Source organism: Antechinus flavipes, chromosome 1, assembly GCF_016432865.1.
Source record: "Antechinus flavipes isolate AdamAnt ecotype Samford, QLD, Australia chromosome 1, AdamAnt_v2, whole genome shotgun sequence".
Taxonomy (NCBI): domain Eukaryota; kingdom Metazoa; phylum Chordata; class Mammalia; order Dasyuromorphia; family Dasyuridae; genus Antechinus; species Antechinus flavipes.
In genome coordinates, this window is record NC_067398.1 from 333,998,663 (window position 1) to 334,070,751 (window position 72,089).

General features: G+C 37.8%; 2 protein-coding genes and 3 non-coding genes across 6 annotated transcripts; all 5 read right to left on the minus strand.

Moving 5' to 3' along the window:
- Window positions 1-4,281: 4,281 nt before the first annotated feature.
- On the minus strand, window positions 4,282-4,354 carry TRNAA-AGC (transfer RNA alanine (anticodon AGC)). Its single transcript has one exon. It is a non-coding gene; the product is annotated as a tRNA-Ala (tRNA).
- Window positions 4,355-6,666: 2,312 nt separating this feature from the next.
- TRNAN-GUU (transfer RNA asparagine (anticodon GUU)) lies at window positions 6,667-6,740 on the minus strand. The gene has a single exon. It is a non-coding gene; the product is annotated as a tRNA-Asn (tRNA).
- A 3,474-nt stretch (window positions 6,741-10,214) lies between these two features.
- Window positions 10,215-10,287, minus strand: TRNAR-CCG (transfer RNA arginine (anticodon CCG)). Its single transcript has one exon. It is a non-coding gene; the product is annotated as a tRNA-Arg (tRNA).
- A 17,744-nt stretch (window positions 10,288-28,031) lies between these two features.
- LOC127542457 (uncharacterized) lies at window positions 28,032-45,900 on the minus strand. 2 transcript variants are annotated; one of them, XM_051968082.1, is made up of 11 exons: window positions 43,880-45,900; window positions 43,576-43,725; window positions 43,256-43,478; window positions 43,023-43,111; window positions 40,471-40,584; window positions 39,998-40,165; window positions 36,688-36,910; window positions 36,052-36,180; window positions 30,649-30,723; window positions 28,467-28,570; window positions 28,032-28,280 (listed from the first exon to the last, which is right to left on the minus strand). In XM_051968082.1, the coding sequence occupies exons 1-11, from the start codon at window positions 43,952-43,954 to the stop codon at window positions 28,167-28,169; spliced, it is 1,464 nt and encodes a 487-aa protein (XP_051824042.1). In that variant the 5' UTR covers window positions 43,955-45,900; the 3' UTR covers window positions 28,032-28,166. The 2 variants fall into 2 exon arrangements, with proteins under 2 accessions (XP_051824042.1, XP_051824051.1); XM_051968091.1 differs by having other exon boundaries at window positions 43,023-43,108; window positions 43,880-45,899.
- A 349-nt stretch (window positions 45,901-46,249) lies between these two features.
- ZNF213 (zinc finger protein 213) lies at window positions 46,250-60,640 on the minus strand. Its single transcript, XM_051968103.1, has 6 exons — window positions 59,973-60,640; window positions 56,689-57,230; window positions 55,785-55,944; window positions 55,388-55,473; window positions 49,646-49,769; window positions 46,250-48,765 (listed from the first exon to the last, which is right to left on the minus strand). Exons 2-6 carry the CDS (start codon window positions 57,088-57,090, stop codon window positions 48,098-48,100), a joined length of 1,440 nt encoding a protein of 479 aa, XP_051824063.1. The 5' UTR covers window positions 57,091-57,230; window positions 59,973-60,640; the 3' UTR covers window positions 46,250-48,097.
- Window positions 60,641-72,089: the final 11,449 nt, after the last annotated feature.

The following is a 72,089-nucleotide window of genomic DNA, read 5'->3' on the forward strand; positions in this document are numbered from 1 at the left end:
GAATGGCTGAATTATAGTATATGAATATTATGGAATATTATTGTTCGATAAGAAATGACCAGCAGGATGATTTCAGAAAGGCCTGGAGAGACTTACATGAACTGATGCTGCGTGAAATGAGCAGGACCAGGAGATCATTATATACTTCAACAACAATAGTATATGATAGTCAATTCTGATGAACTTGGCCATCTTCAGCAATGAGATGAACCAAATCAGTTCCAATGGAGCAGTAATGAATTGAACCGGCTATACCCAGCAAAAGAACTCTGGGAGATGACTAAGAACCATTACATAGAATTCCCAATCCCTATATTTTTGACGGCCTGCATTTTTGATTGCCTTCGCAGGTTAATTGTACAATATTTCAGAGTTGGATTCTTTTTCTTTTCTTTTTTTTTTTTTTTTTTTTGTATAGCAAAATAACGGTTTGGACATATATACTTATTTTGTATTTAATTTATACTTTAATATATTTAACATGTATTGGTCATCCTGCCATCTAGAGGAGAGGGTGGAGGGAAGAAGGGGGAAAATTGGAACAAAAGTTTTGGCAATTGTCAATGGTGTAAAATTACCTATGCATATAACTTGTAAATAAAAAGCTATTAAAAAATTAAAATAAATAAATATACAGGCTAAAAAAGAAAAAAGAAAGAAAACACGATTTCCGGATATGGAAGGAGAAAGTTCTGGCACCTCAACGGAAATGGGACTGTTAGGGGATAGATCTGCAAACACTTGAAGAACATTGCTTATCAACTCCTTGCCGAAGGCCAGGATCGAACCAGGGACCTTTAGATCTTCAGTTTAATGGTCTCTCACCTGAGCTACTTCAGGCACATTAAGAAGTCAAATAAAACATTTTTAAAAGTTGCTTTTCAATTATTCTTAGAACATGGCATTTCACGGACAGAAAATTCCTCAAAGCCATCTTACTGATAATTTCTTATAGAACAATAGTGTTCCATTACATTCATATACCATAACTTATTCAGCCATTCTCCAACTGATGGTCATCCACTCAGTCTCCAGTTTCTTGACACCAAAAAGAGCTGCTAGAAACATTTTTGCATATGTGGATTCTTTCCCCTTTATTATGATCTCTTGGATATATAGACAACAGAGACACTGCTAGAGCAAAGGATTTACAGTTTTATAGCCCTTTGGACATAGTTGAATGATAGATAGAAAACTTATATTTCAGCTCTCTTTGATGTCCTTCTTCCAGTTTTGTTAATGTATGCTCTCTGAAAATATAGTTTGTTGGGATCATTTGCCAATGTCTTTCAAAAAATTGCTTTTCAATGTTTTGTGAAGTGATAGTGCTCAAAGACATCCATCATCCACCACTATATTTTGCAAATGAATTTACATTCTATTTGTAAGCAACTCCACCATATTATCAATAATGATCTACATTTTAGAAGTAGCATAGAAGAAACATTAAGGACACGAATAATGGGAGAAAGTGAGCCATTCACTTAGGGAGAGGATACCAGAAAGAGTCCTGTTAAAGTCACTAAATGGTTGCAGTGGTTTGGAGGAATGGGTGATGGGCAAGAACCAACTCTGGTAAAAGGATTTAAAATGTGATAATTCACTTGTTGCTTAAACAAAAGCTAAGAAGACTTTTTCAATTTCTACTTTGATACTAAGTGACTTCTAGTGAAGGGGTGAGGGGAACTTCAATGAAGTCAGGAAAAAATTGTTGGTGTTTATGGTCCATTCTCAAAGAGAACCATAACATCAGGGATTATTGATTCTGTGACAAGCCAGTGAGGGAGAGCTGTGCAAAGTCACCTGCCTCACTTTCTCTCTGGGAGCTATCTGGCTGAAGTGGCAAGATATAAATCCTCAAGGGGAAATAGCCAGACACAAAAAGATAAGAATTGGAGCAACTTCTGAGAAATAGGGAGTTGGTCTCCGAATGAGAAAGATTAGATCTCAAGTCCCACAATTGACAAATACTGGAAAGTCATTTAACCTGAGTCTCAGCCCAAGCAACTCTCCAAAATAAGATGTAGAATACGTACCAGCATGAACTGGTAAAGGAATTTTCCTTCATGGGAACTTCTTTAATCCATGAAATTACAGGCATGACTAAAGAAAAACTATTCAATAAAGGGAACTTTGATTCTAATAAGAGGAATTTAACTCCTAAGAAGATAGACTTCAATTCAGCCCTTTTCTTAGAGAGATGGTTCTAGAAAGGAGTTTGAAAGCTAAAGTCTAAATAGAGTTATATAGTTGTTATTGTTGTCTTTTCTTCTTGAAGAGGATCATGACATCAGGAAGATGTCATGACATTCAAGTGAATTGTATTTAAGTGAGGTAGGACTGTGCAAGGTCACTGTCTCACTTTCCCCTCCAGAGTCTTCTGGGTCCAGTGGCAAGATATAGAACAGGATGTCTGGATATGGTCTTGGATGCAATGGGAAACCTTGGCTCTTTTAGGCTAAGGTCTTCAACAAGTCTCAGTTTATATAGTAAGACAATGGCAAAAGAACTATAGGGAAGGCTTTCTGTGTGTGCTGGGGAAGAAGGGACTGCAGAAAGAAAATACAGCTATTTTGGGATTTGACTTTACTCACTTTATTTGTTGTGCTGGAAATTTCATTTTTTACTGTTCTACAGTTAAGTGTCTATCAATCTCTTACATCTCAACTCAAATTCATATTCTTCATGAACTTTAATTGCTCTTGATGGTATGCCCTTTCACCTTCAGACCTCAGATAAGTTTTGCACACACACCCCCTTATTCACTTATCATGTAATAGTGCATATTGTGTTTAATAAAAGATATGTCCTATTCCCAAGAAATATTCAATTGTATTAAGAAAGAAGTCAAATCACTTGCCTTCTGAGGGTTGGGGGAGAATTTAGAACTCTTAAAAAAAGTTTTAAAAACTGTTTTTAATTGTAGTTTGAAATGCTTGTATACATATATACAATTTTATATTTTACATATGTTTATATATGTATATATATAAATTTCCCAAAAAAGGCAGGAAGGGAAGAAGGAAAGAAAGATGGAAAAAAGAAATGACACAGAAGGAAAGAAGGGGAAAGAAAGGGAGGGAAAGAGGAAGAGAAGGAGGGAGAGAGAGTAAGAGAGAAAAGGCCATTTGGTGACTATTATTGCATCAGTAGGGAAAAGAAAGGGTCAACTTGAGCTGAAACTCATGCCTCTCCTCTAGAGTCTGGGGATCTGTCAAGTGAACTACCAAAATATTTGGCTCTCTGTACCTTCAACTTCTATTCAACAATCCACATTACTATAAAATTATCTTCCCATTCTCAATATATCCAGTCCTCCTCATTCAGGCATTTTGTCAAGCAAGCATTTGCTTGCTAGGGGGAGGGAAGGAGTGATAGTGCCCTGGACAGAGGAGTATTTTCTTTAATGATAGATTTTTAGATTTTACACACACACACACACACACACACACACACACACACACACACACACACACACACACACACACGATTGAGTAATAGCCTGCCACTTTCTTTCCGTAGGGGCCCTTCTCCTCGGGACAGTTAGATAGTAATGACTCAACCGGAAGGAAAATGTAGGACCGTGCTAAATGAAGGCTCCCTTGGCGTCTTATTCTTAGGTGGAGATAGTTTCCATTTCTTCACATTAAAAATGAATAAGAGAACGGCGACTGTGTTCAGGAAACATGCCGAATCCAGCTAGCAAGATTAGAGAAAGTTTCAGTCATGAGAACAAAGTGTTCAGTTCACTTTGAATTGGTATTCCTCCCTCCACTCAGTGGCTTATGTCGGTGGACCTGCATTTGTGCCCGTGCCCATCGATCTGTTTCTCTCAGCTCTTTACATTATCCAATAAACAAACGGATTCTAGAAGGAGCAAAGGGATCCGCGAGAGTCCTGTAGGTCCTATTCTTCTGCTCTCAATTTCCCAGGTTTTCTGGATCCCTCAAAATATCGATAGACCTCTGGGATAAATACAGTATCGCCTGATCGTCTTGGACTTCTGAAGGAGTCAAACTACCAAAATATCACGTTTTCTTCTTAATTAGATATATTCTGGATGTAGGGCTCAAAATAAAACCATGAAACTTTAAAAGCACTACGTAATCAGTCGTTATTCTTGTTTACTCTCCTCCGAACTTGGAAGAGGGCCATAGGTGTCTATTCCATATTCCAGACCCTTAAAGAACTTGCTTTCCACCTCCTGTCCATTCTCTTCCCAAGTGACCCTTGTGCCGGGGAATTTGCCAGCACAGACTATCACACTTGGCAAAACGAAACTGGAGGATGCGGGCATCGATCCCGCTACCTCTCGCATGCTAAGCGAGCGCTCTACCATTTGAGCTAATCCCCCACATTGCTTTTGCTTTTATACTGGCTCATTCGAAGGTGTTGATAGGCAATAATGCACTCGATTTTGTTCGATTCTAATTTTCAAGAAAGAAGACACTAAGTAAAAGGGAAAAACTAAAAAAAAAAAAAAAAAAAAAAAAAAAAAAAAGAAGAAAGAAAGTAAATTAGCTGTGATAAAGTCGGAAAACAGATTTCGGAATATCGGAAGAGCCCCAGTGACAAGAAGACAACAGGCAAATAGGGACAGCAAAGGGAAGCCTCAGAAATGATTTCTCTAGGGGGTGGTGCAGTCAGACTCCCCCTCCGAGAATCCCTTCCCCTGGTTTTGCCCTCCCGAAAATCAGGTTCTTCACAGCGCCAGGCTTTATATACTAATCTGAGTGATATGTGTGCGTGGAAGAGGCAGGGTGCGTTTTTGCTGAGAAAATTATATGGGCTGATACAGAGTGACTGAAGAAGCCTCCTGAGCAGTTGGGAGTGGGAGGAGGATGGGCTAGGTGGAAGATGTGATTATTGCAATAAGGACAAATTAACGAATGACTAAGAATGCTAAGGCTAAAAATGAGGATTATCTGTGGCCACCCACAAGGATGGGTAGGTGAAGGAAAGCTTCCTATGTCCCCGATCCAATGAGATGACATGTATAAAGTGTTTAGTACAGTGTCTGTCCCATAACAATAAAAGACCTTGCCCTTTCTTTCTCCCTTTTCTCCACCAGCCTAAGGAACAATCCAGGGCCTTCGTAAATTATTATTAGTTATCTGTTTTATGAAGGGTACCGGAAATTTTCCTTTCCTCTTGACAAAATCATTTGGAGATTACCTTTGCATTTACAAAGAGCTGACTGTACAGTACTTGTTCCAAGCTTTGCCTTCACCTTTACTTTTGATCTTTGGGCCTGAGTTCTCTGTTAGGGGGATTTGCTAAGAATGACCAGTTGATTTGGCAATAAGAGAAGAAAAAGAGATTAAAGGAATTAGAGACAGTAATGAGAAAACCAAATTATCACTCTTTGCAGATGATAAGATGGTATTCTTAGAGACCCTACAGAATTAACTAAAAAACTACTAGAAACAATCCATAACTTTCGCAAAGTTGCAGGATATAAAATAAATCCACATAAATTATCAACATTTTTATATATTGCCAACAAAGTCCAGCAGCAAGAGATACAAAGAGAAATTCCATTCAAAATAACTGGCGATGATAAAAAATATTTGAGAACTTATCTGCCAAAGGAACAAGAATTATATGAACACTACTACAAAACACTTTCCACATAAAGTCAGATCTAATCAGTTGGAAAAGTACCAAGTCCTCATGGGTAGGCCCAGCAAATATAAATGACAATACTACCTAAATAAATCTACTTATTTAGTGCCATACCAATCAAACTCCCAAGAAATTATTTTACAGACATAGAAGAAATAATAACAAAGTTTATCTGAAAGAACAAAAGGTCAAGAATTTCAAGGGAATTAATGGAAAATGCTAATGAAGGTGACCCAGCTGAGCCAGATCTAAAATTTATAATGCAGCAGTCATCATAATCACATGGTTCTGGCTAAGAAATTGAATAGTCGATCAGTGGAATAGGTTAGGTTGGAATAGGTTAGGTTCACAGTACAAAATAGTCAATAACTATAGCAATCTAGTGTTTGACAAACCCAAAGACCCCAGCAATCTTACAGATAATTTTCTCATTAGTAACACAATCAGGAAACTTTTCACTCTTGGTTCTGGGGGATCTTTGGAGTTAAATGAAATGCAACCCTTAAGACCAAAGCAGGAAATCTTAGGAGACCTCTTCTGGGAAAGAAATGGTTTCTGCTGGAACAACTTTTTATGAAGGAGAATCACAAGTTTTTCCTCTTCCCTCGGACTGTCATTTGCTTTCTCTCAGTCATCCTTAATTCCATAAGATTCTAGAGGAGAAAGTGAGACTGGTGAGTTTGCACAACCTCCTTAATTTAAATTCAATTCACTCGCAAGTTATGGCATAAATTTCCTGATGTCATGGTCCTTTTTGAGAGGAGGACAAGACAATAGTCAGAAAGCCAACCACAAGTATCATGAATATGCTTAATTAAACTTAGTTACCTTTGGAAATGAGAAAACGACTCGAGGGGAACTGATGCATTTTCTTAAGCTCCCAATTACTTCCCCACTAAGGCCTTTGCAGCTAGTTGAATTTCTAGGTAATTGTTTCTGTGACACCCTTGGTCAAGTTCGGTGGATAACCCTTTTTGCAAAGTTTGAATTCAGGAGGTTCTAACATAGCTTATCAATTTTTAATAGAAACTAAGGGTAAAACGTCCCTGGGTGGGCTCGAACCACCAACCTTTCGGTTAACAGCCGAACGCGCTAACCGATTGCGCCACAGAGACGGCTGACGGAGTTATTTTAGAGAATTTCCTATATTTGACATAAAGCGTTGTTCTCTGGCTATATATATGTAAATGAATGGGATTTTTGCAGAAATGCAAGAGTCTACGAGGTATTTTATCTACGTATAAACTGTGACATAAATTTAAGATCCCACGCAAAGCCAGAATGGAGAATATAAAGATTCGTTTGCCTGTACGAGAAGCTTCTGAATAGGAATTCTTACTCTCTAAAGAAAAAGGCCACCACTCCCCGACCTACCCTCCCACAGCTACAAACTAGCTTTACAACTCTGGGTAAATTCTCCGGAAACTCTAAAATTACAGGCTGCATATAAGTTGCAAATGTACATTGCTTTACATCATTTACGCCGAAGAAATCACTATTATGAGGAGGGGTAGTCTGGGGAGGTCCGAGGAGGAAGGGGCGAGGAACAAGAGGAGATACTCGTATGTACAAAGATAATTGCAATCCAGAGCAATAACAATGGGGGGCAGGAGGGTCATTTAAGGTTTCCTGAAGGATATGGCACTTGCAGCGAACCTAGAAGCAAGACATTTCCCGAGAGGCGAAGAGGAAGAGAGCAGATTAGAGATGATGGGGTGGATGTAGGGGAAAAAATAGACTGAGCAGTTAAAGCACGGAAGCGGGAGACTGAATTCGGAAATCAGCTGGTTGCCCCACTATGGCTGGAGCATAGGAGGTAGGAGGAGTAATAAAGCTGGAAAAATCGAGAAGAGATTGTGGAAGATCTAAATGTCGGTTTATCTTTTAGTCTTATAGGCACGAGCGAACATAATAAAGATGACAATACTCCCTAAACTAATCTATTTATTTAGTGCTATACCAATCAGACTTCCAAGAAAATATTTTAATGATCTAGAAAAAATAACAACAAAATTCATATGGAACAATAAAAAGTCGAGAATCTCAAGGGAATTAATGAAAAAAAAAATCAAATGAAGGTGGCCTAGCTGTACCTGATCTAAAATTATATTATAAAGCAGCAGTCACCAAAACCATTTGGTATTGGCTAAGAAATAGATTAGTGGACCAGTGGAAAAGGTTAGGTTCACAAGACAGAATAGTCAACTATAGCAATCTAGTGTTTGACAAACCCAAAGCCCCTAACTTCTGGGAAAAGAATTCATTATTTGATAAAAACTGCTGGGATAATTGGAAATTAGTATGGCAGAAATTAGGCATGGACCCACACTTAACACCATATAACAAGATAAGATCAAAATGGGTCCATGACCTAGGCATAAAGAACGAGATTATAAATAAAGGAACATAGAATAGTTTATCTCTCAGACTTGTGGAGGAGAAAGAAATTTGTGACCAAAGATGAACTAGAGACCATTACTGATCACAAAATAGAAAATTTTGATTACATCAAATTAAAAAGCCTTTGTACAAATAAAACTAATGCAAACAAGATTAGAAGGGAAGCAACAAACTGGGAAAACATCTTCACAGTTAAAGGTTCTGATAAAGGCCTCATTTCTAAAATATATAGAGAACTGACTCAAATTTATAAGAAATCAAGCCATTCTCCAATTGATAAATGGTCAAAGGATATGAACAGACAATTTTCAGAGGATGAAATTGAAACTATTACCACTCATATGAAAGAGTGTTCCAAATCATTATTGATCATAGAAATGCAAATTAAGACAACTCTGAGATACCACTACACACCTGTCAGATTGGCTAAGATGACAGGAAAAAATAATGATGAATGTTGGAGGGGATGCGGGAAAACTGGGACACTAATGCATTGTTGGTGGAGTTGTGAACGAATCCAACCATTCTGGAGAGCAATCTGGAATTATGCCCAAAAAATTATCAAATTGTGCATACCCTTTGATCCAGCAGTGTTTCTATTGGGCTTATATCCCAAAGAAATACTAAAGAAGGGAAAGGGACCTATATGTGCCAAAATGTTTGTAGCAGCCCTATTTGTAGTGGCTAGAAACTGGAAAATGAATGGATGCCCATCAATTGGAGAATGGCTGGGTAAATTGTGGTATATGAATGTTATGGAATATTATTGTTCTGTAAGAAATGACCAGCAGGATGAATACAGAGAGGACTGGCGAGACTTACATGAACTGATGCTAAGTGAAATGAGCAGAGCCAGGAGATCATTATACACTTCGACAACGATATTGTATGAGGACATATTTTGATGGAAGTGGATTTCTTTGACAAAGAGACTTAACTGAGTTTCAATTGATAAATGACGGACAAAAGCAGCTACACCCAAAGAAAGAACACTGGGAAACGAATGTGAACTATCTGCATTTTTGTTTTTCTTCCCGGGTTATTTCTACCTTCTGAATCCAATTCTCCCTATGCAACAAGAGAACTGTTCGGTTTTGCAAACATATATTGTATCTAGGATATACTGCAACATATCCAACATATAAAGGACTGCTTGCCATTTAGGAGAGGGGGTGGAGGGAGGGAGGGGAAAAAAATCGGAAAAGAAACGAGTGCAAGGGATAATGTTGTCAATATAAAGTAATCATTAAATAAAAAATTTAAAAATAAATAAATAAATCAGGATCTAGAAAACCTTTAGGCCAAAGGGGGAAAAAAAAAAAAAAGGCTTATAGGCACTGAGGAGCAAACTTTCATTTTATACAGGAGCAAACTGAAGCCCCGAGAAGGACTTGGTTTCCTTTCATTGACTTCATTGAATTCATTCCAAGAGCTCTCTGAACTAGACCTAGGTAGGATGCCAAGAAAAGTATGAACGGACCGCTGTCCTAAAGGACATGCATCCGTGCATGGTTTGGAGGTCAGTTCTAGGTCCTCTTGGGATTCCAGTGAGTACCTGATATTTCCCCAGATTTTTCCTCTTTCAGTAGAAATTCTCTCACTTAGAGAAGTAAAGAATCTTAGCCCTCCCCTCTTTAAATAGAGCCCCTTGGTCGGGAATTCACTTGAGTGTCTTTGGGCATCTCAAAGGCGTAAGAAAATAAAATAGCTGAGGCCTGGGACAACCATGTGGGGAGCATAGCTCGGGTTCAAGAATACAAGAGATAAAATAGAGGGAAGGTCGGATCGGTTCTAGCCTTGGGGGAGAGGGAACAAAAAGGGGAAAGTAGTTTTTTTCACTTCTGCTTCTATGAAAGCTCTTTCAGTTGCCTTTTGCAGTTGTGGTCTTTACGTTAATGGCAGACACCTGCTGTTATTGCTCCTGGAATCAGCAGTTCGATTTCCAACCCAAGAGGGAAGGGTGAAGGTGCCTCATTATGTGTTTCGTTCCTTTTCCCTTGTTGGAAATTTCTCCTCCAGGTCTATCTTTTCACTGATGAACATCCCAAGTCTTGCCATCTCCAAAATACGTTCTGGGATTGGAAGTATTTTAATTCTTTTCTCTACTTTCATCAGTTTCAAAGGAATATGGAACAAAAGGGTTAGGACCACAAGGTGACCAAGGAAAAAGGAATGCAGAGAAAAGGAGACGACCACGAAGGGACTCGAACCCTCAATCTTCTGATCCGGAATCAGACGCCTTATCCATTAGGCCACGCGGCCTCTTACGTAGGCTTCCTTCTGCTTTCCCTATAGAAAAGAGGAAGGGCGGAGCATTGTTATCCCCGATTCTGTAAGTAATTTCCTCTGTCTGTGTAAATGGACCATAGAATCCGAGCCCCAGCTTGAGGGAAAAAAATCTGTTATTGCCTTCCTTCTGTTAAGCTCTTTTGGAAAGCTGAAAGGCGGAAGGCTCAAGCGAAGAGCGAAATGGTGAGTACAGATCTCAGCCCACCACCCACTCCAAATCGAGGAGCTCGAGACCACGGGACGCTCAACAGCAGGAAACCTCAGCCCCAACACCCGGCTCCGACTGACTCGAACCGTATTTCTCCGTGGGAAAGTGAAACGGCCCCCACTGCCTGGGGCCGGGCTCGCCGCCGCATCTCAAGGCGTAGCGGGTTAGTACGTTACCAAGGTGCTGAGCTGAAGCTATTCCAGAGCCAATGTTCCATCCAATGATTCATAATGATAATTATATATTGTTGGAGTGAAAGGACGGTAGTGTTTTCTCCTTTAAGGCAGTTGTCCATTCATACTTTTCTTAGCATCCTACCTAGGTCTAGCTCAGATAGCTCCTGGAATGAATTAAATGAACGGATATGAAAGGAAATCAAGCCCTTCTTGGGGCCTCAGTTTGCTCCTGTATAAAATAAGTTTGCTCCTCAGTGTCTGTAAGACAAACCGACATTTAGGTCCTCCACAATCTCTTCTCGATTTTTCCAGCTTTATTTATTACTCTTCATATCTCCTATGTTCCCCCTCCCTCCTTGTCTCAGCCTTCTGTTTTTTCTGACTTCCTTTAAACCCTAGCTAAATTTTCTATCTTGAGCAAAACGCTTTTCTCGATCTCCCTTAAGGCTAATGCCTTCCCTCTACTGATTATCTCCAGCTTATCTTTCATATAGTCTGTACAGTTGTTTGCATGTGATCTCCCTTCAACAAATTGAGTTCCTCCAAAGAGACAATTGTTTTAACCTTTGTACAGCGCGTGGCAAATAGCCATTTAATAAGTGCTTCCTGATTTGAACAGCTAGTTCATCTTTATAGATATGATTGGAATGAGAGGATACGGGGATGCTAGGATGAAAGTGTTCTAAGTTCTAGGTTATATAAAACTGTTGGTTTTATGCAAACAATAACAAAACAGAAAGACCTTTAGTTAATTTGATTAGAAAAAGGGGAGAAAAAGAAAAAGAAAACCAAATAACCAGTAGCAATAAAAAGGGTGAACTTATCACCAATAAAGAGGAAATTAAAGCAATAATTAGGAGCTATTTTGCTCAACTGTATGCCAATAAATCTGATAACCTAAATGAAATGGATAAATACTGACAAAAATATAAATTGCTTAGATTAACAGAGAAGAAAATAAATTACTTAAAACAGTCCCATTTTAAAAAGAAAAAAAAAGAAATTGAACAAGCTATTAAGGAATCCTCTAAGAAAAAAACCTCCAGGGCCAAATGGATTTGCAAGTGAATTCTACCAAACATTTAAAGAACGATTAATTCCAAGGTTTTAGGTTTTACTAGCTGGCATTTTCCTACCATGGACCATGGGATTCCCACCTCATTGATAGGAATGATGTACGGACTCTGAATTGCACGTGCCAAGTCTTCTGGCTTGCCAGTTTGATTATTCCCACTTCTGCTGGGAATTTGGCTCGGTATTTTGCTTGGAACCACAAGGAGCAGAGGGGACTTCCACATAACCAAAAAACAACTTCAGACTCCACCTAAAAGTCAGCTTCCAGAGAAAGGTTGGAGCTACCTTGGGTGGGGGTTCAATCAAGGACATTCTGCTAGAACAATGTTCAAACCTCCCCAGCTCTGTTTTCCAAACTCTGGTCCTTAGATCCATGTGCAAATAGCACAGATTCTGAATCTCCTACTTTGTTTTCCAGTGGGAACTGAGGTGTGGAAAAGGTGAATCGCCCACAGAGTTCCTGTTTCCATGGAAACTGACAAACAGATTCACACCAGCTTATTTATTCTTGCAATCTTCAATTAAAACAGCAGTTCTTAACCTTTTTGTGTCATGAATCTCTTTGCCATCTGGTGAATATGGATCCCTTCACAGGAAAAAAAAAAACTGTTCTTAGATGAATAATAAAAAGAAAGCAATAGGATTACAAAGTAAACCAAGTACCTTGAAATATTACCAGATTAAGAGGCCCTTAGTTGAGAAAGGGCAACCTAAAATTTACCCACTTGACTCTCAATGAGATTTGATCCAAATCAAAGTTCAAATTTGAGAAATGGAAATCTTCAAATATAAACTGGATTATGAAAAATGTATATAGGATTCCTGCTTAAGGTATGAAGTCCCTTCCAATTCCGAATCTATGACGCTAATTCCAATCCTGTCTATTTAATAGGCCATATTTTGGGGTCTCGTTGCCTTTTCACAGAAGAGCAGAAGTGATCTGGGTTCTTGAAAGCTCTGCCTATTGAATACATGCTTTTCCAAGTCCAAGCTTCCAGGGTCTACTTAGTGAAGGATTTTACCTTTAAAGCCTCAGTTTTAAGTTTAAAGAAACTAGAGGACAGAAAGTCTTCCAATAAATTATTTTTTTTTTCAGCCACAGAACTCCTGAAGACTAAGTCATGAAGATTTTTGCCCACACAGATGAATCAAGGATCCTTAAAATAGAAATAAGATTATTGAGGATGATAATCATTTTTGTTGTGCTACATGATGCCCAAAGAATTCTGAGAATTAAATGAGCTAATTAGCTGAAATTGTTTACAGATAGAAATAAGAGGAACCTTATCCAGTGAAGCTAAGTGCCATTTATCCTTGCAACAGGAGCAAAGTAACCCACTCCTTTGTTAAATGTTCAATGACTCTTTTTGCCCTAATGATGAGGGATGAGGGTACTGATGAAGAGGTTAGGCGGGAATGGGTAGGGTTCCTTCTCTCCTAGCTAAGTTCTGAGCCCAGAGGCTATGGTACAAAAAAGTTTTTATTTTTGTTTTGTTTTGTTTTGTTTTGTTTTTTATAACTTTTTATTGACAGAACCTATGTCAGGATAAATTTTTTACAACATTATCCCTTGCACTCACTTCTGTTCCGATTTTTCTCCTCCCTCCCTCTACCCCCTACCCTAGATGGCAAGCAGTCCTATATATGTTAAATATGTTGCACTATATCCTAGATACAATATATGTGTGCAGAACCAAACAGTTCTCTTGTTGCACAGGGAGAATTGGATTCAGAAGGTAAAAATAACCCGGGAAGAAAAACAAAAATGCAAATAGTTTACATTCATTTCCCAGTGTTCTTTCTTTGGGTGTAGCTGCTTCTGTCCATCCTTGGATGGTCTTGTGATGAAGAGAGCCAATGCACCCAGAGGACTGTGGGGACTGAATGTAGATCACAACATAGCATTTTCACATTTTTTGTTGTTGTTTGCTTGTTCTTTCTCATTTTTTTAATCTGATTTTACTTATGCAGCATGATAATTGTAGAAATATGTATAGAAGAATTGTACATGTTTAAATATATTGAATTACTTGTTTTCTAGCCAAGAGAGTGAGGGGAAAGGAGGGGGGAAAATTGGAACACAAAATTTTGCAAAGGTGAATGTTGAAAATTGCATATATTTTGAAAATAAAAATCTTTCTTAAAAGAAAAAAAGGAGAAAATCATCATCAGGATGATTTCAGAAAGGCCTGGAGAGAATTACTTGAACTGATGCTAAGTAAAGTGAGTAGAACAAGAGCACATTATAGTAACAACAAAATTATGTGATGATGATCAACTCTGATCGATGTGGCTCTTTTCAACAATGAGGTGATTCAGGCCAATTCCAATAAATTTGTAATGGAAAGAATCATCTACTTCCACAAAGAGGATTGTGGAGAATGAATGTGGACCACAACATAATATTTTCACGGTTTTTGTTGTCGTTTGCTTTTTTTTTTTCATTTTTTTTCATTTTTGATCTGATTTTTCTTATGCAGCATGATAAATGTAGATATATGTATAGAAGAATTGCACATGTTTAACATAAATTGGATTGCTTGCTGTCTAGGGAAAGGGGTAGGAGGAAGGGAGAAAAATTTTGAATACAAGATTTTGCAAGATTGAAAATTATGCATATATTTTAAAGATAAAAAGCTGTTTAAAAAAATTGTTCTCATCCAAGTTGTGCTAAGATTTCTTCTCCCTCCTAGATCACAGAGAACTCTTTACTCTTGTGCATTCTGTCACTTAAACTAATCTATATAGCTTCCTAATTAGTTTTACTATTTGCTTTGATAAGTATGTTTACTTTTTCTCTTGTCTAAGCATTTATTCCCCGAGTCTCAGTAGAAGAACTATTTCCTCTCCCCACTCCAGTAACTAGTAAAGTAAGCCCTCTGAAGGCAGAGATTGACTTTTCATTTCTTTGTATCCCCATTTATTGGAACTGTTCCTAGCACATAGTAGCTGCTCAATAAATGTTTATTGATTATTCCCAAACCAATTTCATGATTGAAATCACTACAAAGTAAAAGACAAAGATCCAAGCATGATCAATTTATTAGTTAGGGTAGTGAACGAGATAAAATGAAATCTTTCAAGACAGTTGTGAAAATTGAGTAAGGCTTCATCTATTTCAAAGTTTGAGTAGGCCTGAAGGACTTTTAAGTCAAGGGCATACTTAAAGTGTCTCCTTCCTGCTATCTTAAGGACATACTTAAAGTCTCTTCCTGCTATTCCCTCCCTGTTAGCCCCCTAAGGGCAAACTTAAGTCCCCTTCTTGTTATCCTTCCTATTTCAGCCAAATATGGGCAACTATGTACTTGTTGGTCAAGTTCGATTTCTTGGATAGTTCCCCCATTTAGAATGTTAAGATCCTCAGCCAATAAGGATGAGGGTCAGTGGTGGGAGGGGAATTTGCATTAGGGATAAAAGCGCTGACCCTACCCCCTACGGTGCCTCCTCCCTTCGATTGTCTGCTCGATTGGTGGGACACCCTATTCTGGAGAACTTAAATAAACTTTGCTTTGCTTCTAGAGATCTATCCAGTTGTTTTATTAATGGTTTCTGACCCACACAGTAGCAATAACCAATAATTGGGTCAATAGTCTCTCTGTAACTGAATGAAGGCTGGCAGTTTTTTTGGGGTTTTTTTTTTTTTGTTGTTGTTGTTTTTAATAATGATTAACAAGATTATAAAACAAAATCTCCCTCACCATAAGTGTGTCTTCTTTTGATTGGACTGACATGGCATCATGAGAAACTCTATTGGTAGACATTTTAATGAGGAGGTGAGTCAAATCACCTCAGCTCCTCTCCGTTACTTTCTCTTTGGGAGATGTGAGTAATAATCCTCACGTGCACAAATTAGTTTGTAGATTTAGGGATAGTCTGCAACTGCTTTGATTTAATCAACTTCGAGTTAATTGTGTAATAGGTGAGGTTATAAAGGGAGACAATACAAGGAATTCACCATAGAACTGGGTACTGAGGGCAGGGATTTGGGAGGTTTTGTTGTTTTTATTGTTGTATGTTTCTTGAGGATTGGTTTGGTCCTTCATTTTCTTTTCTTTTGTTTTCTTCTTCATAATAATATTTTATTTTCCAAATATGTGTAAAGATAGTTTTCAACATTTTTTTTTGTAAGATTTTGTGTCCAAATTTTTTCCCCTTTATCTGATGTAAGTTAAATATGTGCAATTCCTTTTTTTTTTAACTTAATAATTATTTTTGTTTTGATTGATTGAGACCATAGATATACTGAAATATGTGAAAGGTACTGAGTTGGAGATAATTGAACTGCCTGTTTCTTAAAGAGTTTTTAAATAGCTTTTTATTTTTCCAATTACATGCAAAATTAGTTTTCATCATTCACCTTTGTAAAACATTGTTTTCCAAATTTTTTTCTTTCTCTCTACCCCACTCCCTCCCATAAAAGGCAAGCAATCCAATATAGGCTAAACATGTGCAATTCTTCTAAACATATTTACATATTCATCATGTTACACAAGAAAAATCATATCAAAAGGTAAAAGGAAAAAAAATTAAAAAAACAAACAAGCAGGCAAACAAATAATGCGAAAAAGGTGAAAATGTTATGCTTTGATCCACATTCAATCCTCATAGTTCTCTCTCTGGATTCACATGGTTCTTTCTATCATAAGATCATTGGAAGTGGCCTGAATCATCTCATTATTGAAAAGAGCCAACTCCATCACACTTAATAATCACATAATTTTCTTATTGCTGTGTATCATGTTCTCTTGGTTCTGCTTGCTTCATTCAGCATCAGTTTGTTGAGGAGAAAGATACCCTACAAAATTAGAGTCCCCCTTGGTCTGTTAGGTTTGGTGAAAGAATTCACACATACAGTCTCCAAGGTAAGGAGCAAAGATTTGAGGGTTTTCTTTGTTTATTTAAATTTTATCTTTTATTATTTATTTATTTATTAATTATTAAAGCTTTTTATTTACAAGACACATGCATGGGTAATTTTTCAACATTGACCCTTGCAAAACCTTCTGTTCCAAATTTTCCCCTCTTCCCCCTCCCCCCACTCCCTTCCCTAGATGGCAGGTAATCCAATACATTAAATATATTAACATATATGTTAAATCCAATATATGTATACATATTAATACATTTATCTTGCTGCACAAAAAAAAAAAATCAGATCAGGAAGGAAGAAAAAAACTGCAAAAGAAAACAATGCAAGCAAACAACAGAGAGGGTGAGAATGCTATGTTGTGTTCCACACTCAGTTCCCACAGTCTTCTCTCTAGGTATATATGGTTTTCCTCATCACTGAGCAATTGAAACTGGTTTGAACCATTTCATTGTTGAAGAGAGCCATATTTATCAGAGTTGATCATCTTATAGTCTTATTGTTTTTGTGTATAATGATCTCCTGGTCCTGCTCATTTCACTCAATATCAGTTCATGTGAGTCTCTCCAGGCCTTTCTGAAATCATCCTGTTGGTTCTTTACAGATCGTTTACATTATTTACAGAACAATAATATTCTACATATTCAAATACCATAATTTATTTAGCCATTCTCCAATTAGTGGGCATTCACTCAGTTTCCAGTTTCTTGCCACTACAAAAAGGGCTGCCACAAACATTTTTGAACATGTGGGTCCTTTTCCCACCTTTAAGATCTTTTGGGGATATTAGCCCAGTAGTAACACTGCTGGGTCAAAGAGTATGCACAGTCTGATAACTTTGTGAGCATAGTTCCAAATTGCTCTCCAGAATGGTTGGATGTATTCACAATTCCACCAACAATGTTCAATATCCCAGTTTTCCCACATCCCCTCCAACATTCGTCATTGTCTTTTCCTGTCATCTTAGCCAGTTTGACAAGTGTGTAGTGGTATCTCAGAGTTGATTTAATTTGCATTTCTCTGACCAATAGTGATTTGGAGCAACTTTTCATATGACTAAAATAGTTTCAATTTCTTCATCTAGAAATTGTCTGTTCATATCCTTTGACCATTTATCAATTAGAGAATGGCTTGAACAATTATAAATTTGAGTCAATTCTCTATATATTTTAGAAATGAGGCGTGGCAGCCCTTTTTATGGTGGCTAGAAACTGGAAAATAAATGGATGTCCATCAATTGGAGAATGGCTGGATAAATTGTGGTATATGAATGTTATGGACCAGTAGGATGATTTCAGAAAGGCCTGGAGAGACTCACATGAACTGATGCTGAGTGAAATAAGCAGAACCAGGAGATCATTATATACTTCAACAACGATACTGTATGAGGATGTATTCTGATGGAAGTGGATCTCTTCAACAAAGAGAAAATCTAATTCAGTTCGAATTGATCAATGATGGACAGAATCAGTTACATCCAGAGAAGGAACACTGAAAAATGAGTGTGAACTGTTTGCATTTTTTGTTTTTCTTCTCAGGTTATTTTTACTTTCTGAATCCAATTCTCCCTGTGCAACAAGAGAACTGTTTGGTTATGCACACATATATTGTATCTAGGATATACTATAACATATTTAACATGTATAAGACTGCTTGCCATCTAGGAGAGGCGGTGGAGGGAGGGAAGGGAAAAGTCAGAACAGAAGTGAGTACAAGGGATAATGTTATAAAAATTACCCATGCATATGGTCAATAAAAAGTTATTAAAAAAAAAAAGAAATGAAGCCATTATGAGAACCTTTGAATGTAAAAGTTGTTGTGCCAAAGTTCCCTTTTAATGTTGTGACCCAGTTTTTCCAATTGTCCTATTTAGTTATTCTGCCTTAGGTTATAACCTTTCCTTCTTAATGTTTGAGATAAATGTTGTATAGACATTCCTTCTTAATGTTTGACAAAATAAAGGTTTATCCATTTTAGATGTCATTAGAATATCAGTAACCTCCCTCCATAAGGTTATCCCTACCTAGGTACCTCCACTATGTCATCCTTCTTGTTATTCTATAAAAAGCTTGCTGTCCTGATACTCGGGGCTAGACTCTTTGAGATGATAGTCTTGTTTAGCCCTGGGATCAACTATGGATCCATTGGTCCCAGTATTTCTCTCCATTTAATAAACTCTTGAATTGGTCTCTAGTGTCTTGTCTTGCTCAGTTTCTTCGGGCATTACATTACATTTTGGAGGCTCTCCAGCGAGATAATTAGAAAATGAGCAGGATTAGAAATAGGGACTTTCCGGTTTCTGCCTTGGGTTAGGTGGCTGTGGATCTGAATTCTTGGCCTGGAGAGGTCGGGCCCTCCTGGATTTTTTTCCCAGAGCCCCGGGGAAAGAGAGCAGCTTCCAGCCACAACAACCTGATGGTAGACACCCCCGTTTCGGCCACAGGAGAGTAAGTTTGTCTGGTACCTTTTGAGGTACCATCTGGTTATGTCTTAAGACTTGTTTTGTTTGGTTTGGTATGCTAGCATCTGGATTCTGGATTCCCAGAATTATAGAGTCTGGGAGTAGGGTCTTCTGGACGCAGGGGACCCTATCTGGGTGTCTTTTAAAGACACATTGTGTGAATAATCAGACAGGGTGTCCTTGAGACGCCATTGATTCTTGATGAGTGGCTAACTGGACACGGTTGTCACTATTGAGGTGTCCTTAAGAAATCCAGAACTCTGGACAAGGTAAAAGACTTTTTTTCTTTCCTTATCTTGTAGTGGACACTGCAGTCATCAAGTGGACACTGCAGTCGTTGTTTGGAGCTCTTGGGAGTTCTGGCACAATTCTTTAAGAATTGCTGCGGATTGACAAAAGACTTTCTTTGTCTGCTCTGTCTCTAAAAAGAGATACGAGGGAGGCTGCAAAGATTTAGAAAATTAAAAGTTTTTTACCTGTCCACAATCTAGACACTCCATTGCCTCTAAAATTTTTCCTGGAGCAGATGCTTTGCCTGAGGAAACTTTCTGTCCAAATACTTTTCCAGAGACAAAGGCCCTTCCTTTGCATCTCATTGCATTTCTACAAAAGGTCCTCCCCCACCTTCGTTCTGGCCTCTTCTCCTACTTCTTCCATCGAGTAGGGAGTGTATACATTTGAAAATGGGACTCAGTTTCCCTGCTTTGGTCATCCTGTGTTAGAGCAATGCCCCTTCCGTCACAGCCTTTTAACTGTAGAAGCCTCAGAATTAGGCTTTTGCATGCTCAGGGGGATTTTAAAACACCATTTGGTTTGGCTTTAATGTTAGTGTCTTACTGAATGTTGTAATTGTGCAGTCTAAGTGTGATCAGTGTTCTGTATGGCTTGTGTGTTATTAGACAGTTTAGTTGTGCTCTGTGTTCTGTGTGATTTTTGTCTGTTAAATTGTTTGTAATTTGTCTGTTTTGTTTTAAGAGCTGTTAAATTTAAGAACAATGATCAAATTTGGGAATTGGTTATTTCAATACTGAACTCTAGCTGGAGAAAACATTTGATTAGGAATTTAAAGATGATTCTAAAGGTTTATAACTAATGAGAGGCCACATCTTGTAGCAGTCCTTGTGGACCAGTCTTTCTATTTCAGATTTTTCTTTATTAGATTTGTTTTTATTTCTAGATTTGGTCAAATTACAGATATATTGACTTGCTTCTGGGACCTACATCAAGCTTTGATTGTCAGCACGCCACACTACATACACCCACCCCCTCCCGGACTGAGCATGGTCCCTGTTCAGCAGGAAGAAGCAATTGAGAACCATCGCCCACTTTTCCTGATGTAAATATGGGGGAATGGGAAAATGATTTGACTTGTTAAGACTTGGGATGGAAATTGTTAAACTTGTGTAATTATTATTGTTATGTTTGAGGGACTTTTAGTCTGTTATGTATATGCATATGTATATGATTTATATGTGGGATGATCATTTGATAATTCCTTTCCAAAAGAAAAAAGGGAAGAGAAGAAATAGGAAATTGGGGAAACTGGTGTATTTTCTTAACCCTATCTCCTATCTTGCTAATTCAGATTTAATTGGAAGTCCTTTATTCCTTGCTTAAATTTACTAGACTATGATTTGCTAGTTATGCTTTAACTTTGAAATCTCTTGTTCTGTTGGAATTGTCCTGGCAGACTCAATTTTGGGGATTATTTTTTGAAAATGACCAGAAATCGGATACCTGTCTTGGAACTGGCAGACTCTCTGATCTGTTTCTCCACTCCTGTTACCCCAGGTCCTTAATTAGTATTTCAGCATACTTAAAAGGACCTTGTAGTTGATATCGGGCCTCTAAAAGTTTAGGGTTTGCCTGCCTTGGTCTAACTGTGCATAATCGGCTCAGAAATCTGATCCTTTCTGCAGCCCTGTTTGTTCCTCTGGGCGGGACAGGTGGAGCTACTCCAAGCCTCACCCTTCTCCCCTGGTGCGGGTTGCCCCTCTGAATGGGCCCTTAACTGCTTTGAGCCCTGCTGCTCTGTAAGCAGAGGCTGGGTCATGCACAAATGACCACAGCTGTCCATATGCTCCCCAGCTGCAGAAGATCTGACAATTGATTGTCAGAAATAATTGAAATAAGGAACTTTGTGTATTGCTGATTAACTCTGAGGTTATCAGGGAGAGACTTGACCTTGCCATAAGTCCTTGCATTGGTCTTGTTTTATTTTAATTTTTATTTGGTCTATTTGCTTCTTATAGGGTTGTTCAAAATTATGGTGCTAAGACCTTCTAGAGGAAAGTAATTCAAAGATTTGAAAAGCTTTTTATAGAATAACAAGAACAATGACATAGTGGAGTTACCTAATGGAGGGAGGTTACTGATATTCTAATGACATCTAAAATGGATAAACCTTTATCTTGTCAAACATTAAGAAGGAATGTCTATAAAACCTTTATCTCAAACATTAAGAGGGAAAGGTTATAACCTAAGGCAGAATAACCAAATAGGACAATTGGAGAAACTGGGTCACAACATTAAAAGGGAACTTTGACATAACAAAGTGTTTTCCCAGTTTATTGCTTCCCTTCTAATCTTGTATGCATTAGTTTTGTTTGTACAAAAACTTTTAAACTTAATATAATCAAAATTATCTATTGTGATCAATAATGATCTCTAGTTTTGCTCTGGTCACAAATTCCTTCCTCCTCCACTGATCTGAGAGGTAAACTATCCTATGTTCTTCTTTATAATATCATTCTTTATATCTAGATCATGAACCCATTTCAACCTTATCTTGGTATACAGTGTTAGGTGTGGGTCATTAGCTAGTTTCTGGGGCAAAGATTTGTTATGTTCTTGACAGTGGGCTAGAGTTCCAAAGGAGTTTAACAAAGAGGCAAGGAGATAATTGTAAAGCCAATCAAACTGAGCTAAAGTTCCAAGGGAATCTAGCAAAGAGTCAGATTTAAGAAGATAACTTAATGGTGTTTGGGGCAATTGCACCTACCCAAACTGACTACTCAGGAGTCACTCCAAATGATGTACAGAAAGGATTTATTAGAATCTCGAGAAGTGGATCTTCCTGGCCTGTGGGCCCGAAAGGACAGCAAAGATACCCACAGAAGGAGAGTCATTCACTTGAAGATGCTTACAACTTTTATACATTTCAGGCAAAGCCAACCCCCCTAAATCCCACCCTTTACAGGCTGTGATTGGTTACATAAACCTTTATCTCCCTATTTGGTCAGTGGAAGGCAGTGAAAAAGGTGATATACAGCTTTGGCCACTTAATTCCTTCTTTGGACAATGGAATGCAGTCTAGGTCTCATCTAAAATCACATGACTGGGGCCTATAGGCCTGATCTACTTTACTTAACAGTCTCTGATCAATATGTGCTTAATCTGTAAGTTCTTCACCTTTCCACACATTGGGAAAGAGAAACAAAGATTAGATTGATATGTTATTATGGTTTAGAGGTACAATTGTGGAGTGGTAGGGATGGGGTAGTTCCTATCATTGAGTTCTACAGTTTACTGATAATCGGAGTCAGAATTGAATTACTGCCTTTGGTCAGCATTGTTTGTGCCACTCTCAAGGCCATATTGCCTTAGGGTTTCTCAAGCTTTGCTACTTTCTCATACTTCAAGTTCATGTAAGTCTTTCCAGGGTTTTCTGAAGTTATCCTACTGATCATTTCTTCTTTTTTTAAATTAAAGCCTTTTAAAAAATATATACATGTGTCCTAATTTTTTTCCTTTCTTCCCCGACCTCCTTCCCTGATTGGCAAGTGATCTAATATATGTTAAACATGTGTAATTCCTTTATACATATTTCTACAAATATCATACTGCACAAGAAAAATCAGATCAAAAAGGAGAAAAAATGAGAAAACAAAATGCAAGCAAACAACAACAAAAAGAGTGAAAATATGTTGTGATCCCCATTCAGTTCCCACTGTCTTCTCTCTGGGTGTAGATGGCTTTCGTCATCACAAGACCATTGGAACTGAATCAATTCATTGTTGAAAAGAGCCAGGTCCATCAGAATTGCAAGGTCTGTAGAGGAGAGTAAAGTACAAACTTGGAAATACAAATTTAAATAAAAGCCCCCATCCCCCCCAACCTTTTCTCCCGTTGTCTGAGGGAGTACAGGCTTACCATCTATATGTGGAAATCTATCCCCAAAACAAAAGAATAAATAACAAACTCTTAATTCAAATTTCCCCAGAGAACTACTCATGTAAACTGTGTCTCCTTTAATTTGGGGGGAAGCCCTGATGTAAACTGTGCCCCCCTTTTGGGGGGCAAGGGAGCTCCCTGGCTCTCAAACTCTCTTTCTGGTACATTTCTTCAACTATCTTGTTCAGAGTCTCCAATCCCTCTGTACTTGGTTTGTCCTTTTTCTCTACTGGGGTACATCCTCAAGGAGGATCCAAAGAATCTCTTTTAACTCCTCCTCCAGATTGTCCAATCTTTCCCTTGTGAAAATTCCTTTCATGTCCCTTAGGTTAAATTTTCTCTTAAAAATATGCTTGTGATGAATACAGAGAGGACTGGAGAGACTTACATGAACTGATGCTGAGTGAAATGAGCAGAACCAGGAGATCATTATATACCTCAACAACAATACTGTTTGAGGATGTATTCTGATGGAAGTGGATCACTTCGATAAAGAGAGCCTTAATTGATCAAAGATGGACAGAAGCAGCTACACCCAGAGAAAGAACACTGGGAAATGAATATAAACTGCTTGCATTTTTGTTCTTCTTCCCGGGTTATTTCTACCTTCTGAATTCAATTCTCCCTGTGCAACAAGAAAACTGTTCGGTTCTGCACACATATATTGTATCTAGGATATACTGTAACCCATTCAACATGTAAAGAACTGCTTGCCATCTGGGGGAAGGGGTGGAGGGAGGGAGGGGAAAAATCGGAACAGAAGTGAATGCAAGGGATAATGCTGTAAAAAATTACCCTGGCATGGGTTCTATCAATAAAAAGTTATTAAAAAAAAAAATGCTTGTGGGCCATCCCATGGTTGCTGCCTTCCTTTGTGTCAGCCTACCACAGCATTCTGCCTTGTGATGTTTTTTCCCTTCCCCCATGCCACATGATATCTCCCCTTCACAAGGGAGCTCCGAAACTGTCTAAAACTCCTTCAAGGAGAAAATCACCTTGAATCCTGCCTCTGTAGGTGACCTTGCCCAAGAACAGCTTCATTCTCTTATCTAGGTGGGGCTGGTTGAATCCTGAGCTGGAGAATTCCAACCCTATTGAATCGAAGAAATATCCATTTAATTCTAAGATTTCCTATTCAATTCAGCTCAAGCTGTACCCAGCCCCATCAAGAACTGCCCCCAGCTTGTAGCCAATTTTAAATTCAATCCTTGCAGAGGACCTAATATGCCATCTCTGGCATAGCAGCAATCTCTGCTGAAATGATATTCTCTTTCAGCGTTACCCTCTCTTTATCCTCACCTATTTTCCTAACAATATTTTCCTATACCTCTCTGTCATGATTTCTCTACTAGAAACTTTACTTCTCTGCCGGGACCTTGCCACTAAGGAATTCATGTATAGCAAAGGCTAACTTCCCAATGCCAATAATAAATCTTTTTTTTTTTTTTTTTTATCAGTCTAGCTCTTTGAGTTCATAAATTCCTTTATGAAGGATCTCTGTGCTGCCAGAAGGGAATTCCCACAACTCCTATCCTGTGTTGAAATCTAAGGGAATTCAGGGGAGCCAAACCTCTTCATTTAGTTCCCTGAACCCTGAACCTGCCACTAACCTCATCATCTAACTTCCTGACTACCAGGAACCCTAATCTTATCATTTTGGTTCCCTGAATCTAACCTTATCACCCTAACTCTACTATGTTTGCCAACCCCACTTTTTCTTATACCCAACTAACTCCTTTAGGGTGTTAAGTTCCTTTCAGGATTTAGCCTGCCACATAAGGGCATGGGATGGTTCTTTTCTACTGGGATATTGTGAGTTCCACTGAGGAATTTGTCTTTCATATACTTTCCCAACTTTATTTCATATTTACCATTCCCAGTGTCCATTGTATCCCTTCAATTTGTCTGTAACCTATTCCCCCAAATAAATCTACCCTTTGGTAAGGAAAATGGTTGTCTCTAACTCTTCACATGAATGACCCAAGTATTGGTGTCTATCATCATTTGGTAACAAAACCCCATACCATAGATCAACTCAGTGAGGACCAGATCTGGAATGGGATATGAGCCAATTTTCTGATGTCTTTGGCAATTTCCTTCACTACCTGACCATTATCATCAATTTTCACACAGCAAGAATTTAGTTTCCCACAAACTCTACCTTCTTCAACCAAAAAGTAGTCAATTATCACTCTGTGCTAGAGTACTGCTTCTCTAGTTTGAGTGGTCAAGTCTGCTAACAAATCCATTGTTAGTTTGGTTAGTAATTACATTTACAATTTACAAATGTAGTTTGGTTAGTAATTATTTCAACCATGGCCTAGCGTCTAATGAGCCTTTTCAGCATACAAATTGGGGTACCCTTAACTCTCATCAGGTTTGAGAGAACAACAATGAAAATTAGAAAATAGTAGTAGTAAAACACTTGCTGTTTCAGCTACAGCTCTTACAAAAATTGTTCAGATTGCTCAATTTGCAGATAAATCAGGAAAAAGTATATCACAAGCTTTTTAGAACAAATTAATATAGATTATGAGTTAAAATGAATTAAATTTAGTGGAACAATCATTAATATAGTTAGGAAATCATGTGAACAATTTGGAATCTTGATTACAGCTAACTTTTTAGCAAAACATGGCAAGAAGCAATGTCCATGGAATTGATCCTGATAGTGTAGCTAACCAAATATTTGAGTGGTTAAAAAAGATAAATCCTGTAAATAATCTGACCTCTATGCTTTTGCATTTGTTCCTCTCACATGGTTTTGCTACTAATTGGCTTAGCCCCTTATATTGTCAACTATGTTCTGCAATCATTCTCAACTATGAGAACTGAAGTTCACAGACTTCATTTTTAATTTAAAAATGGAAGAATTGTAGAGGGCCAGGAGATAAGACACCATTCCAGCTTTTGAATCTTACAGTGACTTGGCTCACCAAAACTCCCCTATTGAAATAGCAGAGACTGCTTATCAATATAATAAATTAATAATCTAATGACTGAAGCAAAATGCAAACACTATTCTTTATTTTAAAAGTTAAACCTTCGAATTTAGGACAGGAAAGAATATCCACAAGAAGACTAAAGGTATTTGGGAGAAAGATTGAGTTTATGATATAATAATGGTATAATGGTATAATAAATTTTACTCTGATGCGTATCTCAACTAATTATATTTCTGTCTAAATAACCAAGATCTGGGGCTTAAGGGGTTTACTCTTTTACATCATAGCAGAATTTTGTTAGGCTATAGAAATTTTAAAAGAATGTATTTTGTATCAAACTTATAAGCATTTGAGTATATGTATTTGTATCTCTGATCAATAAACTTTGAAGAGTCCATAAACAGAGCTTCTCCCCCTGGCCCCAGTATGTTGTCACATCTGTCATCTCACTACAGGAGCTGGACTCCAACAGATAAATGGTCAAAGAATAAGAGCAGACAATTTTCAGATGAAGAAATTGAAACTATTTCTAGTCATATGAGAAGGTGCTCCAAATCACTATTATCAGAGAAATGCAAATAAACACAACTCTGAGATACCACTACACACCTCTCAGATTGGCTAAGATGATAGGAAAAGAGAAGGATAAATGTTGGAGGGGATGTGGAAAAACTGAGACACTGATGCATTGTTGGTAGAATTATGAACTGATCCAATCATTCTGGAGAGCAATTTAGAATGTGTCCAAAGGGCTATTAAATTGTGCATACCCTTTGACCAGCAGTGTTACTACTGGGCTTATATCGCAAAGAGATCTTAAAGAAGGGAAAGGAACCCACATGTGTAAAAATATTTGTGGCAGCTCTTTTTGTAGTGGCAAGAAACTGGAAACCGAGTGGATGCCCATCAATTAGAGAATGGCTGAATAAGTTATGGTATATGAATGTTATGAAATAGTATTGTTCTGTAAGAAACAATTAACAGGATGATTTCAAGAGTCTTGGAGAGACTTTCATGAACTGATGCTAAATAAAATGAGCAGAACCAGGAGATCATTGCACATGGTAAAAGCAGGATTATATGTTGATCAATTCTGATGGATGTGACTCTTTCCAACAATGAGATGATTGAGGCCAGCTCTAATGATCTTGTGATGAAGAGAGCCATCTATATACACTCTGAGAGAAGACTGTGGGAACTGAGCATGGATTACAACATAGCATTTTTACTCTATTTGTTGTTCGCTTGCATTTTCTTTCTCATTTTTTTCCTTTTTGATCTGATTTTTCTTGTGCAGTAAGATTATTGTATAAACATGTATACATATATTGTATTTAACATATGTTTTAACATGTTTAACATAATTGGGATTATTTGCCATCTAGGGAAGGGGATGGGGGAAAGGAGAGGAAAAATTGGAATATAAGGTTTGGTAAAGATCAATGTTGAAAAATTATCCATGCATATGTTTTGAAAATAAAAAGCTTTAATAAGAAAATAAAAAAAGAATCTGATTCATTCTTTTCACTGATGATGAGGGGCAGATGCCCAAGTATATGGAATTGTCACTCAATTTGCAATCCCTTCCCATTACTTCTTATAGAAAGTTTGGAAAATTTGCTACCCACTTCCTAGCAGAGAAGTGATAGTCTTAAAATGTAACAATGAGATGCATTTTTGGACATGATCTATGTGTGGATGCACTTATTTGTTATATATTTGTTAAAATATATTTAAATGGGTTGTCTTTTTTAATTGTTCAAAAGGATGGAAAGGAGAATTAATAAATGATTGTAAAAACAAACAAATAAGATTGAAGTGGGGAAAGAATTTATTAGACATCTACTATGTACCAAATACTGGGGACTGAAAAACAAAAAAAAAAGGAGTGAAAAATTGAGGGTTAGAGTCCTTGAAGGTCCAGATATACTGTCTTGTTTTCTAGCTCTCATATCTTTAAACATAATTGTTTTCTAAGGGAGCTCCTAATCTCCAAGTTCATCTTTCGTATTTCATCACTGTCTGGACCAAGCACATCCATTTCACACAGTCTCCTGTTTACCTGCAAAAATAAGATTAGATATACAGTTCTCTGGGGGATTTAGAGTTTGCATCTAAGCTAAGCCCCCCCCCCCCAAAGTTTGGGCTTCCCAGGGTTAATGAGATTATTATTTTTAAACAAAGGGGAGTATCTGTAAGTATTTGGGACAATTAAGGAAAGGAGTTCGGCTGCCCTTTAATTACTCACTTCAGTCAGAAGCTCCAAAAGGTCACGGTCAGGATCAGCTATGATAACTTCTACAAGAGTCTGGATAAAGTCTGAGCCATTCTCATCTCGGTATGCCACATAGCCTAAAGAGTAATAAATACCAATCAATTTTTTATCTCATTTAGGGGGAGGCTAAAAAGAGGGAGGAGTTCCAAGCATTATAAAAGATGAGGGCACCTGGGATCTAGAAGAAGACTGAGTCATAGGATAGAGAGTAAGGATTTCTTGTAAGACCACAATCTTTTTTTTTTTTTTTAATTAAAGCTTTTTATTTACAAAACATATACATGGGTAATTTTTCAACACTGACCCTTGCAAAGCCTTTTGTTCCAATTTTTCCCTTCCTTCCCCTCCCCCAGATGGCAGGTAGTCCCATATATGTTAAATATGTTAAAGTATATGTTAAATCCAATATATGTATACATATTTAGACAGTTATCTTGCTGCACAAGAAAAATTGGATCTAGAAAGAAAAAAAAAAAACTTGAGAAGGAAAACAAAATGCAAGCAGACAATAACAGAAAGAGTGAAAATGCTATGTTGTGGTCCACACTGTGGTTCCCACAATCTTCTCTCTGGGTGTATATGGTTATCTTCATCACTGAACAATTGGAAATGGTTTGAATCATCTCATTGTTGAAGAGAGCCACGTCCATCAGAATTGATCATCATATAGTCTTGTTTGTTGCCATGTATAGTGATCTCCTGGTTCTGCTCATTCCACTTAGCATCAGTTCATGTAAGCCTCTCCAGACCTCTCTGAAATCATCCTGTTGGTCGTTTCTTACAGAACAATAATATTCCATAACATTCATATATTAGAATTTATTCCCCAATTGATGGGTATCTACTCAGTTTCCAGTTTCTTGCCATTACAAAAAGGGCTGCCACAAACATTTTTGCATATATGGGTCCCTTTCCCTCCTTTAAGATCTCTTTGGGATATAAGACCAGTAGAAACACTGCTGGATCAAAGGGTATGCACAGTTTGATAACTTTTTGAGCATAGTTCCAAATTGCTTTCCAGAATGGTTGGATCCATTCACAGTTTGACCAATTTATCAGTGTCCCAATTTTCCCATGTTTCCTCCAACATTTGTCATTATCTTTTCCTGTCATCTAAGCCAATCTGACTATCCTGTTCTAATTTGCTTATAATATCACTCTTTATGTCTAAATCATGATCCCATGACCTTATCTTGGTATATAATGTTAGGTGTGAGTCAATGCCTAGTTTCTGCCATATTAGTTTCCAATTTTCCCAGCAGTTTTTGTTAAATAGTGAATTTTATCCCCAAAGCTGGGGTCTTTGGGTTTGTCAAATACAAGATTACTATAGTCATTGACTATTTTGTCCTGTGATCCTAACCTATTCCACTGATCAACTACTCTGTTTCTTAGCTAATACCAAATGATTTTGATGTCTGCTGCTTTATAATATAGTTTTAGATCTGGTGCAGTTAGGCCATCTTCATTTACTTTTTTTTTCTAAGTTGGTAAAATAGTTTATTGGGAGTTTATTTGTATAGCTCTACATAAATAGATTAGTTTAGGTAATATTGTCATTTTTATTATATTCACTTGACCAATCCTAGAGCACTTGATCTTTTACCAATTGTTTAGATATGACTTTTTGGGTGGAAATTGTTTTGTAGTTTTGCTTATATAGTTATGACTTTCCTTTGGCAGATAGATTCCCAAATATTTTATGCTATCGACAATTATTTTAAATGGAATTTCTCTTTGCATCTCTTGCTGTTGGATTTTGTTGGTGATGTATAAAAATGCTGATGATTTATGTGGATTTATTTTGTATCCTGCAATTTTGCTAAAGTTGTGGATTATTTCTAATGGTTTTTAGTTGATTCTCTAGGGTAAGACCAAAAATCAGCAGGTTTTGATCCTCTGAACAATCTGAACATTGGTTGGTTTCAGATCGAGCACAGAACTTAATTCCAGGAAAATGTATTCTGAACTAAGAGCTTATATTTTTCCTTGGGATAGAGCAGAAAGCCCTAATATAGCAGCCATTTTTAGGGGAGAAATGGAATAACTTACTTGCCTATAGTTATCTGCTGGGATAGGAATCCAAATTCTCTTCCTATTGCCCATAATTTTTTGATGTTTTTTTTTTTTTAAACAGTTGTGATTTTCCTCATACCTTCTGCAGCTGAATAGACTCTCAAGATATCCACTTGGTCTGAGTTCCTAGGAAAGCACACCCTGGAGGAGACATCTAGAGTAAATCAAAAAATATTATTTACTGTAGAAGAAAATAATTACTACCAGCCTTATATTCTACCTCAAAGAAGTCCGATATAGGACTATCAAACTATCAAGAAATCAAAAGATATTTCAGTCCTTGACTTTGGGGAGCTTTTTAACTTTACTATTTTTTTACCCATTCATGGCAATGATTGCCAATGAAATAGCCCAGGCAATAAAATTCAAGACAGCCGCAATGAGCAAGATTTAGGATTTATTTGGTACCGAGCTCGGAACGGAATGGTCAAAATTCCGTGCTTTACCGAACTAAAGACAGTCTTATAAACGTTTTTTTTTGTTCAGCTTGTTGCATTGGAATCTGTGATTAGCATTTTACAATAGGAGGGTGGAAGCAAGTATTAGATCAATCTTGAGCACCGCCTGAGCACCACCCACCTGGAACAGATAACCTTAAGGGCATTGTTGACCCGGTCTTTTGAAATACAAAAGAGATCCCCAATCTAACTAAGCAAACTTTCTTCTGCTGGGCCGAGGTGGAAAGGAGGGATTTGTCCATTCCACCTTATTATACATGTCAGATGTTTACCCTGACTTTCTGATGCCTTCATTTCTAGTCCTTAGCCTTTTTTTCCTGTCTCTATTCCATTCCCCATCCAATTTTTTAAACCCAGAGCAAACTGTCTTCTTCTAGTGCAATGGAGACATTACACAGTCTTTTCTCTTTTCAGAGTCTATTTACTCAAAGAGACATGTTCTGATAAAGCAGTAGGGAGGTGAGGATTCCACCCAGTTCCTCTTGGATTTCTTAGATCAAAGGATTTATGGAAACATCTAACCTAATCTCCTCCTTTTACAGATGTGAAAGTGAAGCCCAAAGAGAGGAAGTGATGTGCTCATAAGTAATAAGGTCACAGAAGCAATAAGTAGCAAAGCTTAAATTTAAACTCAGGTCTACTGACTCCAAATCTACCTTCCTACTCTCCTCTCCCTATTTCTCTCCTCCCCAAGTTCCTTCCATTCTATTATACTACAGCACAGTAAGTCCTTTGGTGTCTAGAATTTAAAGTCTTCAGGATGGAGGGTTTTGATTCTAGTTGAAGACATTGGTCCTTTGCTTGTCAGAGGTAATGTGGGTCAGAAAGAGGAATGATTCAAACATGAATAAAATAGAGAAAGGAGATCAATGAACTGGGCATGCAACTAAAAGAAATTAGGAAAAGAACAAATAAAAACCACCTAATTAATTACCACCTTCGAAATTCTGAAAATCAAAGGAGAGATTGATAAAACTGAAAGTAATAAAACTAAGAGTTGTTTTATGGAAAAACCAACAACAAAACAAATACATCTTTGGTTATTATTATTTATTATTATTATTTTTGCTGAGGCAATTGGGGTCACACAGCTAGGACATGTTAAGTGTCTAAGGTCAACTTTGAACTCAGGTCTTCCTGACTTCAGGGCTGGTGCTCTATCCACTGTACCAACTAGCTGCCCCTTTTAGTTAATTTGATTAGAAAAATTACCAGTATAAGAAATGAAAAAGGTGAATTTACCACCAATGAAGAAGAAATTAAAGCAAAATAACAGAAGAGGAAATAAATACTTGATCTCATTTTAGAAAAAGAATTGAATGATGAACTCCCTAAGAGGATCAATTCAGAGGAATCTAGAAAAAAAATTTTAAAAAGAATTAGCAAATGTGATTTAGGTCATAGATAAAAGGAAAAGTGGTAAAAAATAAATGTCCTAGTTTTCTAAAAAGGGAAAAGAACAATCAGCAAACTATAGGTTAGTCTGAACTTTGTACTCTGTCCTGATCAGACAGCATCTGGATTATTTCGTTCAGTTCTAGGTGACACAATTTAAGGACATTGATAAAGTGTGACCATAAAATAGTAACTAGGATATAGAGGGTCTTATGTATATGTCATGGGATTAGTTGAAGAAACTTCAAACATTTAATATTGATGTAAACTGTGTCTCTTTTAATGTTGGGAGGGGACTCTGATGTAAATTGTGTCCCCTTTAATCTTTGGGAAGGAAGGGTTGGAAAGGAATCTTTGGGGGAAGGTGATCTAGAGTCTCAAACCCTCCAGCCTCTAGGAGGGGCCATAGCCATTTAAAAAAAATTATAGCTTTCTATTTACAAAACATATTCATGTGTAATTTTTCAACAATGACCCTTGCAAAACCTTCTGTTCCAAATTTCCCCCCCTTTCCCCACCCCCTCTTTTAGAAGGCAGGTAGTCCAATACATGTTAAATATGTTAAAATATATGTTAAATTCAATATATGTATGATGAGAGTAAAACTCTGCTTGATCTGAGTCAGCCCTGTAAAATTATGTAAAGTCACCAACAAAATGATTCCTTTGATCTACAAACCCAAATGGTCTTGCATCCTCTGGAGCAAGATAAGCTTTCTTGGAGGAAATCACGATCCTGGCAAGATTTCAAATCCACCCACCAGCCTTCCCTTAGACTCATGCATAAAATGGGTCTTCAGAAAATGACTCTTTGCAGATCACTTCCCTCTTGAGAATAATATTCCCCCCAAGAAAATCCCTCTTGGTGTTTCTTTAACAATAAAGGTTTTCTGCCATAGCCTTTGGGTTTAACGAAATTCCTTAGCTGGAATTCACCCCTTGGACAGCTGACCCTCACCCATTCCTGCCTAACTTCTTCTTCAGTACCCTCAGCCCTCATCATGTGTACATATTTATACAGTTATCTTGCTACACAAGAAAAATTGGATCTAGAAAGAAAAAAAAAAAAAACTTGAGAAGGAAAACAAAAATGCAAACAAACAATAACAGAGGGAGTGAAAATGCTGTTTTGAACCACACTGTTTCCACAGTCCTCTCTCTCTGGGTGTAGATAGCTCTCTTCATTACTGAACAATTGGAACTGCTCTGAGTCATCTCATTGTTGAAGAGAGTCATGTCCATCAGAATTGGTCTCAAGGGTCCTCAAACTACGGCCAGCAGGCCAGATGCGGGAGCTGAGGATGTTATTCCCCTCACCCAAGGCTGTGAAGTTTCTTTATTTAAAGGCTCACAAAACAAAGTTTTTAAGTTTTTACTATAGTCCTGCCCTCCAATAGTCTGAGGGACAGTGAACTGGCTCCCTATTTAAAGTTTGAGGACCCCTGTGTGTTGTTGCCAGCCACACCCATTCTTAAGGGTAACTCCTAGATAAGTAATCTCATTCAATTGGAAATCTCTGACAAACTGCTCCCCAGCTCCCGACCAGGACAAACCAGATAAAACCCAAGGCATGTCAATCCACCTTTGCTAATTCCTAATAGGAATTTGCTGGCTAAGAAAGCTGTTTCATTAATGTAAATAAGCCCATTCTTTGCCACAAACATTGTGCCTGTATTCATCGGGGTTTGCAAATTTTTTCACAAAGCCTGCTATCAGCCAAGGAGATCCCATTGCTGTTGGGGAATCTCTTACCCTCCATCCTCACACTTCATCATTTGGCGGCTCGGTACAGGGATCCCTGAGAATCTGGCCAAGACAAACCCTTTTCTTTTCTATTCTATAATGATCACAATCCAAATTCCCAGGAAAATTTGGGTTGTTGGAGCTCCATACTTGAGTAGACTTCTCTCAGAGTTGCCTGAAATGGGAATTCCTGTGGTCTTGATAAGGTTTAGATTTAGGGAACCAAAATGAGATTAGGGTTTCTGGTGGTCAGGGAGTTAAATGATAAGGTGTAGTGCCAGGTTTTGGAGGGGTTTGGCTCCCCTGCAACCCTTTGGGATTCGGCGCAAAGATAGGGAGTTTTGAGCTTTTCCCTGCAGGACTGAGAAGGCTCAGGAGATTTCAAGGCTCTTGCTAAAAGAAATCATACCTCCCCCTAAGCCTGCCTAGCTCCTTGCAAAGTAACAAATAGTCCAGCTTTTACTTCTCAGGTATTTCAGTGTACTCCTGTGACAAAGAAGGATAAAATTGTCTGTGTCCTTCTTTCCCTCACTCTCACTCTTCTACCTAACTTTTTCTCACTCCAAGAATGAGACCTTTGTTCCTAACATTTTCTCTCTGACTTTCTTGATGTCATTCTATGGCCCTTGCCAGCAGTTAACGCCTTGTCAGCTTTTCAGCTAGGGAGCTCCATGGGCAGTGGAAGAATTCAGATTGTTGGGTGGGCCATCAGCATCCTTAAGGCAACCCACAGTTGGGACCTGATGCATAGTTTTTGCAAAGGCCCCATTCCCAAACGTCACCATCTCCACCCTGGATGACACTCCAATTTTAATCTGCTCCTGAGATTTGTTTCCTCTAGGCTCCAAGTTACGAATTTCTAACTACTCCTTCAGCCTGAAGATCATGGAGTCCTCATTTCCTGGACTGAGCTGCTGATTCTTCAGCTCTCCCACTTCTTCTAGCCTGAATCCCCACTGAACGTGAGGATAACTCTTCGACCCTTGTCAGCTTGAAGCAGCTGTAGACAATGAGACCTTCATCCTGTTACCCCAAATGAATTTGGAGGGACTGCTTGAGGGGGGGAAATGATGTAAATTGTGTCCTCCTTTAATCTTTGGGGGGCCCTGAAACTTCATCCCCATTTGGGTGGAATCCTGAGTCTCAAAGTCTCCCAGCTTCTTGGGAGGGGCCACACCCTTCTGTCCCTAAGGGAAACTCCTAAAATAAATAATCTCTTTTCAATTGGAAATCTAGGCCTCCAGCATAGTCAACACTGTGTGGCACATTAGGGGATGAGATTTATACACAAACATTTGAATACATGGGAATGGGTGAGGTTCAGAAGAAAGATAGTATAGTTAGATGAGGACTGAGAAGAGAATTTGATGTAATAAAACTGTGTTTCCCTGATTTTGGGGGCATGGACCTGGATTAGAAAAACCCTGAATCTGAACCCCTGCTAGTTCTAGGAAAACTACCTGGTTCCCACGGGAAACTCCCACCTCCAATTGATCTGGGAATCACTTTGGTTTGGAAAACAATCACCATCCTTATTGATTTGAAAATTAGCCCCTCAATTGTTCCCTAGCCCCAAGCAATAGAAAGCTATAAAATCAAGACTCTATATCCCAAACTTTGCTATCTTCCTAATCAGGAAGCAGCCCACTGAGAGAGTTGTTCAGTGAAAATAAACTCATTTTTGCCAAACCTCACTTGCAGACTAGGGCTATGAACTGACCTGGGGCCCCCATCACTGTTAGGGTATTTCACCCCTCAACAAACTCACCTTAAGGGATTGAGAGGAAGAAGAACAATTAATGAAATAGATAGATCAAGACTAAATAATCTCTGAGAATCCTTCAAGGTTCAACCTCGAGACCCCTCCAAGGAGAAGGAATCACTTACCTTGCATGTCAGCATAAATCTGAAGGATGTCTGCTTGAGAGGGGAGAGTTGAAGGCCTCTGGAGCCAGTGCTGAAGCCATTGTCCTAGCCAAGGCAAAGCTCTAGGTCTCGTGCCTGGATCTCTGTTACCTGATGGCCGGTAGAAAGGGGTTAGAAATGAGAATAATTTTGTGAGTGAGGAAGTTCAGAGAAGGCTGTCCCAAGCCATTCAATTATAAGTAACAGGGTTAGAACTGTCCTGTTGCCTTGAGTTTTAAAGTAAGTAATAACCTATAGACATTGGTTTCAAATTCATTGTTCTTTTCTCTACTTCCATAGAAAACCTGATGATACAATTTATTGCTCCTGAGGGATAGGACAAACAGAAGAAAGTCTCTGTCCTTAAGAAGCATATGGTTTCAAGTAGAAGTTAAAGTTTGCAAATATGCAACTGTTAGAAACAGCATAAACAATGTGTGAAACAGATGATGCCAGAAGGGCTTGGGAGAGTTCACTTTTGGCTGGAGGGATCTGAGAAGACTTGATGGACCAGCTGGGGTGAGAGAAGAGAGGGCCTGAAGACAAGAAGACAAGAGAACTGAGGGTTGGAAGCTGAACTACCACCAAAGATACAAGAGGGTCATGTCCCTCACTCACCCCCACGGCAACCCTGCAGCAGAAAAACCTTGGCCTTGCCCTGCAGGACCTGACAAGTGCTCAGCTCTCTCACCATCTCTTCCACTCCCACCATCTGTCCATCAGCCCCCAGAAGCTGCCCCTGAGGTTCCCCATGGGCCATAAGGACTATCAGGGCACAGCTCACAGTGGTCCCACAGGCATCCAGATGTTCCCGGAACTGAGCCAATTCCTTTCGGAAATCCTGAGAGCAAGGAGAAAAATTAGTGAACCTCACCAGTCGGGGATCTTTTTCAGAAGGAATCCATATTTTCTTTGATACCATGTTAAATTCCCATGCATATATATCAGTGCTGACTCACCTCCCTGATGGTAGATGAAGCCTGGCTCATTAGAAATTCTTTATTTTGGCCATTGATTACTCCCTCCAGGCTCCTTATTTCAAATTCTTCCCTTCCAAGGAAGACTAGCATATTGTTACTCTTTTCTGATCCATTTCCTCAGTAATAGGACAGACATAAGAGGTGAGGGGAAGGCAAAAAGAGCCTGAATAGGGGTTAGCATCTGGGAAGAGTCATATAAGTCAAACTCTGCCTCTTTCACAATTTTGACAAGGGTCAATGTGTCTCATCACAATGAAATTTAATGTGTGTGTGTGTGGTTCGAGGTGCTAGACACTCCTTACCCAAATTGACTACCTGGAGGCATCTCCAGATACAAACAAAGTTTCTATTTGGTTCTTGCAAGAAATGGGCCAGCATACCAATTAGGCAATCCAGCATGGTGTGATCCAGTGCAGAGGCAGAAACCAGATTATATAGCAGAAAAGATGGGGCTACATCCCCCCTTTCCAAATTCATTGGATGGACTGAAAAAAAAGTAACCAGTGACCAATGGTCAACAACAATGCCATCTACTTCCTGTAATTTAGGCCTAAGGTCTGATCAACTTCATCCTATAGTCTGAGAAATCTTCATTTGTCCCATTCATTGTGGATAAATATACTTGGACACAAGTATAGAGTGTGGAGATATGACTAATCAATAGCATATGAGAGGGAAAAATATGCAATTGGGGGATTTTACTTAATGTTGAACAATTTTGTATGAGCCCACAATGTGTTATGACAGTTTTAAAAAATAGTAAATATAATAAGAAGCTGCCTTAACAGAAATATAAAATGAAAAAATGGCAGTTCCACTGTATTTTGCTCTCCTCCGGTTACAGGTAAGGTATTGTTTTCAAATATGGTAATCATGCTTTAGGCAAGACACTGATAAGCCAAAATCTAAAATTTTGTCTAAAATGAGGGTAACTTGGACAGTGAAGAGACTGGAAATAACAGCAGATGAGTCTTAAATGAGCTGGGCATGAATGATGTGACTTATTCTCTTCCCCAGTCATGAAGAAGCGATTATCAGATAATTCTATTATCAGATAATTCCCAGACTATCTAGGAAGGAATTCTTTAGCAATCTCGTTGTCCATCCCCCAATATCTGGGTATCTTCAAAATAATTTGAGATATTGATTAGCTTGTCTTTAGGCAGGTCTAGAACCTGGTTCCAATCTGGTTTCTGACCCCTTTCTCTTGGGTTCTGGCCTTTATATCTAGGAAATCCAAAACTATATTTCCCTTCTAAAAGATCTGTTTTCCTCCTCATAGTATCTTCCCTCTAATGGTGCCTTTCTTTTTACTCTAGTAAACTCTGGTTAGTCTAATCTGACAGTCAATGGCTTATTCCCATTTCACAGAGTATTTTCTCTCTCCTGATTTATTGTAAGTTCCCCTCAAAATTTGTCTTTCTCTTTGTCAACTATATGCTCTTCCAATTCTGTTTCATATTAGCCACTTCTGGTGCCTATATAATTTCTTCATTTTGTCTATAACCTATTCCCTAAATAAATCTGCCTTTTGCTAAAGAGAAGGGCCATTGTGAATTTGTCATATGTTAATTTTGAACTAGGTATTGCTACCCCAACTACATAATGAATGAGATAGGAGCAATAGAACAGGCATCTTCAAGTATTAGATGACTATCATGTGGGAGAGGAATATGATTGGATCTTCTTGGCCCCAGAGGAAAGAACTCAAAGCAATGGACTGAAACTATTTATAGGTAGATAGATTTAAGCTCTAAGTAAGAAAAATTCCTAACAGAACTATTCACAGGAATAAGCTGCCTTGTGTGTAAGTCTTCAGGTAGGAGCAGGATAAAACAAGTATCACTAGTGAATTCTCTGCTTCCTTTGCCTAACTACTCTCCATCTATGCTTGCTGAAAATTGGGAAATCGCTATTAATTAAGAAATACCCTTTCCTAGGTTTAGTGATTGCTCATGCAATAAATTCTACCACCATGATCCTTGGGTTCCAGCTCAAGTCAATAAGCATTTATTAAGTACCTATTTTGTTCCAGATACTGTGCTACATGCTGAAGATAGTAGGGAACTAAACCCAGGGTTCCCCTCTGCAATCAATGCTCTAAAGTATTTCACAGTCTATTGAGGAAGACAACATACAAATGTACTATATTCAACATATATACATAAAAGACTGGAGATGATCAACAAAGGGAAAGCCCTAGAATTAAAGGGTGTGAGGTGTGGAAAGACTTCTTGCAAAATATGGGATTTTAGCTGATACTTGAAAGAAGCTAGGGAAGGCAAAAGGCAGAAACAAAGAGGGAAAGGCTTGTAGGCATGGAAGATAGCCAGTGAAAATGATTCTAATTGTCTTGGGCCAGTGGGAGAGAATCTTGATTTCAAAATTGGAAGTTTTGAAAGAAGAATAAGGAGAAAAGGAGACAGTTATTGCCTTCCTGGTTTTCTTATGGGGAATGGGTATTTTGTGACTTATATTTTCTAGGGGAGGCTAGACACCAGAAAATTTAGATGGCCAATGAGGGAAAGAACAAAGAAACAAAATGGAAGATGTGGTTGCTAACAAAGGAAAAAGAGTTAGTTGCTATTGCAGGAGGAGGAATAGAGAAGGATCTTAGAATTTTTTAAGTGCCAAGAATATGGGATATTAATTTAGATTTATTAATTTATTTAATTCATTAATTTAGATCTGGAAAGGACTTTAGATGTCATTAATTCTAATCCTTTTATTTTACAAATATGGAAAATTAAAGCAAGAAAAGTGATTTTTTTTTTCTGAAAGCATATAGGACATAAGCTATAGAACTGAGATCTGAACAGTGGAGTCTACCAACACACAGGGAGGTTAGGAATTTCCCGTGTACTTGGGCCTTGATGAAACTCTGGGTAAGTCTAGTTCACTCCTCACTTCATCGTCAACATCCTTTTTGCACTCTTCCAGTGCCTCACCTGGGCAGTAGGATCCATCTTTAGAATGCTCTTAAAACCCAGGATTTGGAACAATCTCTTCAGGGCTTTAAGGTCCTGTTCAGCCCCAGGGCGGTCCTGGGTGACACACAGGACGAGGGCTACCTTTGCTCCAGACATGTCATATTTTCCTTCGGGAGTGAGGCTGAGCTGGCGAAGCAAAAAGGAAAGAGAAGAAAGAAACATGATGGAGGTAGGGGAGAGTGGCTAAAGGGGAAAGAGTTGTCAAGCTCAGGCTTGATCCTGAACCTTTGTTCCCCTGCTCTTCTAACTCCTTTTCTCCCCTTCTCTCTCCTGCCTTTTCTCCTCAGTACCTCTAGACTCCAACTCACTGTCCTGGGCTCTATCCATACAGATATCAGTACCTTCTTTTCCTTCCCCTGAGATTTCTCTTCTTCTCTTCCCTTTCTCCCTAGGCCCTATCCCTATCAATAACATATCCAGTCACTTCTTACCTCCAGATCCTGTGCTCTTACTCTCCCAAGGTATAGTGCACCCCGAAGGGAGCTCTGGAAGACGGGACACTTATGCCCTATGGTAGGCATCTCTTGAGTTACCTTGCCAATGACCTGTATAGGAAGATGAAGAGGAATTTGAGATTTAGCTAGAGATTTAGCCTGGAAAAGCATTAAGGGAAACATGAAGAGTACACTAGTTCTGCCTAGCACAAGAGGGCAGAAGTAGGACCATTGGGTGGAAATTACAGAAAGATATATTTATAAGAACTTGGTAACAATCAGAGCTGCCAGAAATGGAATGGGCTACCTTGATAAGTAGTGAGCTTAGAGACACTGCAAATTTTTAGGTAGAAGACAACTTTTTGTTGAGCATATTATAAAGGTACCTGCTTAAGATAGGAGCTGAACAGATTACTTCTGACATATTATGAAACTTGCTCATGATGGGATGGGGGTAGGGGGAACTGTAGCAGATTTCAGGGGGTGACTCTCAGGGTCCCTCAAAATTTAAAGAATGGCCTAAAGATGAAGGCAGTGGTAGGACCTAGGCCTATGGCACATGTTGGGTTCAAGGATCTTGGGAAGTTGTGCATGGCTCTTTCATCGATATTGCTTTTAATTACAACTACAGTAATCATAAAAATGGGGAAAGTAAGGGGAAATCTGGAAAGGAGGAGGTTCAGCGCATATATACCACTAGACAGAATCTAGTGTTTAGACCTGGCTTCCAGCACAAACTTCATTACCTTTAAGTACTTTTGTGATCTGATGCTGCTCTAGCTTTCCAGCTGTTTCTCCCAAGAAGCAGCCAAGTGACATTGTGGATGGATGGTATACTATGCCTGAAGTCAGGAGGATCCATGCTTAAATCCAACTTCAGACATTTACTGGCTGTGTGATCCTATACAAGTCTCTCAACCTCAGTTTCCTCAACTGTAAAATGGTCATAATAATAGCATCTACCCCCTGAGCTGTTGTGAAGATCAAATGAGATATTTGTAAAGCACCTGGCACACTGTAGGTATTTAATGTTTGTTATGGGCAGTAGATTGGACAGTGGATAGAATGCTGGGCCAGAAGTCACAAATGAGATTATTTGTAAAGCATGTGACACATTGTAGGTGTTTAATGTTTGTTTAGAGCAATAGGTTGAGCAGTAGATACCAGCTTATTTTACAGATGAAGAAACTGAGGCAAACAGGATTAAGTGACTTCCCCAGAGTCACACAGATAGGAAGTAGCTATGGCCAAATTTGAACTCAAGTCTTTGTGACTTCTGGCCCAACATTCTATCCACTTTACTTTTCTAAACTCGAATTTTGCACCTATGCCCAGTTTTGTCTACAATGTATTCCTTTATTTCCCCCATCATTCAATGCTTTTCATTTTTCTTTCCTACCAAAAGCTAACTATCTTCAAGACCCATTCATGAAGCTTTTACAGATCCTCCTACTCAGAAGTTTCTACCTGCCCCACCTTGCCCCCATCTTATGGTCCCATATATGGCTCTCACTTCCTAGTTGGGTGATGAAGATATTGTCTGACCTGTTTCTTCATCTGCAAAATAAGAATAATAACTCATATACTGCTTATCTTAAAGGTATTATAAGGTACTTATTCAACCTTAAAGTATACTATTTATATGCCTTTTGTGATCTCATTAGTATCTCATTAAACAAGTTAATTCACAGTATCATAGACAGAGCTGGAAGGGATCTTAGAGATCATCTAGTACAATTCTCTTATTTTTACAGAGGAAGAAATGAGGCCCAGAGAGATTAAATCACTTCCCCAAGATAGTGACAGAGCCAGGATATTTGAACTCAGTCCAATATGTTCCTCGTTAAGCCATGCTACCTGAGCTACTTCCATTGCCTTGATCTTCTTAAATTTCTCTCAGTATCGGGTCCTATGCAAGTCCTGGTCCTGGCTTGTATGATCTTGAACAAGTCCCTTGTTTTTTTTTTTAAATGGACTAGCTGATCTTTAAGTTTCTTCCTAAGAGATGCTGAATAAACAGTGCTAGTTAATAACATCAAAGAATTCTGAGTTGGGATGTAAGAGATTGGCTCAAGTTTATCCCAAAGATTTACAAAGTACTTTCCCCACAATTCTGAGTTTATACCAGTTTGCAGATGAGAAAACTGAAGTTTAGGAAAGTCAAACCACATAACTCGGGGTGAAAATTCAAACCTAGATCCCTTGACTGACTTGAATTCTAAGATGCTCTCCACTAAATCACACTGTGCACTGTTTCACACAACAATTATATGTGTATATATATATTTTCCCCTGAGGTAATTGGGGTAAAGTAACTTGTCCAGGGTCACATAGCCAGGAAGTGTTAAGTGTCTGAGGTCAGATTTGAACTCGCATCCTCCTGACTTCAGGGCTGATGCTCTATACATTGTACCACCTAGCTGCCCCCTTTATATATATGTATATATAAAATTGATTATTGCATATATATTTGAGAAATGAGGCAAATTAGTTGGGCCCCAGACATCATGTTAGGACCCACTCATCCATCACAACTAAGGGGTCCAGACCTGGGTGAGCACCTCCAAAAAGTGCCAGGGGGGAGACTGTCTGTAGAGGTCTGTCAGGATAGGAAGAAAAGCACTGGATTCCAAGCCTGCTGGAGACAGGAAAAGAAAAGTGAGATCAGTTCAGAAAGAAAAGCTGGGACATAAGTGGATCTGGGAAGATATTGAACATGTTTCCAGTACTCTGTTCCTGCCCTTCTCCCCAGACTCAGGTGATTCTGCTGGTTCTCACTCACTGTTGTTGCTGCCCAGCAACAGAAACACCTTGGCTTTGCCCCACAGGGCTTGGCAGCGGTTCAGTTCTCCAACCAACACTTTCTCTTGTATCTCCTTCCCATCTGGCCCCAGCAGCCACCCTGGACGTCCCCGGTGGGCCATGAGAACAACCAATGCACAGCTGACAGGGCTCCCGTGGGCATCCAGCAGCTCTCGAAAATGAGCCAGTTCTTCCTGGAAAGACTGAAAGAGCAAAAGTCCCAGAGGCTAGATTGCTAGAGCTTTGGGAGGAAAGTTAGACCCTCAGAGAGATGCAGAAACCATTAGGAAAACCACTCACCTGGGTCTTGATCACTCTTCTAAGGTAATTCTCAAAGCCTAGTGCTTGGTACATAGCTTCCAGAGCTGCAACTGCCCTATTCTCTCCAGTTTGCCCTTCCAAGACACAAAGGGTCAGGGCCACTCGGGCCCCAGACATGTCATATTTCCCCTGGGAAGACAAGTACAGAATTGGGGGGGGACATAAGAGGAGAGCCTTTCTTTCAAGACTCAGGAGTCCAGAAGGGAAATGGGGTCAAGGCTCAGCTTAAACTGGGGGGAAGAGCCTAATATCAAGGTGATGTCATTAGGTTTGCCTCACCTACCTTTCTCTCCAGGCAGTTCCTAGTTTCTGCCTTTTCCACTGCCACACGCAAAGAGCCTGCCACCAGAAAGGCCATGAGCAGGATCACCGTGCTCTGCCTCTTGGAAGCTTCTCAAGTTCTCCCCATTAGGTTCTGATTCCCAAGTTCCCTCATCCCTGGGTCTTGCACCTTGGAACTCAATTTATGACTTTCCCAGAGCTGGACTCTGCCCTCATGATTGAGATCTGAATGGGGAGCCGATTTCCTGATTCCCCAGTAATCCAATTCACTGCCCTGGTCCTCATATCCAGACACCACTCCCCTTACAGGAATGAGACAGGCAGTTGGCCAGCACCTGGCTCTTCTCCTGGACCTTCAATCTCTTTCCCCAAGGCCAATCCTGTCCCTGGGTTATACTTAGCTCCTGCCTTCCTCTTCCCTGATCTGGTTACACTTTAAGGTCCCATTTCTGTTGAACTTCAGAGTATATTCTCATTCCCAGCAAGAGGAAAGGGCATTATAGTGTTTCATTGCTGCTCTGTAGGTAATTCAAGATGGATCTTTTCATCTGATTGGCCATTGAAACTTCCTATCATCTTACCCACAATTAAAATGTAAACTACTTCTTGTGAACTGATCCAACCATTCTAGAGAACAATTTGGAACTATGCCCAAAAAGTTATTAAACTGTGCATACCCTTTGATCCAGCATTATTTCTACTGGGCTTATACCCCAAAGAAATCTTAAAGAAGGGAAAGGGACCCATATGTGCAAAAATGTTTGTGGCAGCCCTTTTTATAGTGGCTAGAAGCTGGAAACTGAGTGGATGCCCATTAGTTGGGGAATGGCTGAGTAAATTGATAAATATGAATGTTATAGAATATTATTATTCTGTAAGAAACAACCAGCAGGATGATTTCAGAGTGGCCTGGAGAGACTTATATGAACTGAAGATCAGTGAAGTGAGCAGAACCAAAAGAACATTGTACACATTAATAAGATTATGTGATAATCAACTGTGATAGACTTGGCTCTTTTCAACAATGGGGTGAAACGAGACAATTCCAATAGACTTGTGATGGAAAATACCATCCACATTCAGAGAGGGAACTATGGACATTGAATGTGGATCAAAGCTAAGTATTTTCACCATTTGTTGTTTTTTTTCTTATTTTTTTTCCTTTTTGATCAAATTTTTATTGTGCAACATGATGAATATGTGAATATTTTTAGAAGAATTGGACATGCTTAATGTACATCAGATTGCTACTGTCTGAGGAAGGAGGAAGAGGAGAACAATATAGAACACAAGGTTTTGCAAAGGGGAATGTTGAAAACTAACTTTGCATACATTTTAAAAAATAAAAACCATTAAAATATTTTTAAAAAATGAAAACTCCTTGAGAGTAAGAACTGTCACTTAACTGTCTTTCCAACACTTAATACAAACTTATATATTTAATAGTAAATAATAAATGCTTTCTCAATGATTTCTTTAACTTTCTTGTTCCATCTATAACATACTCATTTTGAGAATTGTTGGACTCAGTGACCCAAGTACTAGACTCAGCTCTGCTATTAATCTTGATCTTAGGCAAGCTTTCTCCTCTCTGGATTTAAATCTAAGGGTTAATTGATAGTTCTCAATGAATTCTTATAGTGCTTAAACTATGCAAACTATTTTCTATGCTCTATGCTTTATGCATCTGATCCTCACAAACCACTCTGGAAGGCAGGTAAAGTAGTCTCAGAAGTTAAATGAGTTGGCAGTGTTTGCAAAGCTAGTACTTACTGGTAGTGAAATTTAAATATACATTTTAGGTCTCGACTACAAGCTAGGTATAGTATATCACATAGCCTCTAAGACTCTGTCTACAGGAAACATACTATTTTCTATGTCTCTTCCAGCTGTGACAATATGAAATTTTCAAGAAGGAGAGGCTCTCAGAGACCATCTAGTGCAATTGGTGCCTAAGCAAGGATTCTCTACATCAGGACTTCTTAAATTTTCTCCACTCTGCAACCTCTTTTTGTCTGAGAAATGTTTATGTGACCCTAGAATATAGATATATATATATATATATATACATATATATAATAGATATACAAATCAAACATTTGCTGACAGAAAATCATAATTTTGCAACCCCCACAGTTAGTTATAAGACTCCATATGGGGTCTTGAATCATAACATATCCTACAAGGGGTTATCTAGAAGACTTTGCTTGAAGCTCTCTGGTGAGAGGGAATGCACCACCTCTAGAACCAGCCCTTTACACCTGTGATAGCATGATTGTGGTAGGAGGGTTTCCTCTTCTGCCTTCTGGGATAAAGCAGAGCAAGCTGGACCCCCTTTCTACATGACAACGCTTCAAATATTTGTAGACAGTTATAATTTCCTTGCTAAGTCTTTTATTTTCAAAATAACCATCTTGTCATTTTTCAGCCAACTTCATGGTCCTTCAACATCTTGGCTGTTCTCTCAGTATCAATGGCCACCCCATAAAATGTGGAGCCCAGAACTGCATGTGTGGTCTGACAAAGACTGTGGGACAATTACCTTCTTAATTCTACCCATAATATTAATATTGAACCTGCAATATAGGTTAAAACATCCAGATTTCAGACAAAATGCTGTCTAAATGTTTGCCCCATCTTGTCTTTGGTGAAACTGCTATTTAAAAATCAATGATAAGATTTTACACAAGTAATCATCAAATGTCATGTCATCAGATTTGGCCCAACATTCTAGCCTTTCAATAGCTTTTAAAATTCTGTGATCCAAAGTGTTGGCTGCTTCCCCCTCTGAGCTTTCTGTCACCTGAAAATCTGACAAACATGTCACCTATGACTTTAAGTCACTGATAAAAATGTTATAGTCCAGGACCAAGCATAAATCCCTGGGGCACACTTCTAGATACTTCTTTCCAAGTTGACATTAAACCTCTATGAAGAGACATGCCCTGCCCCAGGTCACAGAGCATAAATGGCAGAGATCACTTAGATCAAGTGACTCCTACATCAGGCATTACACTGCAGCTATGTTGGTTTTTACAAGGGTTTGGATTATGTAGCCTCTTGAGGTCAGCCTTTAATTTCTGCTATGTTAACAAAGACAGAGATCTAGGGGCCTATCCAAGTCCATTTCTTTCCCTTTTCTTATATCCAAGAAGTCTACCCTCTCCCAGTACAGGTTGAGGAGCAATGGCAATGCCCAAAATTCTCGTGGGCCATAATCCTCATTCTCTTCTTCCTACTATCTTGTGTCTTACTTCTCTACTTATAAGATAGCTTATTACTACTGAATGTCAGACCTGGAAGACCTTTTACAAAAAAAAAAAAATTATCTGATCTAACCCTCTCATTTTACAGATCAAAAAACTGCCAGAGGGGAAAGGAATTCTTTCAGATCATCTAGCAAGTAAGCAACAGGAATGTCCTGAAGAATGAAACTAAAATTCCTACAATTTCAACACACTCTAAAAGTGTGTTCATGGCTAGTAAGATCTTGGGAATGTCAACTGGAGTGTACTTTCCTCCCCTTCTTTAGAGCAAGGATGACTCTACTAAAGAACTCATGGACTCTTAATCACTTGAGAAAGACATGGAGAACTTAGCGGGGGATACAAAAGATAGCCACAGAAATAAGGGCAAAAAAGTAGAGGAGGCAGTTCTCTGCAAAATGTACTAAGTATGGAGAGGTAAGGGAGCCGTCTCAATTTCCCTGCATTTCTCTGTATGTCCTTATCCCTTCAAACTAGTATATATTCCCAGGCTCCAGGGAAGAAGATGGGAAAGAACACAAAACAAAAGAGAAAGGAAAAATAAACAAATTTTTAAAGATAGTAAAATTATTTTCTTGGTTTGGGAGAATTTAGATAGATGTATATGTCCCACAACTATTTCTGAAGTTGAAGTTTAAAGGGACCAAGGAAATAGTAGTTTCTTGTCAGAGTCAAGTTTTCTTTGTTTGACTGAAGCAGTTATTTGCTATAGATGGGTGTTAAGAGTTGCAACATAACCATCAGGGAAATGAAGGATGAGGAGATCCTCATGATATCCTAAGGGGAAAAGAATGACCTTCAATTGGAAAGGGAAATGTCCAGATATTTTGGAGTGTGCTCAGACGGGCCACGGGTCCCAGCTTCGACGCTGGATGGTCAAAGAAATCTTTTGTTGCCTCCCTTTAGAATCTCCTTTCTACCTGGAGATTCCCCCTCCATGGAGAGACCCATGGTTATCCCACTGACTGTGCCATCTTTGCATGAAGGCTCTGGTGGGCAATGAGATGTGCCCGCTGCTTGAAGCTCTTGTCACATTCACTGCAGCCAAAGGGACGCTCACCAGTGTGCACTCGACGGTGGTCCAGCAGGTAGGAGCGGAGAGAGAAGCTCTTGCCACATTCAGTGCACTCATAAGGCTTCTCACCAGTGTGGATACGCTGGTGATCAGTGAGGTATGCACTTCGGCTGAAGCTCTTGCCACAATCAGCGCAGGTGAAAGGTTTCTCACCTGTGTGGACACCTTGGTGGCGAACAAGGTCTGAGGAGCTACGGAAACTCTTCTCGCATTCCTGGCACTTGTGAGGTTTCTCACCTGTGTGTGTACGCTGGTGCCGTGACAGGTCTGACCCCCAACGGAAGCGCTTCCCACACTGCTGGCAGCTGTGAGGTTTCTCAGTTGCCAAGTCTCGGAACTGTCTCTGGCGTGTGGGAGGGCGACCTCTCCTCACCCCGATGGGGCGCTCTTGCCCCAGCTCTCTCTCAGATTGATTCTCACTTTCCCAGACTTCACCTTCCTCAGTGCTCCAGGGCAAATCACCTGCAGATCTTCCAGGCAACGTCTCTACTTCTTTCAAGTTAGGCTGGGAGGAAGCTTTCTCATTCTGGCTCTGGCTCCCCAAACCTGAGTGGAAAAACAGATTATCTGACATCTCATCTGACAGAGGAAAGACAAATTAAACTACCTAACTTTAAGATAAAGAGAAGGACTAAGTTATCCAAACATGTGAGGGCAGGAGACTAAAGAAGGAACCATCTTCTTGAATGCGGAACTTTATGACCAACATGAAGTTTCTTTCATAACAAAGAAAGGTTTGCATCCTTCTAATGGAATCTGAAAAACCATATGGAAAACTATATGGGCAAGAGAAAGCATATACACATACACACACACACACATATATATGTATATATCTATGTGTGTATGGCATATGTGTATGTATGTATGTAGCTTCTCGGGAATTGGAGGAGGGGGGAGTTATTTGCTTAAAAAGTCAGCCAGTTGCATTTTCTTTGCTATTAACCAAATTGTGAGGAATCACCATTTTAAGTGACAGCCTATAGAGTTCAGAGAACTGAACATGATAGATTTAACTATGGATAAAAACTATTTTTATAAATTTATTTATATTTTTTTAATTAAAGCTTTTTATTTACAAAGCATATGCATAGGCAATTTTTCCAACACTGATCCTTGCAAAACCTTTTGTTTCAAATTTTCCCCTCCTTCCCCCCACCCCCTTCCCTAGCTGGCAGGTAGTCCAATGTATGTTAAATATGTTGAAATATATGTTAAATCCAATATATATATACACACACACACATATTTATAGTTATCTTGTTGCACAAGAAAAATCAGATCAAGAAGGAAGAAAAAGAAAAACTGAGAAAGAAAACAAAATGCAAACAAATAACAGAAAGAGTGAGAATGCTATGTTGTGTTCCACACTCAGTTCCCACAGTCTTCTCTCTGGGTGTAGATATGGATGAAAACTACTCCTTACCCTGAGAGATATTGCGGAAGTTCTCCCGTTTTATATCCCAGAAGAGGTCCCTCTGAGTAGGATTCAGACACCCCCATTCTTCTCGAGAGAGATAAAAGGGCACATCTCCAAATGTCATTGGTCCCTGAAACAGTGGAACAGTCTGGCTCAATGAAAATTGACCTCAAGACAATTGTACCCCTCAGGTATGGATTTACAGTTATTGATATTTCAAAATATCAATAACAACAACTAAATTTTAGATAGTGCTTTGGGCCATGCAAAGAATTTTACAAACATATCTAATTTGATTCTCATGATAACCTGTGAGAACTACTGTCCCTATTTTATAGAAGAAGAAAATGAAGCTCAAAAAAGAAGCATCTTGTCCACTGTCACTTAGCTTATAAGTACCAAAGGGTCTTTCCTGCTTTCCCATCCAATATTCTTGCTATCACACTGTGCTGTGAAAGGAGGGGAATAACTCTGAAAAATACAATGAAGTGGAATCCCAACCTAAAAAGATAAACTCTGGCTCCTTTCTTACTTTGTTCCTTTAACTAACTTGCCCTTTCTCAGTTTCTTTGCCTTCTAGGTTCCTCCTCTACCCTTTTGGCACCCTGAAAACCTATGGACTCCTTTTCAGAATGGTTTTAAATTCATAAAATAAAATACAGAGGAAATCATTATATTAAAATATAGTTGTTATATTTTTTAAAAGAAACCCAAGTATATGAACCCCAGTGAAGAATTATTACTTTAAAGCCATCACTTTTATACTGAAGACTCCAAAATCTGTATCCCTATTCCTGTTCTCTCTCCCTAAGTTCACTTCATCTCCAACTGTCTATAAGATATCTCTGCCTGGATTTCAAACATGATAAAATCAAGTTTTGCTCACAAAACTTATTCTTCCTTTCATTAATGGGGTGAGAGAGAGAGAGATCGAGAGAATGAGAATGAATGAATTCTTTGGTCTGTGTTCAGACACCATTAGTCCTTTCTTTGGAGGAGGATAGCATTTTTCATCATGAATCCTTTAGGATTATTTTAGATCACTTTCTTGCCAAGAATAAGTTTCATGCACAGTTGTTCATCATATAATATTACTTGTTATTGTATACTATGTTCTCCTGATTCTGCCCAGCTTACTATATAAATTCATGTTAAATCTTTCCAGTTTTTCTGAAATCATCCTACATGTCATTTCTTATGGCACAATAGTATTTCATTACAGTCATATGCCACAATTTGTTAAGCCCAAATGATGGCCATCCTCTCAATTTCCAATTATTAGCCACTACAAAAAGAGCTGCTATAAATAGTTTTACACAAGCAGGTTCTTTCTCCTTGGGAAAAAAAAAATCTCTTTGGGATACAGACCTAGTAGTGGTATAACTAAATCAAAGAATATGGCACAGTTTTATAGTCCTTTGGACATAGTTCCAAATTGCTCTCCAGAATGGTTGGATCAGTTCACAGCTTCACCATCAATGCACTGGTGTCCCAGTTTTCCCACATCCCCTCCAGCATTTATCATTTTCCTTTTCTGTCAAAAATTAAGTCAGTCTGATAGGTATGAGGTGGTATCTTAGAGCTGTCTTACTTTGTGTTTCTCTAATCCATAGTGATTTAGAGCATTTTTCAAATATGAATGGATATAGACAGCTTTGATAACTTTATATCTATAAATAGCTTTGATATACTATATCTGAGATCCTTTGACCATGTATCCACGGGGGAATATCCTCTGTTCTTATGAACTTGCCTCAGTTGAGTATATAGTTGAGAAATGAGAAATGAGATACTTGCTACAAAAATGTTTTCCCAGTTTTCTGCTCTCCTCATTTTTGTTACATTAGTTTTCTTTCTATTTTCCAGTTTTTCTTGCAGTTTTTGTCCCCAAAATTGGGATCCTTGGGCTTATCAAACACTAAATTATTATGATCATTTATTACAATGTATTGTATACCTAATCTATTCCGTTGGTCCATCACTTTTATTTCTTGGCCACTACCAGACTATTTTAATGACTACTACTTAGTTATACAGTTTGAGATCTAAGATGGCTAGGCTACCTCCCTTCGTGTTTTTGTTTTTTTTAATTGATTCGCAAAATATTTTTGATGTTTCATTCTTTCAGATTAACTTTGTTTCTTTTAGCTCTATATAAGATCATTTGTTTTTTGGTATCACACTAAGGAAATTAATTTAAGCAGAATTGTCATTTTTATTATATTGGCTCAGTGTACCCATGAACAATTAATATTTTTCCAACCACTTAGATCTGACTTTATTTGTAAAACAAGTATTTTATTGTGTTCAAATAGTGCCTATATTTGTCTTGGCAGGTAGACTCCCAAGTATTTTATATGGCCTAAAGTTGTTTTAAATGGAATTTCTCTATCTCTTGCTGTTGGACTTTGTTGATAATATATAAAACTGCTAATGATTTATGTGGGTTTATTTTTATATCTTGCAATTTTGTTAGTTAATTATTTCAAGTAGTTTTTTGGTTCTTTAGAATTTTCTAAGCATATTATCATATTCTTTGAAAAGAGTGATAGTTTTGTTTCCTCATCACCCATTCTAATAACTTCAACTTTTTTTCTCTTCTTGCTACATACAGCTAGCATTTCCAGTACATTTCAATATTCCACTGAATAATGTGATAACAGGTATCCTTGCATGTTCACCCCGATCTTACTAGGAAGGCTTCTATCCCCCATCACAGATAATACTTGCTGATGGTTTTAGATAATTTTTTTTTTCAGGGACAGCATGGCTGGATTTTTTATTAGTGTTATACTCTTAAAATGAATACTTTAATAAGTTTTTTCTTTTTTTAATTATAGCTTTTTATTTACAAGATATATGCATGGGTAATTTTTCAGCATTGAAAGTTGCAAAACCTTTTGTTCCAATTTTTCCCCTCCTTCCCCTCACCTCCTCTCCCAGATGGCAGGTAGACCAATACATGTTAAATATGTTAAAGTATATGTTAAATACAATATAGGTATACATGTCCATATAGTTATTTTGCTGCACAAGAAGAATTGGACTTTGAAATAGTGTACAATTAACCTGTGAAGGAAATAAAAAATGCAGGTGAACAAAAAGAGAGGGATTGGGAATTGTATGTAGTGGGTCACACTCACTTCCCTGAGTTCTTTCTCTGGGTGTAGCTGGTTCAGGTTTTAGGTAAATTTTAAGGAAAGTTCCATTTATTCCTATGTTCTCTAGTGTTTTCAGTAGGAATGGGTATAGCATTTTGTCAAAGGCTTTTTTAGCATTTCTTGAAATAATCATAAGATTTCTTTTGATTTTATTATTGATGTGGTCAAGTATGCTGATAGTTTTCCTAATATTGATCCAGCCTTGCATTCATGGTATAAATCCCTCCTGATCATTGTGTATAATACTTGTGATACATTGGTGTAATCACCTTACAAGTATTTTATTTAAATTTTTAGCATAAAAATTCATTAGAAAAATTGAATTATAGTTTCTTTCTCTGTTTCCTCTTGATGTAGGCAATCAGAATCTTATTTGTGGCATAAGTGGAATTTGGTAGGACTCCTTTGCCTATTTTTTCAAACAGTTTATACATAGCAGTGGTTCTCAAACTTTTGTTTTCAGCATCTTTATCCTATTAAAAATTATTGAGGATCTCTCCAAACAGTTTTTGTTTATCTGGACTATATTTATAGACATTTACCATATTGGAAATAAAAACTATTTTTGAATTTGTAAACCCTCTAAAAGGGTTTCAGAGATCCCCAGGATTCTCTAGACCATACTTTGAGAAGCACTGATATATAAAATTGATTTTGCTTTCTCAATATTTGGCAAAATTTACTTGTGATTCCACCTGGTTCTAGGGATTTTTTCTTATGGAGTTCACTGAAGGTCTGTTCAATTTCCTTTTTTTAAGATGGGGTTATTTAGGTATTTTATTTCCTTTTCTGTCATTTTGGCAATGTATATTTTTGTAAATATTTTTCCATTTGACTCAGGTTGTCATTTTATTGGTTTATAACTGGTCAAAATAGCTTCTATTAAATTTTTAAAAATTTATTTTGATTTTCCCCAGTTACATGTAAAACATTACATTTTTTGGTTATACATGTATATTATTTTCCTCCCTAATATTTGTTTTAACTTCCTCTTTATTGATGGTAGATTCACCTCTTTCACTTTTCTATTAGTAATTTGATTTTCTCTTTTTCTTTTTAAAAATCAAATTAACCAATGGTTTATCTCTTTTATTGGGTTTATATATATATATATATAAAACCATCTTCCAATTTTATATATTAGTTCAACTATTTTCTTACTTTCAGTTTTATTAATCTCTCCTTGGATTTCCAATTTGTTATTTAATTAGAGATTTTTTTATTTGTTTTTTCTAGCTTTTTTAATTGCATGCCCAAATGGCTAATCTGCTCTTTCTCCATTTTATTAATATAAGTATTTAGAGTTTGGTTTTGATGCATCTTTGTATTACAGATCTAAACAGAAGTTTTTAAGTTTTTTGGTCAGCTGATAGAAACTGAGGTGGTCAATCCTAAGCAATTTATGACATCATTTGAGTACATGAAGAAATCAGGGGATCTATTATGTTAAAGTTCTAGCAGATGTCATTACAGGGCAGATTGTTGCTACAGGTAGCTACCCTGATAATAGAATATAAATCCACTCATTAATGTTCAAAGAGAAAAGTAGAAGATGTTGTCATAAGTGATGAATGCTACTGTTGTCGACTTTTACTTTGCTAAGTAAAAAACCAAACTGTTACAAAAAAGTCTGGATATATTGCATCTGAAGACTATATCCTATAAAGCTTGTATCCTATGTTTCTAAGTAATGACACCAAGAATCATTTTAAGGATCAAAGCAACGAATTTTATTGTTACTAGGTTATTCTTCTGGAAAATTAAAATATTTTATTCCTACAAAAACAGTGACACTGCCCTACCCCTTCAAATATTGGACAAAAATTTTACTCCATAAGTTTGGTATATTATTAGAAGATTAATTTGGATTGGTGGAACATGAGATAGATATTAGATAGATAAATGTTATGAAGAGGATTACTTCTAATCAAAGGAGCTTTTTTTTTTTTTTTGTATTATATTTTTCTAAAGCTGTGTTTTATTTTTTTGTAAAGTATAGAATATATTTTTTCTCATCCAAAAGAAATGCTGTGTATTAGAGAATATATTATAACATACAAAAATTTTTAGATAATTAATTTTTTTAGTTATAATCAAATACTTACACTGACAAAAGTTTAATTGCAGGCTATCTCTTAATATTAAATATACTAGCCATTTTAACTTACTAAATAGAAAGATATTTGGGAGAGCTAATATAAATATTGGAAAATATCAGATTATGACTTTATAAAAACTTTCCACTTGAAGTAAAAAAAGAGAATAAAAAGCTTGAATGCTATTTCCTTCATGAATTCTACTCTTATTTCTTAATTTGGCATTTACCTCTCTTCCCCTTACACTTCATGTAGCACTTTCCTTGTATTTCTTTGACTAATATTATTATTATTAGTTCTTATCATATTTTATTACTAATAGACTGTAATCTTCACGATGGCCGGGACAATATCTTAAACTTTGTAACTCCCTGAACATCTAGCAAAATGCTCTATAATCAAAGTCAAGGCTATTCTCAACATATAAAAGAAATATCATATGATGTCATATCATATCAGCCTGTCAAAGTCCTAAGATATACATAACTCACATGGATCCCAGAAGAAAAGAAAGCATCCACCATCTCTCTGGTGCTCCCCTCCTTTAGAAGGGCAGGAAGCCGAGAAGCAGGTTGAGCTGTGGACAAAGAACAAAATCATTAAGGAAACTGGATCAAGTCTAGAACTAGAATCTCTCCCTCTAGAGCACCTGGAGGTCAATAGGACCCACAAATGGCTTCCATGTATATCTATACCATCTGTCGCGTGGCCTAGAGAACTAATACTGACCCTATAGTTAGAAGCATTAAAGTAACTATACCGAGTCCTTCTTTGACCCTAAAAATCCCACTGATCATACTACCTTCTCTTCCTCACAAAATCTGTGCTAAAAACCCTTCTCCCCTGCCCAAATGTTCCCAGTTCCTACAAGGATGGAGACTGACTTACAGCCATGGCTCCTCTGTTCCTGGGAGTCTGTTTCCGGGTTTCGGCTCCATGCCCCTTCCTCTTGAGATACCCCCTTGGCCTGGGTCTCCCCCTGTGCCAGTGTGGGGCCTGAGGACCCCTGTCCTCCTCCCTGAGTCTCCGTCTCCTCTGAGGGCTCTTCCTGTCCATGCACAACATATATGCCCATCAGTGCAAGGTCCAGGTCAGGGAGTCTAAGTTAAAACCCCCAAAATAAAACACAGGGTACATACATCAGGGTTACAAGAAAGGGGAATGAGGAAACAGATCATCTGCTTCCTGGAAGCATAAAATGATGTGAAATGACACACTATACTCCCAGTTAGAGACCAATGACAACCAAAATGCACTGACTAGAACCAGAACCAGCCCCAGAACCATAGTATCAGGGCTAAGACCAGTCTAACCCCCTGTCCTCTGCAAAATCTTTTCTGCAGTTCCCCCAACAAGTCTTCAAATCAACCTCTGCTTGAAGTATTACAGTAACTGAATTATCTCTCACTCAAGGTAATGAATCTCATTCCTGGACAACTATGATTGCCTCTTTGCAATGGACATGGGTTCAAGTTACAGCTCTATTTTTTTAGCTGTATGAACCTTATGTTCTCTGGGCCTCAGTTTCCTATTCTATAGGATGGGGATAAAAATATTTGTATTACTTAGCTCTCAAGATGTTTAAGAAGACATTTTGTAAACTGTAAAATGCTAGAGAAATATGAGCTATTAGTATTGTTTTTGTTTTGAATCCTTAGCATTTACTCTTCTGAACAAAGATTAAAAATACGGAAGACCAGAATCCAGTGAGAAAATCTACATGTACACCAAGGATGCCAAGCCCCTCCGTTTCTCCACTTTCTCTTCGCTCAGATAGTGTCTACTAGCTTACCTGCTGCAGTGGATTTCTGGGCTGTTTCTGTAGGTTCTCCACCATGGCTACAGCTTCCTCCCCACTCATTGGGCACTGATTTCTAACCCAACCCTGGATGCCTCCGGGAAGGACAGTCAGGAACTGCTCCAGCACAAGCAGCTCCAGAATCTGCTCCTTTGTACGGGTCTCAGGTCTCAGCCACTGACAACAGAGCTCCCACAGCTGACTGAAAGCTTCGTGAGGCCCATCTGCCTCTCTGTAATGGAACTGCCTAAAACGTTGACGGAAGATCTCTGAGTCGGCGTCTTCCTTCAGTCGAGAAGCTTCCTGTTCCCAGGAGGAATCTTCCTCCACCTTTACTATCAGGAGTCCCTCTGGTTCCACTGAGGCCTGGACTTGTGTGCCCAGAGTTGTAGCCATTACCCCACACCCTGAGTCACAATATCAATTTAATTCTGACTTGTGTTCTGGACAATGACAGTTGTATTTCTGGGTACTAGACACTTGTGTTTCCCAAGACAACAATGTCTCACCTCTGGGGACTTGTGAGAGAACTTCTCCTGAGGAAAGAAAAAAAAAATCAGAGTATTAACTAATGTGTCACACTAAAAAACTCAGCCTATTTCATTTGGTACCAAGTAAGGGCCTTAGGAATAAAGAAATACTTCTGTGGGGCAGCTAGCTGATGCAGTGGATAGAGCACCGCCCCTGAAGTTAGGAGTTCCTGAGTTCAAATCTGGTCTCAGACACTTAAAACTTCCTAGCTATGTGATGCTGGGCAAGTTACTTAACTCCAATTGCCTCAGCAAAATAAATAAATAAACAAACAAATAAATAAATACATACACATATACATACTTCTGTCAAGGCCCCAACATCAGGTAAAGCCTTTCCTGATGCCTCCAGTGGAAAACTATATATTCCCCCTGCCTTGTATTGTAGTTATTTGTACACAAGACTCATCCTACCTCTTATCTTGTATAATACTGGTAAGCAGAGTTTTCACCTGACTTCATCTTTGTATCCTGAGTGCTGAGCAAAGCATTTCATAAAAACAATATATCTGTTTACTAAATGTTAATTGAATTGAAACTTTGTAATCTCAAGTGACCTTGACCATCAAAGCAATTAAGTTGAGAAAATATGGTATAGAGAGAGTGTTATTTTCAAACCTCTGATGTAATATTATGTGAAAAAAGAAAGAAGCATATTTACCTGTGTAGCTTCAGGAGCTCATAGATTTAGAACTGGAAAAGTCAGTCATCAAGTTCAACTACCTCATTTTACAGATGAAGAAAGTGAGCTTCAGAAAAATTGTTACTTAACCAAGTCATTTCGATAGAAAATTGAAGAATCAGAATTCAAACCCAGATTGGATTAGATCAGGATCAACAAAAAGAATGATAACAGCAGCTCACATTTACACAGTATTTTAAGTTGTACCAAATCCTTTCCCTGAAACAACCATGGCAACAATGGTATGCCAGAATCAGCTCATGCCAGCTCAAAAGCCAATTGTTAAATTTTCAGTTTGAGCACTTACACTGCTAAAATTGGCAAACATTATACATACATCAAGACTTGAACTGTTTTGTTGATTGTCTGCAGTTAAGAGAGTGATAGATACATAAGATAAAAATCTTAAAAATGCAAATTAAACTTAAAATGTATTATATATATGTATTTTTTTTTCAGAGAACCAGTTTATGAACCAAATTTAGGTTTGAACATACAAGGAATTTTCTAACACATGGACCTATCCAACAAAGGAACAGACTGCCCTTAAATTTATTAAGTCCCCATTCTGGTCTGGATGATCACTACTCTGAAATGTTAAAAGAGGGGACTCCTGCATCAAATGGAAGATTAACTTGAAATAGCCTTCCAAATCTAAGCTTCTTTGGCTCTTAGCTACAAAAAATTTAGTCTCAGTGTTTTTCCTCCAACTGAATAAAAAAGAAAATGAGCTAGAATGCCACCTGCATAGAGAAAAAGAATTCCACAAGACAAGTGCAAGACTTTTTTTTTTTTTTTTTCAGAATCTTCTTCTGGATCCAACACTGGGATAAAGGAAAGGGGTCCCAACCAGCCTACCTCCTTTCCAAGTGGGAAAGGAAATTTCCTGAAGGTCCCAGAAAATGAGCCAAAGAATACTGTCAGCATATGTGATGATTCTGCATGCCTATCTGGACAGGAATCCTATTATAATGGAAACAGCACAAGACTTGGTCAGTACTACAGGGTATGAATGTCATTTCTCAGACTTGCTTAGCTATCTCTGTGGGCAAATCACCTCACCCGGCCAAATCTTAATTCAATTCAACAAATATTTATTAAATCTCTACTGTTTGCAAGGTCCTGTGGATTCAGAGGTGTAAAACAATATAGTCAATGTCTTCCATGAGTTTACAATTCAAGAGGGAAATTCTTATAAAATTAAGACAGATGGCTGTATATATTACAGGGAGAGAGCTAGGTTCAACTGAAGAAAGAATTTTCTTACAATAAGAAACTCCCTCTAATTCAATCCAACAGGCATTTGAGTGCATTTAAATGTCTATATGAACAAAGCACAGTAGTAAGCACTAGTGTTAGAAAGGGGGAGAAATGTCCTTGTCCAAAAGAAACTTATTTACATTACATTGGGGAGGGAATTCATATACACATAATTTGAGAAGGGAGAAACTACCAGGAGCTTACTTGTGTTCTATTAGGGGAGGTAATTCTCTCAGCAAGGAGAGAAATAAATAAATACGCATAATTTGAGAAGGGAGTACTGGAGGGAGCAAAGACTTGTCTTAGGAGGTGGCATATAAACCAATCCTTGAACAAAGATGGGGGTTCTAAGAAGTGGAGATGAGTAGTAGTACAATTCAGACATGACAAAGGAAATTAGAATGTCGAATTGGGGGAATGGAGGAGGGAAGAGAATACGCATTTATTAAGTCCCTACTAAGCCAGAGTTTTGAAACAGTAATCTAGTACCTCACTATTACCAGGGAGAAATTGTTAGGCACAGAGGCTGAGTACAAGGAGAAATTCACGAGGTCAAGTCTCATTTACAAACGGACAACTTCAGTTTCCATACTTGTGTAAAAGAAATGTTACCTGCACTGGGCATGACTCCACCTAGTTATTGAATTGTAGCCTCTGGGAGAACAGATACTATGTACAAAGCTAAAAGCTTTGTAACTTTTCAGAGCCTATTGCAACATCAAATGCTTAATCTATGCTTCACTAACTGAATACAATTTATGCGCCATCATTAGATATCTGGGTACGATATGAAATACCTGTCCTACCTCACTCAGAAACGTGGGCAGCGGTCTCTGGAAACAGCAGAGCATTGCAGGCGGCAACGCTGCCATCGTTACTGCTAACGTGGTTGCTGTCTCGGCTCCGGGCTCCTCCGTTAGTCCGTCCGCCAAAGGGCGGCGCCTGGGTATCCAGCCTCGCCTGGGCGCAGTCGGTCGGGGTCCCCATTTCGTCCCCTTGGGCTCTGCCCAGCGGCTCAGGGATCCGAACCCAACTGACATCAACCGTTCACCGGGACCCTGCCAGTCCCTGGGGCTCCGCGGGTGGCGGGGACCAGCACTGACTTTCTCGGGACGCTGCGGGGGGCTATCGGAGGCGGGCACGGGGAACGCCGAGCCGCCCCGGCCGCGCTTGGACGCCGCACCCCGGCAGACACTCACTACCCGCTGCTATGGAAGCGGCGGCTTCGGGTTCAGCTGCCAATACCCAGACCCCGATTTTCCCGCCGAGCATTCTGGGAAACGAAAGTACGACCCGGAGACAGCCAGGAATAGAGACTGCAACACCCAGGATGCACCGTGGTACCATTCGGAAGTTGGAATTTCCTCCACCTAACCAATGGGCAAGAGGATAATTTATCTGAGCCAATCAGAGCAGACTTCATGATTAACCCCGGGCACCATATACTGCAGCATGTCTCCCCCCCCTCCCTTTTATAATTATAATCTTTTATATTCTAGGATATATAGTTCTAGAATTGAAAAACTTGAGTGAAGTTGTAAATGTTCCTACCGCAAAAAGGAAAAGGCTCTTTATTATTTTTTTGAGCCCTTCCTGTTCTGCTGGAAAAATCTTGGGAATTGTAGTCCTGGGATATTTGTGGATGACCTCCCTCTCTCTCAACTCTTGCCACTTAGGCGCCACTAGACTAAGTGAGTCGATTGTCCAGCGCAGATACGGAGGACGGTTAAGATTGTCTGGGCCCTGACAGAAGTGAGACCGACACTGGGAAAACGACTCTCTTTCGAATAAATCAATCTTTTCCATATCCTTCCTTAATTCCTCTGACCTCACGGTGCAGAAGCATACTGGAAGTTATAGTTTGGGAGGAGGGACTTCCTGGGAAATGTAGTCAGAACAGGCCGAAAGAGAAGTTTCCTGGGGGTGGAGGACTTCCTAGAGATGTAGTCCCAGAAGGAGGCACTTCCCTGGGAACGTAATGAGAGAGAAGCCTCCTGAAGGGTATGGTCTGTGAGGGAAGAAGAGTCACATATTGATTGTTGTCCTTCATTCTGGAAGGAGGACCAAAATGACATCACTATGTCAGAGTCGAGTTACAGTGTGTCTGACCATGGCTGATCAAACCAATACAAGCTCGGGATGCTCTGCCTCTGGTTGGACACCAATAGTCCTTATGGACATTTGGGGTGGGCTCTACTTTGTGCGTCTTGCGTTTCTTCTGAGCTAAATGATCGTGAGGGAAGAAAGCCACATATGAGCATCCACTGAGCTCTGGGAGTAACGTTGGAACTATCTGGATCTCTTGTTTATAGCTGAAGAAAAGGAAGCTTAGAGCGGTTAAGTGACCTGATCATACTCTCAAAAGAGGAGGATCATGGGGGCTGTAGTCTGGTTGAGATGGAGGAGTGTTCTGAAGGATGTCTGCCAGACAAGAGAGGAACTTTCTGGGAAATGTAGTCTGGGCTGGGGATAGGAGTATTCCCTTGGATATAAAATTTTGTAACTCCTGTACATATGTGGTTTTAGGAACGAGCCAAGTAAGGCCTCCATTGAGGACCGGGAAGATTGGGCTAGGCTGATGAAGCACATCCCTTTCTTTTCAAAATTTATAATCTCTGCCTTCCCCATCCCATTTTTCATTGATTGTTCCAGAACCTCATTATTTTATATATGTATATATGTATGTATTACTTGTCAATCTGTAAAAGAAAGAAAGAAAGAAAGAAATGCGAGTTGCTTACATTTTTCCATAATCCCCCAACAGAAATTGTTTTCTGAAGAACGAAACTGCCATGACCAAGGCCCTCTGCAAATTTACCCTAGCCTATCTAGCTGAACTTATTAATCAATCAATCAAAAACAAACATTTATTAAGTGCCTCCTATATGATGTGCGTTATTAAGGGTGGGACTATAAAAACAAAAATATGAAACAATTTTAACTCTCAATGTTTGTAGTCTATCAGCATGTAATATGTATATCATTAAATACATAAAAATAATTGCAAGGTAAGTTCAGAGGAGATGCACAGAAAACTTTTGGAAAGATATAGGAGGGAATATTTGAGCTGAGCTTCTAAGAAAATAAGGAATTCTAACGGACAGAGTAGAGGCTATTGGTAAGCAACAAGATACAAAAGGAGATAAGTGAGAGGGAAGCAGTGGTTACTGAAAGTGGGACAAACCCCCAGTGGAATCAAGTGATGGGATAAGTGACACAAATGGAAGACTTGATATTGACCAGTAGAAAAGCCATTTTTTTCCTAAGTATTGTAGCAAAAGTAAAACAAATGGTTGAAGATGTATATAGATTTTGAGGTGTGGATTGAGAGGATAAAACAGCTCATGATGAATGACCATTTAAATTTTTCAGTAAAGTGACTGGTGAGGTCGTTTACTTAGAAGGAGACTACTGGGGGAAACATAAAAGAATTGAAGAGAAAGAAAAAGTTTTGAAATAGCCTCCAGGTTATAGTAATTGGAAACATATTTTAAAGAATTACACATATTTAACCTGTATCAGATTGCTTGCTGTCTTGGGAAAGGAGAGGTAAGAAAAGGAGGGAGAAAAATTAGGAATACAAATTTTTATAAAAATGAATATTGAAAACTATCATCATATGTATTTAGAAAAATAAAATACTATTGGGGAAAGAAAAACAAAAGGATTGCTTTGCCAGAGTAAAAGATCAATTGAGATTAGATAATATGAATTTTAGTGCACCTATTCTCAATTCTAAGTTTAATTAGTGGTACAGAAACACAAAGCAGATGACTGGGGACAAAAAGGAAGGATATAGGATTGAATGATAAAGTATGAGTAGAACTAGGGGAAAGGGACTTTCAGAAAGAAAAATAAGTATATAGTAGAAATGTTCATTCACAAAATAAAGACTGAAAACAGTAAAGTGAGGATTCAGTAGGAGTGATAGATTGGGAAAATGGAGAGTATAGGTCAGGTTTAGGAGGAGTAAATAAAGTAGGGGGACAGATTAAAGGAAAAGAGATCATAGAACCTCAGAATTAGAAGAGATCACTAATCCAAATGATAACAGAATAAGAATCCCCTATTAAATATAACCAAATTTCCTCTTGAACTATTTCTCAACAGTAAAATGGGGATAATAATAGCATCTATCTCCCAGGTTTATTTTGAGAATCAAATGAAATCTTTATGAAGAACTCAGCACACTGAGAGATAGTACTATATAAATGTTGGCTATTACTAATAATAATGTTTTGTGGCATGGATGCATTGGGAAATTTAGGTAATGTAGGTAATGTAAAATGTAATGTAAAAACAGAAGCAGAAAGGTAGAGAGAGTAAGGGAGGAAAGCATCAGAGAACATTTGCTATGTGAAAGCACTATAATAAGCACTAAACCCTCAAGCAGAGATTTTTCCAAAATGGAATGAGTAGCTGTTAAAGAAATTAAGGGGGGGTGGAGAGAACAGGTAAAGGGAAGACAGACTTTCTAAAATAAATTGTAGTGCCCAGAACTGAAGACTCCAGATGTTACCTGACTAGGACAGACTGCCCTGGGATTTTGATGTTCAGAACACTGCACATTATTTAATGCAGCCCTAAGGCTGCAATAATTTTTTTGGCTGCTAAATCACTCACTGATTCATTATGAGCTTATGATTCACTAAAGTCATTTTAAGATGAATTGCTTGCAGATTGAAGCTTATTTTATTTTTCTTGATGTTTCTTTTTTTTTGGTGGGGGCAGAAATCTCTATTTTCTTTTACAACATCACTTCTTTGGAAATGTCTTGCATAACTTCACAAATGCCTTCTCAGTAGTGGGAAAGAGGGAAGGAGGGAGAGAATCTGGAAATCAAAAGTTTTAGAAACAAATGTTTAAAAATGTACCTGGAAAAAAATAAAATATTAAATTAAAATCAGATGAATTGCCTTCTAGACTTCTCTCCTATCCTTGTGCTGTAGAAACACAAGTTTAAGATTGTATTCTTCCTATTAAATTCAGTGCAAAATTTCAGCCTGGCAAAAATCTGTTCGAATCCTTATTCACTTTCAAAACTTTGTGATCTCTTTAGAGTCTGTCCATTTAACCAGTTTCAAATTTACCTAAAGGTACTACTGTTCAGTCCACATATGTCTAATCTTCCCCATAGTGATAGCAGTAGATACTTTGTTAAATGCTTTGCCTTAGTAAATTATATTACAGCATTTCTCAGATTTATCAGTCTAGAAACTATGCCAAAAAAAAAAAAAAAAAAAAAAAAGACTGTTTTAGCAACATCTCTGTCTTGTATTTCTATGTAAATTGTGTGACTAAAAAATTCATTCTCAGGCAATCAGTCTTCTGCTAACTAGCCACTCTAGGTTGATCCTTAGCGGATATGCAGTTTCTCACTAGCCATTATCAAATCTATACTCAAAACTTTTCCAACTAGGTAGAATATACCAGAGCTATACTTCATGTAGTCAGGATGCTTTCCATTTCACAAAGAGGCATTAGATTAAGACCTTAATGGAGGAATAACTCACATTTACATAGTACTTTATACTAATCTAATTTGATCCATACAATATCCTTGTATCATAGGTAATAGAATTATTATGCCTTTTTAAAAGATATAGATTTGCTGAAAGTTACTTAGAATATAATATGCAAATGTTTGTTAAACGTTCTCATAGACACCAGAGATACAAGGTTTATGTAAAACATAATTTCTATTCTCTAATTAAACAAATTGCACTAAAAATGGAAGCATTTTTCAATTTCCTTGTAATTGGCTGCTGATCCATCTCACAGATAAGACATACTTTATAGTACTAAACAGAAGCCTCCAATGAAGTTAACCTGTTTACTACACTTACACAGCATTCTTTAGAATTCTGATTAGAAGAGTTAAAACTTAAATCCGAAATCAGATCATTTTTTTCTTGTACAATGTGACAAATATGGAAGTAATGTTTAAAAGAATTGCACATGTTTAACCTATAAAGGATGGTAAAGAGGGGAAAAAATTTGGAACACAGTCTTACAAAAATGAATGTTGGAATTAGGTAATACAAGACCATTACAATAGACTTGTGATGGAGTCATCTGCATCCAAAGAGATTGAATGTGGATCACAGAATAGTATTTTTTTACCTTTTTTGTTGTTGTTTGCTTGGTTTTTTCTTTCTTTCTCATTTTTCCCCTTTTGATTTGATTTTTCTTGCACAACATAATAAATGTGGAAATGTGTTTAGAATTGTACATGTTTAATCTATATTATATTACTTGCTCTCTAGGGGAGGGGAGAAAAGGGGAAGAAAAGGAGAAATATTACTTGCTCTCTAAGGGAGGGGAGAAAAGGGGAAGAAAAGGAGAAAAATTTGGAACACAAGGTTTTGGAAGGATGAAAGTTGAAAATTATCTATGTATATATTTTGAAAATAAAAAGCTTTAATAAAAAAAATACATGCAAAGATTGTTTTCAGCATTCATGCTTACAAAACCTTTGTTCCATTTCCCCCCACCCCTTCTTCTCATCCCCTCCTCTAGATGGCAGTAATCCAATATATGTTAAACATGTTTTGCATGTATTTAAAAAAATAAAAAGTTATTATTTTTAAAAAATAAATGTTGGAAACTATTTTTGTGTATTTGGAAAAATGCCATTTTTCCAAATACTATTGAGGGGGGAAAAAAGAAATTCAGGTCATAGACTTAATTGCATCTTTATTCTTTATTTTATCGCTCTATGTAATCCTCAGTTTTGGAACTAAACAGATAAAATTTCATACAACTTAGGAATGTCATGAAGTCAGATGCCCATATCAATGCAATAATAAAATAGCAAGATCAGCCACTGGGCTCTGGCAGTCTTCCTACTTCATCTGTATCTCCTTCCTTAATCTAATCAACTAATTATATTTAAAAACCCAAAGCACAGATTTAGAAGTATAAATAACAAACAAACAGATATGGCAAAGGGGTGAAATCTTCATCTTTGAAATAGATCTAGGATAGGATCTTGGGAAAGGGAAATATTGGCACTTTTTTGTGTAGTTATGTCTCACAACCTAATTTGGGGATACTGGTATGAGATTTTATCTTTATATCAAGATATATAGGTCCTTCCAAAAGTATCTGGAAGTAAAATACATAATATTTTTCAAAAGAAGCTATCAGCAACATTATGAAAGAATGCTTCAGCACTAATAAACAGTTACTGGAATATTCTGATGACCAAAGATTTGAAAGAGGTTTCTCTTCCTGAAGGCTCAGTGACATGCCACATTTAAAAAATTTTAAATTTTTATTTTATTAAAGCTTTTTTATTTACAAAACATATGCATGAGTAATTTTTCAACAATGACCCTTGCAAAACCTGTACCAAATTTTCCCCTTCTTCCCCCTACTCCCTCTCCTAGATGGCAGGTAGTCCAATACATGTTAAATATGTAAACTATGTTAAATCCAATATAGATATACATATTTATACAGTTATCTTGCTGCACAAAAAAACTGGATCAAGGAAGAAAACTAAATGCAAGCAAACAACAACAGTAAGAATGAAAATGCTATGTTGTAGTCCACACTCAGTTCCTACAATTCTCTTTCTGGGTGTATATGGCTTTCTTCACCACTGAACAATTGGAACTGGTTTGAATCATCTCATTGTTGAAGAGAGTGACGTGCCCCATTACACAGATAACAATGTTGACTGAGCCAGATGAGGCCACATTGACTAAGCTTAAATGGTGGCCCATAAAAGAGACAGAGTCAGAAATCAACCCTAAGAAATTCCAGAGTTTAGCCTGCTCAGTCTAGTTTTTGGGGAAAGACAATGAATGCAGAGGGACAGTCAAGCTACCAATACATTTTCCCCAAATCTAAGAAAGTGCAGTCTTATACTCTGAGTCTTCGAGGACTTACATTTTCCACTTAGGTATCCTGATGGACTGTTTTTTTCCAAGTCATTCTCTCAAGTGGACTCCCAACCTGGCTACATTCCTTAAAGATCTAAAGCAGACTGTCCAGCCATCTCTCCTTTGAGTCCTTATGACTCTGCAGGGCACATATTTTTGGACTTCTCTGTCCATAAAGGCCATAATAAGTATAGATATTGGCTGGCTTTTAGGGGTGGTTAGACTAAGCAGTTGCTTATTAAGACTTCTAGAATGGCAAGTTTTCCCAAAGCACAACTTACTTTTGAAAATTAGTTCCCAGGCAGCTAAGTGGTGCGATGAATAGAGCAGCCCTGAAGTCAGGAGGACCTAAGTTCAAATCTGGTCTCAGACACTTAACATGTCCTAGCTGTGTGATGCTAGGCAAATCACTTAACCCCAATTGCCTCAGGGGAAAAAATTAGTTTCCATACTCAGTATTCTTCAATTAATAAAATCAGGATTGTGTCCCTATCCCTTCTCCCCTTTTTCTGATATTCATAAGGCTACAGATTTAGAACTGGAAGGAACCTTAGAAACAATCTAGTCCAATCCCCTTATTTTATACATGAAGAAACTGAGAGATTGAGAGACCTACCCAAGGTTACCATTATGAATATATTTCTAGCTTATTTAGGGAAGCATGCTTTCCACACATGCATAATAACCAAACTTTCAGTGATGGAGGAACTTTTTGCCTTCAATGGCACTTAGGCTAGTTTTGAACTTGTTAGTAAGGTTTTCATTACATCAGGTCAAAATCTGCCTCTTTGTAACTTTCAGCCATGGCTTTTAGTTCTGACCTCTGAGAATCAATTAAACAAATCTGATCCCCTTGCTCTATGAGAATTCTTAAAATATCTGAGAACAACTTTTATGTTCCCTAGACCTATTATTTTCCAGTAGCCTTTCCAGGCTACACATCCTCAGCTCCTTCAACCAATCCACATGCCATTTTCTCAATTTCTTCATCATTTTTGTCACTGATCTTTAGGTGCACATCAAATTGTCAACATCATTCCTAAAATATAGTTTCCTTAAATGAACACAATCCCCCAGCCCAGGTCTGACCAGAACAGAGACTTGCATTAATTCACAGTAGTGCAATTTAGTTCTTTGTAACTTGTAAAGCCTATATTATAAATGTGAACTTTTATCATAAACACCTAGAACTTTATGAAAATCCTCCCACTATACTTGACATGTAAAATCCTTCATCAGTTTTGTATTGTTTCCAAAGGAAAATAGTACAAGAAGAGCACTTAGGACAAATAACTACGTAGAAGAAAGAAAAAATAAAATCTGTTGGGTTATTTGATCTGTTTAAGAAAAAGTGATTTAAAACAACGGCATAGTGTGAGCGTTCACACTAGAAATCATGACTTTTGCCTTCTCATCTTGTGCAATTCTTTTCCATATCTTTTCATATTTACTGTATAGAAAGTCCAGGCAATGCCATTCTCTTGATTTTTAAAATTTTAACTAGGGGTTCCAATATGACAGAGGCTATTCACTTAATGACTCACATTTTGGCCATCTTATCACTTCATTTTCTTTTCGGGTCATGAATGTCCTCATTATTATTTTTTATATTACTCTCATACAGTTTCATTGCTTACTTTTATCATGTATTTACCATCCATTATTCTTTGGCAATAGTTTTCTGAGACTATGATGGTACATAATTCATAGCCATCTTGCTTCAATGGAAGAATGGGATTAAAGATATAGTATTTTGTTGAAGCAAGCTGAATATAACTGAAAATACTTAAATCCAGTGATATTCTCCTAATCTAATTTGGGTTCAGCTCACTGTCTATCATTCCTTACATTCTTTAATGCTGAAATTGAACATATACACAATTGACAATTGATAATGAAAAATTACCACAAATTGTCATCCATTGAATATAGAAATATGTTTACAATGTAGTAATATGCAGTTTAAACACTGCTTCCTGATAACAAAGTTTATTAGGCCTTAGTTGGAATTATCAAAAAAAGTTAATGTTCTCACAAATTGTTAGAATGGACTTTAAAGACAATTTAAACCTCTTTATTCTAGTTAAGGAAACAGGCCCAGAGGACTAAATGACTTGCCAAAGAAAGTCAAATTTATACCCAGATACCCTAAATTCAGGTTTAATACATTTTCCATTCTATTATATTAGCCTTCCTAAAGATTTCTGGTACATTATCAGTACCTTTTAACTTCATCACTGTAAAGATGTAGTCTGCTGCAGACTTGTAGTATGCTCCCTCCAGACCTCAAGAAAGCCTGCCTTTTATTTCAGATATCTTCATAATAATCTCAATGCATGTATAGATAATTCTGGTAAAGATTTAATGAGTAAGTACAGATATAGATTGGTATTGATGTTCTCTTTAACACATTTGAAGAGCATTAATATTGTCTGTGATTTTTTTCATTTCCCTCTCTAAGACTGTAAAACAATCCTTAAATGTAACAAAGCTATGCCACATGTGGCATGGATTACCTTGATGTATTCTTAATCTGGTCAAATCACATTTCCTGACTTCATCTTCTAAAATGCCATATCAAATTTCTTATATAACACACAAATGTGATGATCTCTACAAAGTGCAAAGTGCTATGCTAGGTGCTAGGGAAAGAAAAAAAAAAGAAAAAATTGTCCCTGCCCTCAAGGAATTTACATTGTATTGTCAGTGAATTATGGAATTAACATATAATTGTTGGAAAACATGTTAATTTTTCTATGTATTTCTCCTGAGATTCTCATCTATCAATAGCCTTGGAATTTTGTAACTGTTGGGTCACACACCAAAGTTTCATTTCTTTTTTTATTTAAATCTCAAAAAATTTAAAATTTTTTTAATGTTTTATACTAAGTATAATTCTAAACCATCTTCCTTTATAGTGTTTTACAAAAAAAAAAAGTATTCTAAATCATCTTATTTCTGCCTTCACCTCTCCCTGATAAGAAGACTGTGGGATAAGGCAGTTTTGGAGTTTATTTGATCTCTACATTGTCATGACTGTTTTACATTGGTTAAGCTTTTGCAGGAATTAGTGATATTCAAAATCATTAACTTTGCTTTTTTCATTTCTGATTTTTATTAACAACTCATCTAAAGCTATTCTAATTTGTTGCAATATCTCTGCAATATTTTATCTTTTCCCTTTTAATATAATGCTGATTTTTACCTTAACTAGTTGATGTTTTAGTTCAGATACTGCTCCCATATAAATAACCAATAATTTCCTCTTTAGTCACACAGTCTATTTCATTCTTTTTGTTATGTGTAGTGCTCATCAGGTCCAGAACCTTTTGACTCTCTTCTGGAAGAGAACATTCCTGATATATAGTGCTGAAGCATATGACATCTAAAAGCTTTTGGCCTCTTGCATTTCTCAAATTGGAGCATATTTGCCAATATCTTCCTATATTTCTTTTCTATTGAAATCACCAAACATCAAAGTAAATGTTGGATTGTTTTGCATAATTTTATCAATTTCTTGGCAGAACTTCTCTGCATGTTGTGCAACCTATGATGATGGTTGACCGTTATCTTTGGGGCAATCTTCCTGTGACTGCTTACAATGAGCACTGCAAGATGACACAACCATGTGCTTTAAAAAATATTTCTTGTTGTCTTAGGATACAAAAAAAATCAACTTCGCCACTTTTTTTGTTTCAAAATAGATGAGCCATTCTTCTATTAACTGAAAATTCCTTTTGTTTTGCTGTTTTATTAATTGCAAGAATATAAACATTAATGTAGTTCAGTTTTTCCAATATTATGGCAATTTGCTATCACCAAAGATATCCCATTTAAAGGATCTGAAGTTATTATTTCTAAATGATCTAAAAATTATGATTCTTAGCATCCCATGCTCCCTTTTCCATCATTGTCACTGTGGCAGTATAAAAGTGCTCCACTGGAATGAAGCTGTTTTTAAAGTTTCTTTGCTACATTTATATATGTCTATATGGTATTTGGGATTTTGTTGGTGGTGGTTTTGGTCCAGACTTGTGATTTAATTAATTGGTTTATAGAACTGCCACTAATACAGATTAGCAACTCCCATGCAACTTATGTTCTTAGCTTTGCACCTATAATTATCTCTGTATATAAAAATACACACAAAAACATGAATGATATTAGATACAACTGACTTACGTGAAGATCTGTATTTTGATATCAACTTTTAAAATGCATTTCACAACCTATGTTAAGTTGTCTAATTGAGAAGTTAAAATTAGGTAGGTTGGTATTCTACAAAGACAAGAACAATTCTGGAAATCCTGAAACGGTTGAAAAGCCCTGAAACAGCAGTGTGGGGACCTTTAGGTGAAAGTATGGATACTTAAAAAATCTCATCAAAAGCCAAATTCCTCCTCTGGCACAAAGTAGTTTGCTAACCCAAAAGTTATTGTGAAAAACAGATTAGACAGTGAGAAAAAGGGGACTTCCTTAGCTTTATCTAGATCAGGTGTTCAATATTTTTGTTCTGGGAGCTTTAAATATGCTTACATAATGAGCTTCAATGTTGTACTATAACTTTCTGGGAATGTTCTGGCCAAGAATAGAAGACATTTGCTTTATTTACAATTCCACCCAAAAAAATTATTCAATTTCTCATCAAGGCTCCCAGAATTGTTTCCTTTACTTACCAAGTAAATTCCACTTCATGTTCCAAATAAAGGTCTCCCTTCTCACTCTGTCACTTTTTCCTCTCTAGTAGGTGAGGCAGTAGAAAAATCAGACCCAAAAGTATTGAAGTTGGGACTAATACATGATGATTGTGCCACATGACAGTGCCACTGATGCTGAATGAGATTTGAGCTTTTGCTAAAGCTTTTCCCACAATAGTTGCATTCATAGGGTTTCTCCTTTGTATAGTTAGTTCTCTGATACATGATGAGATTTGAGTTTCAGCTGAAACATTTTCCACATTCACTCCATTTGTGAAGTTTCTTTCAGGTATAAGTTTGCCAATGTTTCCTCAGGTCAGCGCTCTGACTGAAGCTT

Excerpts from the sequence above, each read along its gene's own strand:
- ZNF213 (XM_051968103.1), bottom strand. The coding sequence starts at position 57,090 with ATGGCTACAACTCTGGGCACACAAGTCCAGGCCTCAGTGGAACCAGAG. Across the intron at positions 55,474-55,784 it reads GGAACAGAGGAGCCATGGCT|CTCAACCTGCTTCTCGGCTT; the intron begins GTAAGTCAGTCT and ends CTTTGTCCACAG. Across the intron at positions 49,770-55,387 it reads TCTTTTCTTCTGGGATCCAT|GGACCAATGACATTTGGAGA; the intron begins GTGAGTTATGTA and ends CCACTGTTTCAG.
- LOC127542457 (XM_051968082.1), bottom strand. The coding sequence starts at position 43,954 with ATGGCCTTTCTGGTGGCAGGCTCTTTGCGTGTGGCAGTGGAAAAGGCA. Across the intron at positions 43,112-43,255 it reads GTTGCTGGGCAGCAACAACA|CAGGCTTGGAATCCAGTGCT; the intron begins GTGAGTGAGAAC and ends TCCTGTCTCCAG. Across the intron at positions 36,911-39,997 it reads AGATGGATCCTACTGCCCAG|GATTTCCGAAAGGAATTGGC; the intron begins GTGAGGCACTGG and ends CCTTGCTCTCAG.